The sequence below is a fragment of the Pinus tabuliformis genome, chromosome X, assembly GCF_031772625.1.
Source record: "Pinus tabuliformis cultivar Carrire ecotype Pingquan chromosome X, CPIR1, whole genome shotgun sequence".
In the NCBI taxonomy this organism is placed as follows: domain Eukaryota; kingdom Viridiplantae; phylum Streptophyta; class Pinopsida; order Pinales; family Pinaceae; genus Pinus; species Pinus tabuliformis.
The window spans coordinates 66,908,131-66,980,219 of NC_142308.1; the positions used below are offsets into that span (position 1 = coordinate 66,908,131).

Sequence of the window (72,089 nt, forward strand, 5' to 3'; positions counted from 1 at the left end):
GTTGCCTTCAAAAAGGAAGAAATTACATTGTAATTGAAAAAATTCCATTACAATGCAATTTCATTCAGCAAAGAATTAATGCTCTTCAATTTCTTCCAGATGCAATGCAAGAAATTAGGTTGAAGAAAGGGGACTTTAGTGAATCACGTGTGGCAAAAAAAGTAAAGAAACCTCAACCACCATTACATGGGATGTTTGGAAAGACATACATTGGGAGATTCGCAGACATCAAAGATCCATTAGAAGACGAAAATGAGCAAAAGGAAGCAGAAAATATTGTGGAAGAAGACAATGATGAAACTCTAGAGGACGAAGAGTTTGGATTATGTGACATTGTTGATTAAATTTAAGTTATGCTTGGAAATCAAGCTCATTTTTTGTAACTATTAAGTAGTTATACTTGCAATGTTTTGACTTTGACATTTTATGAGAAGAATATACACTCAATTAAGGTTGTTATGCGTTCAATATTTGTAATATGTGATTTTCGCATTAATTTTTAAGTTAATCATTAATTTTTGAAAAAAAAAGTGACTATTATTATTTTTTTGACATGAAATTCATAAAAAAAAACTATTGTTTAACTATTTTTAGTTAAAATTTTCGTATAAAAATTGTGATTTTCGCATGTCAATTGTAGTGAAAAATTATCAAAACGTATAGTTTTTTAGTTATATTTATGTTAAAAATGGCTATTTTTATGTCCATTGTTAAAAAATATTTTTTTTTAGAAACAATTATTTCTCATGGATTGAAAAATTAATTAGCGATGTATAAATATGTAGAATATTGAAAATTCAAAATATTGACCTTCTTCTTTAAATATGCAAAACAATAAAAACCTCACTACAAAAAAAATAAAAGTAAAATAAAAACAAGAAAATATGAAGAAAAATACCACTTCAAAAATGATTAAATTTACAAAATAATTATTTACATTTCATGCATTAGAAAATAAAAAATAAATAAAAAAAGCCTTTTAAAAAGGGTCTGGTGTAGAATTACGACGTTTTTAAATCAGCATAAAAAAACACTACCATTATAAAACGCAATGTACATAAAAAAATTTATAGTGCCAAAAACTAAGCTCTAAAAAACACATGTGTTCTGCATCACTCCTTTTCAAAATTGGGTCACTTTTTTGCTATCTCTACAAAACGAGTAATAGTATGAGTTCCCATTTCAAAGTTTACATTGTTTTTGGCTCATTAATGTAGCCATGGGCTAGATAAACCAGCTGTGATTCATAAATTCTTTTGTCCCATGCCCTTCAATGGTAATTTCCTTCTAATGATGTCGTTTTTCCTTCCAATGGTCATATTTCCGACTAATTTCGTCAGATTTCCCCTTTGGCACAGACACCTCTTCTTCGTGATAGCTCCCTTAGAATTCATCAAAATCCTAAGTATCACACAGTAATCTTCCTTCGATGAAGTCCCTTCTTGTAGAGTATTTTATAGCCCCATGCCCACTTTCAACTACAGGTGGCACTAAGACTTCCTCCCCTTCAATTTTCAGTGCGAATCTCTAAGGACATATTCCTTCCTGTATATCTTCAATCTACTACCATTCACTCGTCCTAGAATCATCTGACCATTCAACTTCGCAAGTTGAACAACACCACCATCTAAAATGTTCTTGATGATATATGCCCCCAACCAATGTGTTTTGAATTTCCCTAGGAACTTCACAAAATTACTGTCATATAATAATGTAAGATCCCCTTCCTGAACTATCTACTTCCTGATATGCCTGTCATGCCAGGCTTTCTCTCTTGATTTTTGCACCTGCTAATGGAATCCTACTATGAATTTGTCTTCTTCTAAAGCTAGTACCTGTGGCATTCGTTCCTTCATCCTGTTGAGGTCTGCCATATCTGTGACAACTGCAATTCTTAGGCTTGACACAATGTATTCCATAGGCATAACTACTTCTTGTCCATATACCAACCTGAAAGGTGTCTATCCTATTAATTTCTTGCATGTCGTTTTGTATGCCCACAACACTGTTGGAATCCTCAATTCCCAGTCATCTCTATTTACGTTGCACACCTTGGTCAATGCATTCTCTAGAATCTTATTGAAAGCTTCCACTGTCCCATTTGCTTGAGGATGATAGGGAGTGCTCTTCTAATGGTAAACTTGAAATTCCTCAGTTAGTGCTTCAATCGTCTTATTGGTCGCTCATCAAGATCTTTTGACAGCCAAATCTGGAAAATATATATTCGAAAATGAACTTCGCAATGGTTTCTGTGCTGCAATCCTTTACCGGCTTCACCTCAACCCATCTTGTCAAATAATCAGTCGCAGTGATGAAATATCTTGCACAAGTCATTTTCCCCAACAGACTGATAGGTGCAACAAATTCAATTGCCCATTTATCAAAAGCCTGTAAAGTCACCTGTGGTACTAGTGGCATTTCATCTCTTCTGGATGGTTTTTTTTCCTTTGACATACATCACATGCTTGAAAATAGTATTTTGCATCCTTATGTGTTGTAGGCCACCATAACATGACTCTCAAAATCCTTTGCACAGTGGGTTTTCCTGCATACTGGCCGCCTACGAGTTCTCCATGAGCTTCTATTAGAATGCTATGTCTTTCATGTTCAGGGACTTATCTGTGCAGTGTAGAAATTTTGAATAATATGACACTTATTCACAGAGATTATCCCAATTATACACTATTGCGGAATGCATGCATAATACATAACCTCCTCTATGCTGATCATCAAGTTGCAGAATCAAAACATTCACATGCGCACATTGAACACATCAATAACACATATCAACACAGTATGTAACCCAGGGAAAGCATACAGCAGAAAACCCTACACTATCTGTATATTATAATGATTGAGAACATGTAACAATACATAGTACAATACTCCTCACAAGTACTCAGTACTATCTCCACTTGTTACACACAAAACTAGCTGCTCAAATCTAAATCAATTACAGGTTCAAATCTCCTCCACTGCTTGCCTGCCTCCACTGCGCAATCCTGCATGAGAATAGATGAGAATGGCTGATCCAAACTCGTATTTCCCTTGGCTGAACCATGCAATCCTCATTGGCAATACTCAATCCATTGATTGTGCAAATCTCATGCACAACTATAGTCACAACTAACCGCTGTCTTGCCCTTTCACTCACCTCTAACACTTGTCTCCACTGAACTGTCCATGCACTGAGTTAACTGTTGTATTCTTTAGTTTATTTATGAGTTAATAATTAGTGAATTAATTAATAATTAATTCACATCACTCATCACTAGTGTATTTGCAGTTAAACTAAATACAACTAGTTCAACCAATTCAAACTGAACACAACTCCATCAACTCCTCAATCAACTCCACCAAACTCAATCACATGAGTTCTAACTAAAGTCCATCACGCAATAGCTCAACTAACCCATAAGAAAAGCGTATTTCCTTCTGACAGCTGCATGTGCCACATCTGTAGCTCGAACTAAAGTGCTCCAAGAGGATAAGATAATGTTTATAGTCCAAATATTATTAAGAGCTAATAATATTCGACTGTTCTATTTTTAGCCTAGCAGTCTAAAAATAGACTCCGCCCATATGTCTAAAAATAGAAGTCCATCTATTTTTACCAACATGACCAATCATCCACAAATAGCATCCTGCAACTCATAGACCATGATCCATATGTCTAAAAATAGACATAGTCTAAAAATAGACTTTGCACCAAAAAATAGCCTGCAGGCCCACTTAGTGAAGGCGACTCCTTTTCACTAAGCTCCATCATACTGTTGCATTTTCAACATGTAGTACTTCATCCGTCCCATTTGATACAAGTGTCTCGCAATCAGCGAGAAATCAACTGCTCGAACCACCAATTCCTTCTTTTGCTTTGCAGTGTACTCCGCAGGCACCATTGTTGTGGACAAAAAATGAATAATATCCACGAAGTGATCATCTACGACTTTAATTGCAAACAATTGTGCATCAGGAAAGTTATCTTCAATACTTGTAGGTTATTCTCGTGTCTCTATCTTAGATAAATGATCAGGCTCAACATTCAATCTTCCCAACTTCACTATAACTTCGAAGTCATATTCTTGGAATAATAACAACCATTGGCAAATATTTCCTCCTAAAATAGGCTTATTCACCAAGTACTTCAGTGCACATCTCGCTCTGCAGTACCTCCTTAGAAGCACAAGAGTTTATCAGTTCCTGTAATCCCTCCACAACCTTCTGATTCCTCAACAGCTTCATGCAGGTCTGTAGAAAAGACTTCAAGATATTCGGATCCACCTCTTGTGTCACAACCGGTACTATCTTGCAGTTATCCCTCTGATTTGGTTGCGCAGTAGAGTTCGAGGCCCCATCATCCATAAAAATTCGCCTTACCTCCATGAATGCTTTCTTTTCCTTCAGGATATCAAATGCAGGGGCCTTTTCAATGGTCTTCCTTATCCACATAGATTCAACTTCCTTTTTCCCATCAACCTTATCATTCCCAGTTGGCGTTCCACTTCTTGTTAAAATGTCGATGCGTTGTTGATCTTCTCTTGGCTCAGCGGTCATCATTTGGACATTTGTTGTAGGCTGATGGTTTCTTTCTCTAACATCTTCGCAATAAGGACAAACCATTCCTATATCACATGATCAAAATATTTACAGTAATTGCAAGTTGTCATGGGGTTCTAACAATCTCTCGCAAAGTGCCCTACCTATCCACAGTTATAGCAGATAATTTGACCATGTCCTCGACCATCTCCTCCTCCTCATCCCCTTCCTTGTCCTTGAAATCCTACTTGACCAACGTTATGTCCTTTCTCCTTGTGTGTATGTCCTCTGGTTTGCACTCTATAACTATCAGCAGTGCACTCCATCATTAAGTCATAACTTCAGCAACTTTTCTCATCATGGCCTATTGATCTACAGAAGTTACAAAACCGTTGCTTCAGGGTCTGTACATACTTTTGTAATAGGTATAAATATTCAGAGCGATGTTGGCCTCTCGTTCTACAAATATCGCACCATAAACCTGGATTTACTGGATTAGGTGCTCTACTTGCAATATAATCTCTAAACATGGGGCATTGATCCTTATAATGACCCTTTGCTTTGCATTTTGTACATCATACTTCTAATATGACATCTTTGCCTTTCTTAAGATCTTGGAATTCTAAGGTCAAATTAGCTAGCTGAGTCTGTATATGATGTACTCTTGCATGAGTATCCCCAATCGGTGAAGCTTCCAACTTCATCACAATTTCCAATGCTTCAACTTGAGTCATGATCTTTTGTTGTGTTAATGGTAACCTAATATGTCACAGTAGCATGGCTGTGAACCATTATTTATGCTGCTACGGGGGTATATAAAAACTCACTTGACCCATTAATACCTTGAATCATTGATCTAACTCCCATACAAACTCATTCGGTGCTTTCTTGATCTCTTTTAACTCTGTGATACACTATGATTCTGATTTTGGCTTCTTGAACTTTGCTACCAACGCTTGCTTAATTTCATTAAATGTAGCATTCGTCTTACTCACGGAGCATTTCATACACCATGTCAGTGCTCTCTCCTACAACGACGTGACAAGTTTCACCTTCTTTACATCATCCTTATTAATCTATCTCGTTGTCCATACTGCATCAGCTACAAACTAGAACTGGTCAGGGCCCTCTAATCACAGTCCTTTAATACATGTAGCTTAATGTCACCAACCATTCTTCTTCTTCTCGATGGGTTAGGTCGAGGTGGAGGTGGAGGTAGAGGTGTAGGGGAAGTAGGGGGAGGGGGATGGGTTGTGAGGGGGGTAGATGGATGGGGGATCCCAAAGACACCCTGATTCTTCTCAACTCCTGACTTCGACGCGCCTTCAGGATGGGTGGGGAAATATTGCAGGGTTGTAGGATTACTTCTTTCTTCTGCACTCTCAGATCCTAATAGAGGGATATAGTCAGTCTCAATATAGTTCTTTGGCTCTATTCTATATCACTTTCCACTTTGCATATCTCCTGGTTCCAGCTTATTTCTTCTTTGCCCAAACATTAATCCGACTGCATTCGTAGAATCCCCTCGTGGTCCTATGAAGAATATTCATTCAGATTCATTGTAGGACATGATCTCATCAATTGCGAACTTAGTGATAAATCCTCCCAAAATGCTATCAATCCAAAAATCAACAGCCCTTGAGATACTATTATCGATTCTCTTGAGCCGTCGTATCAAATCAGGATTCCACTCCTTAGGTTCATCACCTTTGAAACAGGTCTTATGCTCAGCTAACCTAGATATCCACTCAAGCAATTCAATGTGGAATGAACCAAAGAAAATATTGTATTGATCTTTGAAGATATATCTCTACAACCAAGCTTCAGTTGATAAACACGAGTTTATGTTCTCTTTTTCTGCAAATTCTCTTTCTTTCTGTTCGACCCACTCCTGGAGTTATTTCTTTGACGAACGCCCAAACATACCCCTTTAAGCAGATCTCGGTCCCAACAATGAAACCATTTGTTGGTTTGAGGGGGCTTGACCCAGGTTCAGAGTATGTTGCGCACCAACAAAACCCTCAACTACTGACCCTTTCAGCAATGACCTGCAAGCAAATCACAGTCTCACCCAAAGAAGTTATGGGAGGTTGCAGAACCAGGTTTCTACAGTCGAAGGGATATCCACACAGTGGCATTGTGTATTTACTTCTACTTTATATTGATCACCATAGTCCACTCCTTCCTTTTGAGAGAAACCATGAGCTATGAACCTTTCCTTATACCTTTCAACACTTCTATTATCTCCATGTTTTATCTTGTAGATCCATTTACAAGTGACCACAAACTTATCCTTGGGTCTAGGCACCACTTTCAAGACATCATTCTTTATTATTGATTCATACTCCTCACTCATCACATCTTTCCATACTTGGTGCTTTATATCTTCTTTGAACCTGTCGATTCAACTTGAACAATAGTACTCATAGAAGCCAAGTAACCTTAATACCTGTTAGGATTCTTACTTTCCCGAAATGTCCCTCTTAGAGCAGTATGTTTTCAGCATGAAGTGTATCCTTGAGCCACAATGATATTTTCTTTGAGGTAGATGGATCAATAGGAGGTGGATCAAGAGGATCCATCAGGCCATCAACATCGAGCATAGGTTCATCCATTGGAGGCTCATCCATCAAAGTAGCATCAGGTGCATTTGAAGGAGGGTCCACCACTTTCCCTTGCACATAATCCAATACGTCATGCTTTTCCAAAGTCAGGTCCAAAGTTATCTTCCATGCATGATAGTTGGATTTATCATTGAGCTTTTCCTTAGTCTTGAAGTAAGATGTAGAGGCCATGGAGACTTTTCCAATAATATATGTCCAACATATAATCTTAGTGATTTATTTTCTCTCTTGCTTGGGCTTGTCCTCACCCAGGCTCTGATACCATGTTAAATTTAGATAAAAATGGTATGTTCTATGCTTGAATCAATTACTTCAATGAAATTTTGTTAGCCCAATGACAATTTATGTAACAACATTGGTGAAAATTCCATGTAATAAAAGTTAAAAATAATAATCATGGTTGATGGGACACTTATTTCAAGATGAATGTTGGGCAAGACATCCTATGGGGGTGTTCATTTGGTTGTTTATGGCTAAGGAAATTGGCAAAGGAAATGGCTAAGGCTTTGGAAAAGAAAAATGGAAATTTTGGCACATTTATTTATGAAAATAATGGAAATTAGGAGAAAAATAAGGTGAAATCTCAAAGGTTTCATGTGAGGAGGAAAATGAAGAAAATAGAGGCCTCATTCATAAAAAGGCTTCTAAGGATTAGTTGGTAACCTTTTGTCAGTTGAGTTTTGGAGCTCTCTCATTATTCTCTCTCTCTCACACTCTTAGACACTTAGATTTTCTTAGAGCACTTTGGCATTGGAGAAAGAAAGGTAAAGAAGGGAAGAGGAAGCAAAGATCAAGCAGGGAAAGGCAGGATCAAGCAGCTACAACAAGCCTCATTGCAAGTATCGACCTGCATGTGTATTTTCCTTGCTGGATTTGGCATGCATGGTATTTCATGTGGTTCTTTTCTATCATGGCATGGGATTTGTGAGGTGTGACAATGTTCTTCCGCCTAGCCTTGTCGTTTCCTGTTAGCTTTGATGAGATGGGTTCTCATATTTTGTTGAGATGGGATGGCCGAATGGATTCGAAGCTAAGTGCGGTGGATCTTTGAAATGAAAAACACATGGCCTAATGGTCCATGAACCAAACTGTGGATCACGGTAAAGCCACTCACCTAGTAACCCCTGAGCCAGACTATGGGTTGCACTAAATCAAGGATTGTGTGCCTCAGTGGGCCTAGGAATCCTTGCTAGTGAATGGCAGGATATACGGTAAATCAAAGAGGTGTATTTCTCTCCTTTGGCCTAGTATTCCTAGAATGGGATGTACAATAAAGCCTAGAGAGTGTGTCTCATTGTAGGGCCTATTGATCCCTGGATCGAACTTTGGATTATGGTAAAGCTTGAGAGACTAGAAGGCACTCAAATTCCTCACAGTGTAGGCGGAGAACTTTGGTGGCATCTGTGATTGTTTGGTTTTTATTTGGTATGTTCTATGAGTCCCACATTCATGCTTGGAATATGGCACGAGGGTGATTGGCTGAAGAGAGACTTGGCTCAACCAGTCTATGGTCGGGTGGAACGTGGTAGTCCCATCTCTGGTTGGTTTGTTGCTTTCATTAATGAAGAATTCATTTCCTTGGTTTCATGAGTAAATGTACCAATTTATATGTGGATCTTATGGGTGATATATTTACGGTAGTTCTGTTGTTACCATGATGGTTATATGTATATTTTATGAAAACGGTTATGCATAGCTCTCAGCATGTTTCTACTTGTAAATGAATGGATAATGTATTTATGACCTAATAGATGATAATGCAGAAAATGACATGAGGGAACAATGGTTCTACGATTTCTCATATAAGTATGAGATCCCTATGTTTAATTCTGTTTGTTACACTTATAGATTACATGTTTGCAATATGTCTGACGAAATGCCTGTCATGGCTAGTTGGGGTCCGATTAAGGTCTTGTTTAACTTATTTATTTTGCATCATTGTTTCCCTGTTATTTTACTGCTCCTAAGTTATCATTCCATTATGGGCAGTGACTTGGATTCTGGGCCTAAAAAGATGGCTCAAATCTCAGGGATGCTGGCATAAAATTGTAAAAATATAGTCTCTAGACACTGGTAGGCAAGCCTCTGAGAGCGACTTTGGGTTTCTGGATGATGTTATGCCTATAGCATGAAGCAACTGAGGCTTAAGATGGTCAAAACGTTAGTAGGATGCAAGGGCAAGTTGTCTGAAGTGTTGGATTGGTTCCCGAGGGTCCTGAAGCTGATGTTGAATGTCTGTGTGTTATGTTTCCGTAGATTCCACTTCCTTAAGGTCACAGAGGAGGTTGAATCCAATCATAGTAGCTTCTCGTCACATGTTTACCCCGTTTGGCTAGTTACTTGGGTAGATGTGGGAGGAGGGTGTTACAGAGTGGTATTATAGCATGGTTCACCCCTCAGACTGGATGGGCTATGTGTTGGTCATGCATGCATGCCAATTGCATGTGTGTCTCTCACACTTGCATTCCATGTGCTTGTTGCATTGCATAATGTTGATCATGGTTATAGTAAGGTTGTCATGAGGAACTTGATGATTGATTTTGTGGAATGCATTGTCATGAGTATATGATTGGTTACATATTTTTATATGTCGCTTACATGTTGTTATATGTCGCTTGATTACATCCTTGTATGTTAGTTTGCATTCTTGTATGTTTGATTACAGGTATCTGTCTTGTAGGTTTGGTTACAAGAGTTGATCACTTATGCTCAACTACATGCGTTTATGCATATGTGTAGTTGATTAGGCATTGCTTATGCATGTTGATAGTTGCATGTGGAAATGGGTACAATGGAGTAATGGTTGTTGTCATGCATGAGATCATAGCATGCATGGTTGATATGGCCTTGCATTGATGACTGGAACCTACCTAGAATGATGTTTATGTGTTGATGCATTTATTTGTGCATGTCTATATGTTGTTATGTTTATGTTATACATGTATCACACCAATTTGTTGATCTTGCAGATGAGGTAACTTCCCAAAATTATACTAAGGTATGTTGATTTATTGTGATTTGGTTTATCTGACATATTATGCATTGCAGGAAAGAAATATCAAATGGCTAGCAAGATGGTTGACTACAAAGACTCTCCCTATGAATCCGAAGAGCAGTATGGTGTTGGGAACTCTTCCAATTTTCAGTTACATTGAGAAGCTTAAAGGAAGAAATAAGGAGTTGTAAGGTGGATAATGACAGGATCATATAGGCACAAGAGAAGCAAGCAAAGGTTAATGCTATACTTCTTCAGAGTTTGTCAGAATTGTAGCAACAAGGGTCACTTCAGATCAGCCATGGATAGGAGGAAATAACTAATGGACCATATGGCAGTAGGTCTCCTAGTAGACACAGGTCAAATAGATCTAATATGGTGAGATATGGAAAGTTTGTGGACACTCCGGATAGAAGGGGTGATGAGTACAGGTACTACTCTAGTTCTGGTTCTCACAGACATCATCATCATCATCATTATCATCACTACAAGAGGAATGATAGGGGACACTTGTCAGATGAGTTTAAGAAAGCTAAGACACCTAATTTTGATGGATATGTGAAGAAGTCGAAAGATACAAAGGCTTGGATACTTGGGATGAACAAATTCTTTGACACAGATAACATGAAGGCCATAATCTCTATCTTCAGCTTAAAAGGTAACAAAGACATTTGGTGGGAAGATGCTAAGAGGGTCAAAGACATCGGATGGATGACTTGAGTTTGCGGGAGTTCAAGAAGATTTTCAAGAAGAAGTACTTGTTAGAGATGTACTACGATAGTAAGGCCAAATAATTCTATGAGCTAAAGATTGGGTCAATGACAGATGAAGAGTACACGACCAAGTTTCTGGGTCTTTTGAGGTATGGACCGTATCTTATAGATGAGAAGGAAAAAGTTAAAAGATTTGTTAGTGGTTTTCCAATAGCATTGAGAGATAGGATTGAGTATGATGAGCCTCAGTCACTTGAGGAAGTCATTGGGAAATTGAAGCATTACTATGAACAATCAAAGTGTAAGAATGAATCTTAGAAAGGATGGAAATGGAAGGACAAAGGTAAAAGTAAATGGAAGCCTAAGAGAACAAGGCCTTAGAATGAAGATGGGAAAGAAAATATGGCACAAAAAAAGAAGTTCAATGCAACTAGACAGGGACATGGGTCGCAACAACAACATAGAGGTGAGGGCACTAGTCAGTTGGAGTGTTGGAAATGTGGAGAGGAGAACCTTAAGAGATATTGTACACAACATCAAGGTGGTAGGCCTAAGATATGCATTGGAGATGTAGGGTAGAGTAATCCTCGTATCTATGCAAGAGTGAACAACATGCAGGCAAAACACCAGACATCTATCATTGAGATGGACGGTAAGATTTGTGATCAAGTTATTTCTATTTTGATTGGCCTTGGATCTAATTATAGATATGTTAGTCCTAACTTGGTGGATAAGTGTGGTTTCAGTAAGGAATTGCATGTAGAGTCTTGGTTAGTGCAGTTGGCCATAGGTACAAAGAAGCGCGTTCATCATTGGGTAAGAGCTTGTGCATTTGATTTAAATGGTATGCCTATTGTAACACATCTGAATGTATTACCGTTGGGATCATTTGGTATGTCGTTGCGCATGGATTGGTTATATATTCACAGAACCAAGGTAGACTATTATGACAAAGTCATTGAGTGTGTTGATGACAATGGGGAACCAAGAGTCTTGCAAGGTAAGAAGAAAGCCACATCAGTTAGGATGGTGACAATTATGCAAGAAAAGTGTAGTCATAGGAAAGGGTGTATGTTATTTGTAGTGAACATTTCTAGTGATAAGGGTAAGGAGGTTGGGGATGCAGATGTGTTGAGTAGGTACCTAGTTTTGCAGCAGTTCCCAGATGTATTTCCTAATGATATTTCAGAGTTTCTGCCTCACAGGGAGGTAGAATTTTATATTACATTAGCACCAGGGGAAACTCCAACATCAAAATCACCTTACAGGATGAGCTCACCTGAGTTGGTTGAGTTAAAGCTACAATTGAAGGAAATGTTGGACAAGGGATACATTAGGCCAAGCGTATCACCTTGGGGTGCACCAATGTTGTTCCTAAAGAAGAAAGATGGAACCCTCAGATTATGCATTGAATACAGGTAGTTGAACAAAGTGACCATCAAGAAAAGCTACCCTTTACTGAGGATTGATGACTTGTTCGATCAACTAAAGGGATCAACGATGTTCTCAAAGATCGATCTGAGATCCAGATACCATCAAGTACGCATCAAAGAGGAGTACATTTAGAAGAAAACTTTATGGACTAGGTATGGCCATTATGAGTTTGTTTTAGTTCCATTTGGATTAACTAATGCTAAAACTACATCTATGTGCTTGATGAATAGTGTGTTGTGTCCATATTTGGATAAGTTTGTTATTGTGTTCATTGATGATATACCTATATATTCTAAAATGAGGAATATCATGCCGAGAATTTAACATCAGTGTTGAGGTTGTTAAGGGAGCATCAATTGTATGCTAAGCTCAACAAGTGTAGTTTCTTTCAGACTGAGGTTCATTACTTGGGGCATGTTATCTCCAAGGAGGGAATTGCAGTAGATCCAAAGAAGATAAGAGCCATCATGGAGTGGGTAGCTCCTAAGAATGTGGATGAGGTGAGATCCTTCATGGGGTTGGTAGGCTGCTTTAGGAGGTTCATCAATATCTTCTCACATATTTCTTATCCTATCTCATCATTACAGAGGAAATGTAAGAAGTTCGAATGGACAAAGAAGTGTGAGGATAGCTTTGAGCAGCTTAAGTAGTTTTTGACACATGCACCAGTACTACAGATTGCAGATCCAAACAAATATTTTGTAGTATGCACAAATGCTTGCAAGAGAGGACTTGGTGGAGTCCTTATGTAGGATGGACAGGTGGTATGATATGAGTCACAAAAGATGAATGAGCACAAGAAGAACTACCTGACACATGATCTTGAGTTAACAACGATCATACATGCATTGAAGATGTGGAGACACTATCTTCTTGGTAGGAGGTTTGTACTGATAAGTGATCATATTGGGTTGAGGTATTTGTTTGTCCAACCGAATATGAACGCCAAGCAAGCTAGATGGTTGGCCACGATCAATGAGTTTGAATTTGAGATCAAGTACATTAAAGGAAAATAGAACATGTTGGCAGATGATCTCTGCAGGGTGGGTACATGTAAATCACTTAGCAGCTATGAGCTCCTATGGGATAGACTTACAGCACAGGATCTTACAAGCATGTCAACAGGATTTCAGGTATATGGATATTATGCACAGGTTGCAGTAGGGTTCTGGTACATGTACATGTGATATTACAGGTACAGGTACTTGTAGTGGTACATGTATAGGTGGAAGTATATGCATAAGTACTAAAACAGGTGTAGGTGCATAGGGTATGGATTATTATCTTACAATGGATGGATTAGTCAAATTTAGAGACAGGATAAATGTGCTAGATAACAGTGAGCACAAGAAGGTGACCTTGAGAGAGTTTCATGTGAAACCATATTCATGTCACCCAGGTTATCAGAAGACATTGACTGCAGTGAAGAAATTTTATTATTAAGTGAAGGCAGAGTGTAAACATCTAGGTGGACTGCTACAACTCATCATGATTCTAGAATGGAAATGGGAGGTCATTTCCAAGGACTTCATCACAGGGTTTCCGAGGATAGTGAGACAACATGATTTCATCATGGTTATTGTGGATGGGTTGACAAAGGTTGCACACTTCATTCCAATGAAGTCTACATTCTTAGCTAGCGATGTGGCATAGGTATTCATTAGAGATGTGGTTATGTTGCATGGTGTTTCGAAGAAAATTGTGTCAGACAGGGATGCAAAGTTCACTTCCAGGTTTTTGAAGCAGTTGTTTGCAGGTTTGGGCATAGAGTTGGCCTTCAGCACAAATTATCATCCATAGACAAAGAGGGTCAACAGAATATTGAAGGACATGTTGAGGATGTATGTGATGCATCAAGAATGAAAGTGGGAGGGGTATCTTCCCTTGGTTGAGTTTGCATACAACAATGATTATCAAGAGTCATTAAGGATGAGTCCTTTTGAGGCATTCTATGGGTGGAGTTGCAATAATCCTATCAGTTGGAGTGATATGGTTAACAGGGTGCTGATTGGACCAGATATGTTGGGAGCCATGGAACAAGAAATGCAGGTGATCAAGAAGAACCTAAAAGCAACACAAGATAGGAAAAAGAGTTATGTAGATCGGAATAGGTCATTCAAGGAGTTCCAGGTTGGGGAACAAGTGTACTTGCGCATCAAACCAAAGAAGAGCTCCTTGCGGATTGGATCATGCGCTAAGCTAGCACCACGTTTTTGTGGACCCTTCAGTATCATTGAGAGGATTGGGCTAGTAGCCTATTGACTTGCACTGCCTCCGACAATGAAAGTCCATAATGTTTTCCATGTGTCATTGCTTAAGAAGTATATTAAAGATGTTGATCATGTGATTGACTGGTCTGTATTGCAGGTGGAACCAGATGGAGAATTCCGATGGAGTCTTAGTGTATATTATAGAAAAAGGTGCTCATGCTTTGGAATCGAGCAAGTTAAAGTGCAGTGGAATCACTTTGGGCCCAATGAAGCTACATGGGAGATGTCGAATCAGATGTGAGCTATGTATCATTCCTTGTTTTCCGGTTGAGGCAAAGAAATTTTGATATGATGTTTTGGTATGTGCTTTGATATGATGTTTGGTACATGTTTCGATTGGTGTTTTGGAATATGTTTTGATATGATGTTTTGGTATATGTTTTGGTGATATTGTTATATGTACATATGTATATGGATGTAAATACCACCATGAGCTATGTTATAAAGCTCCACTAAGTGGTATGGGTGTCAGGTCATTATGATTATGTTGTCATGTTACTATGTTATCATGTTTCTTTAATGTCATGTGCGTTGGAACTTAGTAGGGTGATCATTGTAAATACTACATCGAGCTATGTTATAAAGCTCCATGAGCAGTATGTCCTCTTTACAACAATTTTCTGAGCTATATGTGTGATTGAACACTGAGGACAGTCTCCCCAAAGGGGGAGTGTTCTGTAACAACCTTGTTGAAAATTCCATGTAATAAAGTTAAAAATATTAACCACAGTTGATGGGTCACTTATTCCAAGCTAAACGTTGGGCAAGACATACTAAGGGGTGTTCATTTGGTTTTTTATGGCTAATGAAATTGGTAAAGGCAATGGCTAAGGCTTTGGAAAGGTAAAATGGCATTTTTGGCACATTTATTTATGAAAATAATGGAAATTAGGACAAAAAGGAGGTGAAAGGTCACATGTTGCATGTGAGGAGGAAAACGAAGGAAAATAATGGAAAATGAAGAAAATAGAGGTCCATTCATAAAAAGGCTTCTAAGGATTAGTTGGTAACCTTTTTTTAGTTTAGTTTTGGAGCTCTCTCATTATTCTCTCTCTCTCTCACTCTTGGACACTTAAATTTCTTGGAGCACTTTGGCATTGGAGAAAGAAAGGAAAATAAGGCAAGATCAAGCAAAGATAAAGCAAGGAAAGGCAAGCTCAAGTAGCTACAACAAGCCTCATTGTAGGTATCAACTTGCATGTGTATTTTCCTTGCTAGATTTGGCATGCATGGTATTGCATGTGGTTATTTTCTATCATGGCATGGGTTTTTCCAGGTGTGACAATGTTCTTCCACCTAGCCTTTCCATTTCCTGATAACTTTGATGAGATGGGTTCTCATATTCGGTTGAGCTGGGATGGCCAGATGGATTCGAAGCTAAGTGGGTTGGATCTCCAAAATCGAAAACACATGGCCTAGTGGTCCCTGAACTAGACTGTGGATCACAGCAAAGCCATTGGCCTAGTAACCCCTGAGCCACACTGTGGGTTGCAGTAAAGCCATGATTGTGTGCCTCGATGGACCTAGGAATCCTTGCCGATGAATCACAGGATATACGACAAAGCCAAGAAGTGAATTTCTCTCCTTTGGGCCTAGTAGTCCCAGGATGGGATGTATGATAAAACTTGGAGAGTGTGTCTCAGTGTAGGGCCTAGTGATCCCTGGATCAGACTGTGGATTACAGTAAAGCCTGGGAGACTAGGAGGAAATCAAATTCCTCGTGGTGTAGGTGGAGAATCTGGTGGCATCCATGCTTGTTTGGTGTTTTTTTGGTGTTATCTAGGAGTCCCACATTCATGCTTGGAATATGGAATGGGGGTGATTGGCTGAAGAGAGACTTGGATTAGCCAATCTATGGTCGAGTGGAATGTGGTAGTCCCATTCTGGTTTGTTTATTTCTTTCATTAATGAAGAATTCATTCCCTTGGTTTCACATGTAAATGTATTGATTTATATGTGGATCTTATGGCTGATATATTTATGGTATTTCTATTATTAATATGCTGGTTATATGTTTGTTTTATGACATCGGCTATGTATGGCTCTCAGCATGTTTTTACTTGTAAATGAATGGATAATGTATCTATGACCTAATAGATGATAATGCAACAAATGACATGAGTGAACAAGGGTTCTTAGCGATTCTCAGATAAGTATGAGATCCCTATGTTCAATTCATTGGTTACACCTATAGATTACATGTTTATGATATGTTTGACAAAATGTCTATCATGGCTAGTAGGGATATGATTAAGGTCTTGTTTAACTTATTACTTTTGCATCATTGTTTCACTGTTCTTTTACTGCTCCTAAGTTCTCATTCCATTATGGGTAGTGACCCGGGCCTGAAAGAGTGGCTCAAATCCCAGGGACACTGGTAGGCAAGCCTGTGAGAGCGACTCTAGGTTTCTGGATGTTGTCATGCCTATAACATGTGCGTGATTGAGGCTTACGATGGTCAAAACTTCAATGGGACCTAAGGGAAAGTTGTCTGAAGTGTTGGATTAGTTCTTGAGGGTCCTGAAGCTGATGTTGAATGTTTGTGTGTTATGTTTCTGTCGATTCCACTTCCTTAAGGTCACATAGGAGGTCGAATCCAATCATAGTAGCCTCTCATCACATGTTTACCCTGATTGGCTGGTTACTTGGGTAGATGTGGGGGGAGGGTGTTACAATTTCCACATTAATTTCCAATAGCAATCACAATACCATTAGTTCACATTGATAGTAACTATAGATAGAACATGAAAAATAAAATGCAAAATACAAGCCAAGACAAGAGAACACAAGAATTTGGATCAAATTATGGAAAAACCCCAAGATGGGGAAAACCATTGATCAATCCTTCTTATTATCAAATATCAAATGTACAACAAAGGAATATCCAATAGTGTACAATGATAAAAAGTCGAAGTCAAAGTTGACTTTCCAAATAGATGATGTAATACCACTACCCTTAGTCAAATCAATAGCCCAATTAAGATATGCAATTATGCTCTTAGTCAACAACAACCCCAACCAGAAAGTCAATAGTGGTTAATGCAGTAGAAAAGAGTCATCTTTGAGCTTGGTCAAGGTCAAACTAACTGGAACTTCCTTGAAGATTAACCAACATCCAAAATAGTCTGCAAAGAGATAGTCAAACTTGGTCAAACTAAAATTCAGCTCTGTAGTCAAACAAACATGCGGTTAATGTAGGTCAACCTACCCAGAAATCCTTGAAAATCATGCCAAGATATGCGGTCTTCTGTAATAGAGAGAATCCCACCAAAAGCGCAATCAAATGAGGTCAAATAGAGCTCGGTCAATGCTGGTAAAAGCTGGTTGAAACTCGGTCAACACAGAGAACAAAAACACCCAGTCAAACCTTCACATGTGTGGAGTAAATAGGCTACCATGCAATTTGTATGAACCAATAAATATAGGAGAGGGAAGGAATGCTAAGTTGTGAATGTGTTAGGGGTTGGAGATCACTCCTATTTATATCTAATGGAGAGAGATCAATTTACCCAAGTTGACCCCAAGCAAACTTTGACCAAATGCACATGTGTGGGTTGACCTTCAAAATAATATTTCTCCTTGTCCAAATTTAGTGAGCCCTAGGCCAATTTTGGACCTCTCAGAAAGAGGAATTCAATCCAATAATCATATTCTTCAAATGAGCTTCCCAAAGTGGAATTTGTCCCTAGTTGCATATTTCAACATGGCTAGACCATTGGGGGATAAAGGAGGAGATCATTTTGTACAAAAAGAATAATATTAAAAATATTATTACTTCAAAATTTAAGGAGAATTTGTGGGGTGATAAAGAGTTAGAGGGAAATTTAAACTATGATATTATAAGGAGATGATTAATCACAATCTCAAAAATAAAAAAATATTTATTTTCCTAAAAAGAAAATGAACATTGCTAAGATAAAAGCCTAATTTTCATGAGTTTCATAGTGAAATTGAGAGTTTCTCAATTCCCAAAACACCATAGAATGAAGGAATCTGTCACCTTTTCCACACAAAGAGGGTGGAAGATGAAACAAACTTTCTCTTAAATTCTCCATCATATATTGATATTCGATCTAATTTTCAAAATATTTGTTAGACTACCAACCTTATTGACTTTTTAAGTGAGCAAAAATATGGTGATCTTATAATGCTTCTCTTAATGGTTTTCTAACATATAAATAAAATGTTAAAGAATTCTAGTTAATATTTTACCTTATTAGGGTGTGGTAAACCATATAGATCTTATTGTAGATTAATCATCATCATAATATAATTATATTAAACTATTAGAAAAGTTATATACTTTTGACATGGATATTTTCTCTATAAACTGATAAACTTCTATTTTGTTAGTGGTTTGGTTTCCTATATGCCAAACCATTGATAGAAAACTGTTAAAACCAACTTAGATCCATATTAACTCTGGATCTACCAAGCACAGAGGGAGATCAAATTTCTTTTCAATTTAGTCAAAATGTTTTTATTAATAATCGAGTAGTCTTTAAGTGTGCCTTTTTGGAAAGTTTTTCGATCTCATTTGTCTAGAATTCCGTAAGGATTCATTGAAATCACAAGTTTGATATGTGAACTCTTAACAATCGAAGTGTCCCAGGGGTTTTTGAGGGTGACCAGAAACTCTAAAAAGTTGCACTTAAAGACTACTCCATATATATATATATATGTATATATATATATATATATATATATATGTATATATATATATATATATATATATATATATATATATATATATATATATATATATATATATACATAATTGTAAATTATTTTTATTTTTATTGTTATGTAATTTGACCTAGTCAAAATGTTTACATAACATAACCTTACAACATCTCTTCCATTTCGGGTTGAAGAGGGCCTCTCGCCGTAAACATATGTAAATTTCTATTAGTAATAGAAATTTAACATACAAAAAAAAAGAAAAATCTATATATTTATTTATTGTGGGGAGAGGCCCAACCCATTATGGAAGAGATGTAATATTATGAAAACTTTTTGTCTCTGTCAAATTACTAGGTATTTAATTATTAAACTATGCAAACTATATTAAATATCTTTATATTATTACATTTTAATATAAAAAAACCATATGAATGAAAATTTATAGTTAAATAATTTATGTTTAATACATAAATATTAAACTAACTTAGATCCATATAAACTACTGATCTATAAGGGTTGAGATGGTTCAAATAGTTCCTCAAGTTTTATTCAAGGTTTACACCTTGATCCCTCTCCGCCATAAGAATTAATATGAATATATACTGGCTTTTATATTAAATAAATACATAAATCATATTTTTATTTTACGTAACTCACAAGAAACCTTTAACATACTCCTTGAAACATTGAAAGGAAAATTAACAAAAAATATTATTATTATTATTATGTTACAATTCCATAAAAATATTTTTATATTATCTATGAGGAATATATATGCCTTGATTTACAAGTGATTGTTTAAATAATAAAGAATATCTATTATGAGTTTATCATGTTACATGTAAACTTAAATTGAGGTGAAACAAACAAACAAAAACTTGGATTCTGGTTGGCTGGAGGTAAGAGAGTTCAACACAAATTTTGCCTTTTCCCCTTATATCACTATTCTCTTCTAGGCTAGTTGGGATGATTGTTAAAACTTTGTTGGGCTGACATTGTCATGTACAACCTTTTGGACCATTTTGTTCTTTTCTGAAGACTCTAATAGTTATTGAACTAAATAGAGTTTCTTGGAACCAAGTAGATATATACTTTGATTCAATTTTATTAAATAAAAAATATATGATTTTTTTTCCTCGAAAAAAATAAATAAATAATTGAGATGGAGGGGATAACAAAATAACCACCAAAATTATATCCAATTAATTAAATACAACACATTTTTTTTTCTTTCTAAGTTGTGTGAGCCCTAAGATGACTGCATGCTTAATGTTTGGCTTGAGAAACTAGAACCCAAAGACATATTACACCTGGCCTAGGCCACACCAACTCTTAAAATGATTGTAGTGACCTTCACCTCAGAGCGTGCCTTAATTGTACACCTCATCACTGTCTCTTCTACAACCAGTGGGCTAAAGAAAACATACTTATGTACCATACATTTACCTAACAATTTTTTCCCTAAAGAGTGCGAAAACCTATCATAACTCATTTTCCAAACCAACAGTGGGGGCAACCATCACTAGCTACTATCCACTAATGTAGGTTGACTCATCACTTTTATTCAAGGAAAACCATGTCACTTGTAATTACCCACTAGTAGTTAGTAAAGAGGTAGACTTTGGACTACTAACTTATTTCCTTAAATTTGAGAAACATAAGCTCTTAGCGAAACCAAACCCTTAAAATATATTTTAACATAATTAATAATAAGTAATTAAATAATATATTTATTTACAATGGTACATATATATATAGTACAATATATTTATTAATTAAAAAATTCTATTACAATGAATAAATTAAACTATTTCCTTTTTTTATTTTGTACAATATATTTATTAATTAAAAAATTCTATTACAATGAATAAATTAAACTATTTCCTTTTTTTATTTTTATAATATATTTATGTTTTAAAGTAAAATAAAATAAGTATAAATAAAAAATAAAAATAATATTTAAATAATAATATAATTTTATATTAATTAAATTTAACTTGAACATGTTATTTCTTTTAATTCCATTCTTAAAATAATATATTATTTTTTAATAAATATATTATAATATGTTTAGAATTTAAAATAATATTATATTTAACCTAATAAAAAATATTCATCAAACATATTATATATATATATATATATATATACACTAAAAAACTTATATCTATCTTAATTTCAAATCTACCAAATATCAAGAAGGATCAAATATCTTTTCACTCTAAGACATGTTTGCATATCAAGAGATTTGATGCTTTTAGGTGTTCCGTAGATTCGAAGTTCAGATGCATCTAGAGATTTGATCCCTCTCTGATGCAGGAGCATCTGGCTGACAGGACGAGATAAAAGGAAGGTTGTTTGGTCTCTGAAGGGGACGGAGGAGTAAATTTGCTGAAGGGATAATGTGTTTGTTTTTTTTTCTTTTATTTGATTAAGCTGTCTAAGTCAAGTAACTGAACAGTAATTAGGAACGGTAGAAATTATAATTAGTTAGGATTAGAGTTTTAAAACAGCCAATTTTGTCTTTGTGTTAATGATGAACGACAAAGAAAAAGTTCTGAACAAAACTGATGTAACTAATCAAAACATAACTGACAACGGTTGAAAAGAAACTGATAGTCACCTAACAGTTGTTAAAAGGGGAACAGAACACAGTACTCTTTCTTCTTCAATTTTCTGGGTAATGAAAAAAATTGATTGTTCCAAAAATTCTATGCACTCTAGCCTCTCCGGCGTCTCTAGACTGTTTTGATTTGTTATACAATATAGCATCTGTTTTTTCTCTTTTGTATAGTATAGTTCTATGTGTGACATAATTCACAGGTGTATGGTTATATGTAAATTGAGCTACGCTGGTCCAACGAGAGAATTAAGTTTGGACAACACACGAAGGAACCCCCAGGACGAGGGACGAAAAGCCACTTACAGTTTACAAGAAATCTACAGGTGGAATTATCAAGACCCGACCCAAATTAAACGACAAGTGAGTAATTAATCTCAGACATTGCCAGGTATGCACAACAGACGAATATTCATAGCTCTATGCATTTAAATTTATACAGAAGAGAAAACAGAAATTTCTGTGCATTCATTTCATATATACCGGTCAAAACCAAAACCGTTCAACAGTTACAAATTACGTGCCAAATTCCTTGGCAAGATACCACACAGGGTTAGAAACCCTCAACGCAATTACAGACACCAAACAGAGAAGTAGAAATTGTAAACCATACAGCTGAGACTATAATTGTTAGCGGCGCAACAAGCCATTGACACACCGACTTGACAAAACCCGACCAGACTTGAACAAAAAAAAAAAAACAAAAGCGACCAGAGCATAAAAACGTTGCTACCTGTGACAAGTTGGGACAACCAAGCCGCCAGGCTTCGAATCACTTCGAGTAGCCAACCAAGCCGCCAGGCCCCGAATCCTTTCGAGGAACCAGACCTGCAGTCACAAAACAGTGTCATAAAAATAAGAAATGGTTCGCAAGGAGGGACGAAGCATATAACAGGACGACATCAAATATCTGTAAGTGTTTACCTGACATTGGCGAGCCGTGGCCGAAGCAGTTCCACCAGAATACCCTGCTCACGAAGGAGCCGATACATTAGCTAGCTGAGAGAAGGAAATGCCAAAGCTGATAGCATAGAACCGGAGAACATACCTTGTGAGTGACGAAGGCGCCGAAGAAATTTGACACCATATCCTGCCTGAGAACGAGGAAGAATGAACATAACCTTGAGGACGAACATCTGAAGCAGCTCCCACTAGTAATCGAATACAGTGATAGAGAGAGGAAAACCACAGGCATTAATACAATTATTTACAGGAAGCACAGAGACGCAACCGCGGACCATAGACATCCAGTGAATAGTCAGGGACAAGAACGGAACAGGGGAGACCGAACCTTACTGAGTCGACATTGTCAGTAGACTAGGAGGAGCAACATTCGGGCAGCATTCTGAGTAAGAGGACGAGCAGCAAAACCCCAGGTCGAAACCTCCAGAAACCACCGAGCATGCAGAGCATACAGAACCCAAACGAAATGTGCAAACCAAACGACCAAGTGAGGGTTTGATTGCCCATACCTAGGCGGGACGAGAAATCCGAGGGAGGACAGTTGGCAATCAACAGAGGGCAGAGGTACCAATCATCTGTACAGGTACAAAGGACAATTACAGTATCCATAAATTCAACCGCTAGCGAATCGACTTATATCCAAAAGAAATCTGTTGTTCATTATTAACTGCCACGTAATTCCCGCATTGTTGTTCATGGAGAAGGGCTACGTGGGTTGGGACCATCAAGTGGTATCAGAGCAGTTGATTGAAAGAATCGGGATATGGAGGTTCAGAGACAAGGACGTGGAAGAGGTGTGCGCAGAGCATCCGATGAGGGCTTGAGGGAAGAAATAAGGACCCTTACTGCTCGCTTAGAGGCAGTGGAGGCAAGAAGGAGAAGAGACCCAGAACTTGGAGATGATAGCGAGGAGGAGGCAGTAGTTGCTGCAGACAGATCAGATGAAGAAGCCCCAGAGATAAAATTGTTGAGATCGGTATTGCTAGCCGGCAGCAAACCTAAACCAGAGGTTCCTAACTATGATGGTAGTCTGTCCACAGATGTTCTGCTGGATTGGATAAGCAAGTTAGATAAGTATTTTGAAAACGAAGAGATTAGTGAGGACAAAAGAGTCAGATTTGCTGCAACCAAATTAAAAGGACACGCTGCCTTATGGTGGGATAGTGTCCAGGCAGACAGAAGGAGAATGAATAAACAACCGATAAAGAAGTGGCCAAGGATGGTGGCAAAGCTGAAGGGCAGATTCCTGCCTAAAGATTATCAGGTTGAGCTTTACCGACGGGTACAAAACTTAAGACAGAAGGGTATGACCGTAAAGGAATACACAGAAGAATTTTATCGTGTAAACCTGAGGGCTGGTTATACTGATGATACTCCAAAGAAGACAGCATGATACGTGAACGGTTTGAGGTTGGAAATCTGGATGAGATTAGTATTCTTTCACTGCGTAACATAGAAGAAGCTTTTGAAAGTGCTGTAAGGGCTAAAGAAAAGACTAACAGGAAACAGAATAATAGGAGAGGACGGGGAAATGGTAGAGGACGAGGACAGTCCTATGGCAGAGGGAGAACTGCCAGTAACAGCGAAGAGGGCAGCAGCTCCAGGACTTTAGGAATAGTAGAGAAGGGAGATAGCACGAGAGGAGGACAGCCATATCAGCGGGGAAGAGGAAATGGCCGAGGAAGGGTAGCTAACTTCCAGTGCTACAGGTGCCATAAGTGGGGGCACAGATCCTTCGAATGCCCGGAAGCAGAGCAAGCTGGCCAGAGGGGAACATTTGTTGCACAGCCTGAGGAAGTTGAGGCACTGCCCCAGGAAGTAGAAAATGTGGCAGAAACAGGAGAGGCTTTGGTTCTGAACAAGGTGCTATTAAAGCCAGCTAAGGAAGCTACTGAGCATACCCAATGGAAGGCACTGTTCCAGACAGTTTGCAAATCACATGGGAAGTGCTGTAAATTGATCATAGACAGCGGGAGTACAGACAACTTGGTTGCCACCGAGATGGTGGAGAAGCTGGGCTTAAGGCAACTTAAGCACCCTACACCTTACAAGGTGTCATGGTTGCAGAAAGGCCACCAACTATTAGTTGATGAACAGTGCGAGGTTGAATTTCACATTGGCAAGTACCAAGACAAGGTTGTTTGTGATATCGTGCTAATGGACGTGTGCCACATACTGCTGGGGAGACCGTGGCAGTATGATCGGAAGGTGGTACATGATGGGAAGTCGAATTGTTACAAATTTGTGAAAGATGGAGTCAAGCATACGCTTGTACCCATAAAAGAGGAGGACACAACAGAAGCGAGTGGAAGAAAAGCCTTATTAGTAGGTGGAAAACAGTTTATCAAACAGATTGAGAAGAATGAAGTGAATTATGCTGTCGTGAGGAGAGCTAAGACTATGTTGTTGTACACAAAAATGTTTGAATTGCCTACAGAGATTCAGGAGATGTTAGAGGAATTCAAGGACATTGTAGTTGATGACTTACCAGACAAGTTACCTCCCAAGAGGAGTATTAGCCATCATATCGATTTCATACCGGGAGCCAGCTTACCAAATAAAGCAGCGTATCGAATGAGCCCGAAGGATAACGAAGAGATTCGCAAACAGGTGCAAGAGCTGCTGGACAAGGGGTTGATCAGAGAAAGCTTGAGCCCTTGTGCGGTGCCAACAGTACTCGTGCCTAAAAAGGGTGGAGAATGGCGGATGTGTACGGACTCACGAGCTATTAATAAAATCACCATTCGATACAGATTTCCCTTACCCAGAATGGATGATATGATGGATTGTCTCAGTGGGGCAGCTTATTTCACGAAGATTGATCTGAAGAGTGGTTATCATCAGATCAGGATCAGAGAAGGAGACGAGTGGAAAATAGCCTTCAAGACCAATGAAGGGCTGTACGAGTGGCTAGTCATGCCGTTCGGTTTGAGCAACGCTCCTAGTACTTTTATGAGGTTGATGAATGAGATGTTAAAAGAATTTATTGGTAAGTTTGTGATAGTATATCTTGATGATATTTTGATTTTCAGCAGAACGAAAGAAGAGCACCTTCAACATGTTCGAAGAGTGCTAGAGAAGTTACAGCAGAACAAACTACTGATAAACCTGAAGAAATGTACTTTCCTGCAGAAAGAACTAGTTTATTTGGGGTTTGTAATCGCAGAAAATGAATTGAAGATGGATCCAGAAAAGATCGCAGTGATCGTCAATTGGCCGTCACCGAAGAGCTTGTTTGAGGTACGTAGCTTTCATGGGTTGGCAAGTTTTTACCACAAGTTTATACGAAATTTTAGTGAAATTTGCGCACCAATGCTAGACACCATTAAAAAGGCCAGTCCGCCTTTTTGTTGGACCAGAGCAGCAGAGAACAGTTTTCAGCTTTTGAAGCGGAAGATTACAGAGAGGCCGATTTTAAGGCTACCAGATTTTAACAAGCTTTTCCAGGTTCGATGCGATGCAAGCGGGACAACCATTGGTGCTGTGCTCAGTCAGGAAGATAAACCTGTGGCATTCTTTAGTGAGAAATTGAACGAGAGCAGGCATAAATATTCCTCGTACGACAAGGAATTTTATGCCGTGGTCCAAGCTTTAAAGCATTGGAGACACTACCTACTGGGCAATGATTTTGTGTTATTTTCTGATAATTCAGCGCTGCAATATATAATTCAATAGCACAAATTGAACCATAAGCATGCCAAATGGGTAGAGTATCTGCAGAGTTTCACCTTCATGCTAAAACACATCAGTGGGCAAGCCAATAAAGTGGCAGATGCCTTGAGCAGAAGAGCTTTGCTCTTACAGGAAAGTACAATACAGGTGATAGGGTTCGAACACTTAAAATATTTGTACCAGGCTGACACGGACTTCAAGGAAGCCTTTGAAGCCTGTCAGAATCCCGTGCTGAGAAATACAAGTCCATGGTTGGATTACAATATACAGGAAGGACTATTATTCAGAGGAGGACAGTTATGTATCCCGGACTATTCGATGAGGGAAAATATCATACGGGAGAAACATAGCGGGGGTCTAGCCGGTCATTTCGGCATAGACAAGACTTTGGAGCAGCTCGGACACTTTTATTACTGGCCCAGAATGTGTAGGGATGTACAACGGTATGTGAACAGGTGTAAAGTATGCCAACTAGCAAAGGGACATAGTCAAAATACTGGACTTTACACACCACTACCTGTTCCAAGCAGGCCATGGGACTCAGTCAGCATCGACTTTGTCTTGGGACTACCTAGAACACAGCGAGGATATGACTCAGTGACGGTGGTGGTAGACAGATTTTAAAAAATGGCGCATGTTATTCTGTGTCAAAAAACTAGTGATGCCACTCATGTAGCTCACCTGTTTTTCACAGAGATTGTTAGATTACACGGCCTATCCAGATCTATTATTTCTGACAAGGACGTAAAATTCATAGGACACTTTTGGCGCACCCTGTGGAAAAGGTTGGACACAAAGTTGAACTTCAGTTCTACATATCATCCGTACACTGATGGACAAACGAAAGTGGTGAACAGGTGTTTGGGAAATTTGTTACAGATTTTGACTGGGGAAATTCACGGTTATGGGATCGTGCTCCGGCTCAGGCAGAATTCGCTTATACCGATTCGCCAAATCGTAGCACCGGACACAGTCCATTTCAAATCTTATACGGCATGCATCCTCGAGGGATACATGAACTGCGAGATTTGGGAAAGTTGGAGCGAAGGAGTGCCGACGGAGAAGACTTTGCGGAAGAAATGAGTGAACTACATGGACAGGTGAAGCTAAAGTTGCAAGACAACGTGCAGAGATACAAAAAACAAGCAGATTTAAAGCGACGGGAAGTCCAATTCAATATAGGCGACGAAGTCCTTGCACACTTACGCAAAGAACAGTTTCCTAAAGGCGCATATAATAAACTAAAATTTAAAAAGATTGGCCCCTGTAAAATTTTGCGCAAGTTCTCAGCCAACGCTTATGAAATTCAGCTGCCACCTGATATAGGCATATCACCCATTTTCAATGTGGCAAACCTATTCCCATATACTGCCAACTTAGAGGACGACAGTGTGGTACGGCCAAAACGGGACACCCAAGTTGGAGACAGTTCTTGGATGAGGCACATGCCTTCGGTTCAACCCCATGAGATCGAGAAGATTCTCGATACCCAGGTAGCCAAGAAGACTCGCAGGAAGGAGTATCTACGATACCTCGTCAAGTGGAAAAACCATCCAATCGAGGACAGTTCGTGGCTCGACGCGGCGCAGATACAGAAGGCTGGTTATTCTGTGGAGGAGCTCATGGAACGGAGCCATGACTTTTTCTTACCCCGGGAGCCTGATGCAGGAGCATCTGGCTGACAGGACGAGATAAAAGGAAGGCTGTTTGGTCTCTGAAGGGGACGGAGGAGTAAATTTGTTGAAGGGATAATGTGTTTTTTTTTTTTCTTTTATTTGATTAAGCTGTCTAAGTCAAGTAACTGAACAGTAATTAGGAACGGTAGAAATTATAATTAGTTAGGATTAGAGTTTTAAAACAACCAATTTTGTCTTTGTGTTAATGACGAACGACAAAGAAAAAGTTCTGAACAAAACTGATGTAACTAATCAAAACATAACTGGCAGCGGTTGTAAAGAAACTGAAAGTCACCTAACAGTTGTTAAAAGGGGAACAGAACACAGTAGTCTTTCTTCTTCAATTTTCTGGGTAATGAAAAAAATTGATTGTTACAAAAATTCTGTGCACTCTAGCCTCTCCAGCATCTCTAGACTATTTTGAGTTGTTATACAATATAGCATCCGTTTTTTTCTCTTTTGTATAGTATAGTTCTGTGTGTGACATAATTCACAGGTGTATGGTTATATGTAAATCAAGCTACGCTGGTCCAACGAGAGAATTAAGTCTAGACAACACACGAAGGAACCCCCAGGACGAGGGACGAAAAGCCACTTACAGTTTACAAGAAATCTACAGGCGGAATTATCAAGACCCGACCCAAATTAAACGACAAGCAAGTAATTAATCTCAGACATTGCTAGGTATGCACAACATACGAATATTCATAGCTCTATGCGTTTAAATTTATACAGAAGAGAAAACAGAAATTTTTGTGCATTCATTTCATATATACCGGTCAAAACCAAAACCGTTCAATAGTTACAAATTCCGTGCCAAATTCCTTGGCAAGATACCACACGGGGTTAGAAACCCTCGACGCAATTACAGACACCAAACAGAGAAGTAGCAATTGTAAACCCTACAGCCGAGACTGTAACTGTCAGCGGCGCAACAAGCCATTGACACACCGACTTGACAAAACCCGACCAGACTTGAACCAAAAAAAAAAAACAAAAGCGACCAGAGCATAGAAACGTTGCTACCCATGACAAGCTGGGACAACCAAGCCGCCAAGCTTCGAATCACTTCGAGTATCCAACCAAGCCACTAGGCTTTGAATCCTTTCGAGGAACCAGACCTGTAGTCACAAAACAGTGTCATAAAAATAAGAAATGGTTCACAAGGAGGGACGAAGCATATAATAGGACGACATCAAATATCTGTAAGTTTTTACCTGACATTAGTGAGCCATGGCCGAAGCAGTTCCACCAGAATACCCTGCTCACGAAGGAGTCGATACATTAGCTAGTTGAGAGAAGGAAATGACAAAGCTGATAGCATAGAACCAGAGAACGTACCTTGTGAGTGATGAAGGCGTCGGAGAAAGTTGACACCATATCCTGCCTGAGAACGAGGAGGAATGAATAGAACCCTGAGGACGGACATCTGAAGCAGCTCCCACCAGTAATCGAATACAGTGACAGAGAGAGGAAAACCACAGGCATTAATACAATTATTTACAGGAAGCACAGAGACGCAACCGCGGACCATAGACATCCAGTGAATAGTCAGGGACAAGAACGGAACAGGGGAGACCGGACCTTACCGAGTCGACATTGTCAACAGACCAGGAGGAGCAACGTTCGGGCAGCATTCCGAGTCAGAGGACAAGCAGCAGAACCCCAGGTCGAAACCTCCAGAAACCACCGAGCATGCAGAGCATATAGAACCCAAACGAAATGTGCAAACCAAACGACCAAGTGAGGGTTTGATTGCCCATACCTAGGCGGGACGAGAAATCTGAGGGAGGACAGTTGGCAATCAACGGAGGGCAGAGGTACCAATCATCTGTACAGGTACAAAGGACAATTATAGAATCCATAAATTCAACCGCCGGCGAATCGACTTATATCCAAAAGAAATCTGTTGTTCATTATTAACTACCACGTAATTCCCGTATTGTTGTTCGTGGAGAAGGGCTACGTGGGTTGGGACCATCACTCTCGGTGCTTGGTAGAACCAAAGTTAAGATGGATCTATGATGGTTTAATTCCCCCCTTTAAATAGAATACTATGGTTTCTCAATACCATGGCTCATTTTTATTTTTATTTTTATTTTATTTTTATAGGGTTATTTTTATTTTGTTATTTGTTATTTTTATTATTTTATTTTATTTTGACCTAGTTAAAATGTTTACATTACATTATTATTTTTTTACTTAGTTAAAATGTTAAATAGGGCATTACATTACAACATCTCTATCATAGGGAGCTAGAGAAAGCCTCTCCATACAATAAATTTAAAATAAAATATTTATAAAATGTTTTAATTTTGATATGAGTTATGATTTTTGGGAAAGTGGTGCTGATAAGCCATGATATTGTCAGAAAGCCTATTTATAAGTTAATAATATTCGTGGTAAAATGGTGGTAAATATCCATGGTTAAGAATCTTGTTATATTGTATGTTTATTGTAAGTATTAAGCTTTAATTTAAAAAATGTTATAAAATTAAATTAATTTTGTTTTTTTTTTAATTGAGTTATGATTTTTCAATATGTGGTATTGATAAGCCATGGTATTGGTCAATAAGACTGTAAAAAAACTTATTTAAAAATTAATAATATCCATGGTAAATGAGAGTGGATATCCATAATTAAGAATCTTCTTATAAAAATGCTAATTTATAAGTACTATTTATATGTTTTATATTTTAATGTGATATGTATATTATGATTTTCTTTTATCTAAAATATTACTCATAAATTTATTAATAAAAACAAAATTACAATATAAAAAAAATAAATTTAAAATAAATTTATATCCAACCTCTAATATCTAACCTCACATATTTATCTTAGAAAGCCTCCCCACAATTAATCATAACATTATAAAATTCAAACAAACCTATATTCAATAATAAAATCTCTCCATTAAACCTAATATCCCTAACCATAAAATCCCTACATCAAATTAAAAATCCAAACAAAACCTTATGCTTTTAATAAAAGATCCCTCCATTATACCTAGTATCCTTAATCATAAAATCCCTCTATTAGATTAAATCACAACATTGCAAAATCCAAACAATACCTTGTATCTTTAATCATAAGATCCGTGCGTTGTGCCTTTTATCCTTAATCATAAGATCCCCGCATTATTTCTAAAGAGATATTAACAAATTAGCCAATGCGCACGGTCACTCCTCTTAAGTATAAATAAAGTAATCGCTATTTTTAAATTTTCTCAAACAAAATATTAAAACAAAAAGTACTTTAGGCATGAGATCCACGTACCATATTACCTTTCGGTATGACATCCATGTACCGTTTAAAAAAAATAAGATACAAACTTATATATATTATAAATATTATTTTGATATGGGTTGTTTTTAGTGTAATTTTTTTGAGTTTTTCGTGTTAAAATCTGGCGAAAAAATTTGTGGTGAAATCTTGATTTGTGTTATTTAAACTATTTTTTGATTGTATTTATGGATTGAGCACCCTGAAAAATTTCTAGAGCATTTCTATTGTGCAGGGGTTATCCATCAAACTTGTGATTTCAATGAATTTCAATAAATTATAGCGGGATTTAGAGAAATTAGACCTAAAAAATCCACCAAAAAAACTTCCAAAAAATCGCACATATCTGTGTTCCTTTTTACATTATAAATATGTTTAAATATAAAATTTCCCTTCATTTAAGCATATAAAAGTGTTACAACTATGTTTGATTGATTTGTTAGATGGAAAATAAGATCACATAAAGTTAGAAAATATTTACAATAAAAAATCTCTACTAAATTTTATAATTTTATAATTTATTTGAATGGTTAATTATATAAAATCTTATATGTATAATAATAATATAGAATAAGAAAGAAAATAGCCAATGCTAAATGTTTGTTTGTTTGTTTGTTTTTTGTTTTTTTAAATTGGTTGGTCTATAAAATTAAATGGTTTACCGATCTCATTTGTGTTTTAGAAAGAACAAGTTCTCTCTAACCAAGGAAAGTCTTACAAATTATTATTTCATCATTGTCACTACTTTAGGGTTGTGAAATTACAATATTAGTATTATGTTTCAAATTTATAATCTAATACATTTAGTTTGTGGAGGATGACCTATTGTTGGAAGCCTTTTTTCTCTACTATTTGGGAAATGAAAGCCTTGCTCATCCAATCCATTTTATTAGCCTGAATACTTTGGTATCCCTGGTTCATGAGAAGCCAAGATGTATAAATGGTCCTAGAAAATCTTCTTATTTTTTTCTTCGGAGATATTTTTTCTCTTTTCCCTGATTGAAGTCTCTATTTGGGTTATTTCTTCTTTGACTTGAGCATCGAATCTAGAATGGAAATATTAGTTGCTGAATTGGCATCCTTCTCTGGTCTAGTTATACAACATAAAGCTTTTTGGAAGAAGTTTTGGACGATAATTTTAGACTTTGTACAAGATAATTTTTTACCAATTCCTTGTTATTGATCTCTATTGAGTGTTTCCATATTTAGTTGCCAAAATAGAAATGAATGCAACATCTATGAGGAGGGAAATGCATAGAGATAACACCTATTTTCTACTTTTAAAAGGAAAGGGGGAAAGGTGTAACAACGGTGCCACTACAAATAGAGAGACAAAATCTTTCTCAATAGGGGGAAGTTTCACTCCCAATTTACCCTTTCAAGAACATTAAGTAGTAAGAGGACTAAGATAAAGAGGTAGAATATAATTAAATTGAGGAGAAAATACCAAAGGAGAAGAGAAATAGCTAGGTGTTTCAAGATTAGAATACCGTGACCAATCTTGTCAATGGATCCTATATCATATTAAGTTGAGTGCCTTCCACTCCAAGCAAGAATAATTCATCCTTCACTCTTGACCCTAACCTAATATACACATAGATTATTTCTTTCCATAATTTCCACTAAACATCAAATTAAGGATTCATAGCACAGTATAGAGTTGGGATGGGTTAGAAAAACAATGCGAGCGAGCCTATACTTCCACCTTTCTTAAACCCAATCATATTGCATTCGTCATAAAAACTACTCCAAGACACATAAGACTTGCAATCACTTATTATTGTCATTCCACATGAAAATTTAAAAGTAAAATAGAAAGTAAAATACAATATTTTATATCAATTTTTTCTATATATATACACACTAAAATTTATAATAAAATTAGGTATCATTCACCAACCTAAAAATTAATCACCAAAAAGAACATAACAAAATAATATTTAAGTATTAAAATTTCCCTTTTGAGCATAAGGTATATGTATAAATTTGTGTGGCCCATAAGAAGTACCTTACCAAATCTATATCCAATCTTGCACCCCATAAAAAGTACCTGAGTCAAATGATCTTGCTTAGATAATGTCAAACAAGTGCACCATGCCTTAAAATCTAAATATTGAGTTAGACATCTGATATGCCCGAATATTAAATCCCTCACAAGAGGAAAGTACATACATAGTCCATATTTAATATTGCGATTTGCCATGTTAGATTTATATCTAAAAGTACCTTAGAAGTATCTAGTACCTTTGTCTTCTAGGCATTTAGTATTGGGAGTTGTAAATTATTTTATTTATATAATTTATTAAATATTATAAAAAATTAATTTAAATTCTTAGTTTTCAAAATAAAACTTTATATCTATATAGCTCAGAATTTCTTCTCCCAAAAAAAATTAAACAATCCATATCTCAATTCTTCTTTCATTAGAGTTCACATTTCTCTATGCAAATTTATATATATACAAATAGTACCTTTCAAGATATTGACTATTACACTTAGATACGAGATCCAAAAATTGACTAATACCAGTATCAGATCCAAACTAATGAATGAGATAGCACCTGCTCTATGTTTTGGGATTTGAACCCTTTTGCTACCAGCTAGGTTCACAAAACATTTTCCTAGGTAAATACCATGTTGATTAATATCTGGAATTTTGACTTATATTTGACTTAGTGATAATAGAATGGAATAAGTTGGATATATTGTTGGTTTATATTATTTAATTGATCTGATTTTGAATTTAATTCAAATTATTTAAATAACTATCGATGGTTAATAAATATGAATATACATATTATTTAAGAAAATAAGATTTATTTTAATTATTTTTAAATAATTTAAATACTATATCTGATCATTTAAATTATTTTAAAATATATTAAGTATTTTTTTATTATTTAATAAAATTATAATTTTAAATCAATTTTTTATTAATTTTTTTGGTGTGTTAAAGTATTTAAATGATTAAAATTATTAAGAAAATTAAATTAATTTGAGTTATACTATGACATAATTTTTTATATTTATGAAGTGGTAAATTTTAGTTGTAATTTTGTGTTATATATTTTGGATTTTTTGGTATATTTTTAGGTGGAGTTTGACTTAAATTTGTTGGAATTATAAATTTTAACTGTAAACTTTCTATAATCTAACTGTCATAAGAGTTTTTCAAAGCATTGAATTCGTTTATCCATTCAAAACATATTTTAAATAATAAAAAAATAATAATCTAACCAAAAAAAATATTTTATCGAGTTTAAATCACCACAAACTTTATAATTTTTTTTTAAACAAAACAAGTGCTAACTATTCATTTATAAATCAAATTTCTAATGAATCAATAAAACATTGGAAAATTAACTTTAAAGTGTTTTAAATCTTATAAATCAAATTTCAATGATTAAAAAAAACATTGGAAAAATTACTTCATGGGATAATTAATTTCTCTGTTCATCGTACCATTTAAAAGTAAATAATGAAATATGGCGTATAGATGACCTTACATTCATAAGGCGGGGAGAAAATTAGGTTGACTATTTTAAAATCATAGATGGGCATTGCACGTCAAGCTATCCAATATATTTTGCACCCAATTAAAGTCCAGGCTTGCACTCCAAGGGCACCATGAAGTTAACATGGTGCCACTCCTTTACCCAAGACAATCAACCAATACAATAACTATTAAATCTTTGCTTCTCTGAGTTGGGTTTAATGCATGTTGCTTCTCTGAGTTGGCATTAATGCATGGATGTGGCCATGAATGCAAGCGAGAGGGTGTATTAAAGGTTAGAAATATAGCACAGGGTGGGCTTTGGGAATCGGAGGCCAAAAGGCTGGTAACGTGCAGAGGGTGTTGGCAAGGAGAGAACCGCGGTCCGCCGTCCTCGGCTGCAATCAAGGGTCAAACAAGAAAGCAGGTGGGTTTAAATTTTTTCTCCATTTCTTTAACTCCCCTCTGCCATTGCCAAAGCAGGCAGTGCAGTCAAGAATGAGCTGTGAGGCGGCCATTGCAGTAGAGCTCTCAGTCAAAGTTCAAACCACCACCCGTTTGGCTTCCAGGTTCCGGACTCCACTTACCATTACAACATTATAGCTGATGTTAGGTCAATGATTCGTCATCATTTATATATAAAAAGAATTTCCCCTACCTCGTACACTGATCTGCAACAGCTCATCCCGCACAATATACTTAGCGCCCAACTATTGGTAATCAGGTATCCATTCCCTCTGCATTGATTGATACAAGTAGGGAATTGGGCTCCTGCCAAAGTTCAGAAGGGAGGGATTAATGGCGGGTCCGAATGCTTGATGCGCACAACTTCCCAAGGAAAACGTGCAGGTGGTGACATCACGGCCATGGCCCACATTGGTTTCGAGTCACGGGTGGGCTAGGGTAGGGGGATATTTCGTGTGTAAATAAATTGGGTGATATCACAGAATTGACAGGCGGAGGAGAATCAAGAAAGGAAGGTCGAGATTATAGCTTGCTTTAAGGATTGAAAGAAGTGGCAGGGAAGTCTAGTCTTTTCTTTCTGCGCCTGCAACAAACACTCATTACTTGAATATCAAGCCAAGTACAGAAAATTGGGGGACCCTCGACAACCCATTCTCTCAGAGCACCACAGATCGTATGAATGAATTCCTAGGGTTTCCCCTGCTGTTTAATTTTTCCCATGGACAAATAGAATGTTCAACGACTGTTACTGTAGCGGATCTATGTATTAATGAAGGTATGTACCGGATTCTTCCCTTGATACTGTTTATTTGTCCCTCCAACGGCTAATGTACAGTAATTCCTGAGTGTCTATCATGTCTTTAGTGACCTTGTCGTTTTTAGCTGTTCAAAATGAGTCGCTCTGCGAGTTCCAATATCGATTTCTCATTAAAAGCAGACAGATCAGATCGTTCTAGAGACAAATCTAATTATTATTTCTATGTTTGCAGAGAAACAGTTGATAAGACGTTATCACTTTATTGGATTGATCAGAGCTCCAGAACCCAAGGGGTTGGCCCTGATTTATTGCTGGGTTGGTCCTGATTTCTATAAGGATTTGCAGTCCATGAACGTCTATTGCGCCTTAGGTCGATCCCTATGAGTTGTGTTGCTAAAATGTTCCTAGAAAATTTGAAATTAAATTTGTTTCATGTTTAATGGACTGAACTATATCACCCTCGTTGCAGTGGCAGGAGACCTGATCCAGCCTATAATTCAAGCGTGAGCATGTTTGAATGTCCAGAGAAAGGTATATGGAAATAACAATTTTATAGATTTTATCTGAGGGGAGTTATTTTGGGGAAATTAAACTATTTTAAATAGTGTTAAAGCGATATTGTCTAAGTTGATTTAGCTTGTTCAATCTGGGTGATAGTATTCATGGCCATATCATTCTTCTATCCAACATTGCATTGGTTACCATATAATTTTTCCATCCAAAACTGACCCATGCCTAGACTCAACTTTGTTCAGGAAAAGATAGTTAGAGATCTAATTTATCATTTAATCTGAGATTTCAACAATGGTCTCAATGCTTTTGGGTTTTTAATTTATCATTTAATCTGAGATTTCAACAATGGTCTCAGTGCTTTGGGTTTTGAAGATCTTGTGATTTGAATAGAAACGATTTAAATTTCCTTACTTATTGTCTGAATTTGTTGGTTCAGGGAAAACTTTGAGAGCTTTTCCAGGAGAGCGAGTTTTAAGCAATTAGCAGATGCAGATCGCATGGGGCGCAGGAAAATCCTTGGCCCCCCGGGGACTTTAAACACCATCACTCCATGCGCGGCCTGCAAGCTCCTGAGGAGGCGCTGTGCTCAGGAGTGCCCATTCTCGCCATATTTTTCCCCTCACGAGCCTCAAAAATTTGCGTCTGTTCACAAGGTTTTCGGTGCAAGCAACGTGTCCAAGATGCTCCTGGTAAGGGTTTGGTTTAATTTTATTGCACCAAGAGACCCATCTAAACCTAGTTCTAATATACCTCTAATATCTTAAGGCTCCAAAGCTTAAGGGTTTGGTTTCAGTTTTATTGCACCAAGATATCAATCTAAACCTAACTCTAATATGGTGAATTTATATTTCCAGAATGTTAGTTGTTGTTTGAACCATTTTCTAATAATCAAATTCTAGAATATCTCTAAAATTTACAATTTACAAAATATCTCCAAAATTTGTAATCTACATAAAAATACCCACATATACATCTGATCTCCTGAGAACTCCAATCTAAACCTAGCCTAATATGCCTCTACCTCCTAAATGTTCTAAATCTTAAGGATATATTAGGCCATACAGCTAGTAAGAGGATGGGTAACTATTAGTAGAATGGTTTTTGGTGTTGTGTTTTAGTTGCAGTCATTGTAATGATGATTGAAGTTTAATTTTTGATTGGTAAGTGTTAGTAGTTGGTGTAACAATGATCTAAATTTAAATTTTGGTAGATTAGCTTTACACATATTAAAACTTGTCTAAATTTAAATTTTGGCAGATTAGCTTTACACATTAAAACTTGTTCTTGGCTTTTAGTGTAAAGGTGGAGGAGGGGCATTCTGCTTCTTCGCTAAGCTCCTATCAAGGATGTTGGCATATAACTGTAACTTCTCTTCACTTCGTAATAACGTAGTGGCATTTTTTAATGAATTTTTTTATGCTGATAATTAATAATTTATTATCAAGATGATGGTTTAGTCATTGAGTTAGTTATGAGAATTTATTTTATTTTATTTTAAATGGGTTAAGAGATTGTTAAAGGTTCATATCTTAGTGAATTGGGGAATTGGGTTATTTAGGTTGGTTGGGCAGAATGATTGTTATTTGGTTATTTAGATTTAAGTTCAGTTTTTTTGCTCCTGGGAGGCGGCTAGAGTATTAATGAAAAAGTAACAAAATGATAAAAAATATTGTTATAATGAATATGTACAATTTCCATAGTTTCAGTTACTTGCTCGTGGGAAGCCACTAGAATATTAGTGGAAGAGTGAAGTTCCTTGTTAGTGGGAGGCCGCTAGAGTATTAGTGGAAGAGTGACATGATGATAAAAAATATTGTTATAATGAATATGTGCAATTTTCATTTTTATTTGGTGTTTGATTCCTTCTTGTGGGGTTGGGCTTGAACAGGAAGTCCCCGAGAGCCAGCGAGCAGATGCAGCGAACAGCCTGGTTTATGAAGCCAACGTTCGCCTGAGAGATCCAGTGTATGGATGTATGGGAGCCATATCCTCACTGCAACAGCAAGCACAGTCCCTACAGTCAGAGCTCAACTCAGTGAGAGCAGAGATCATGAGATACAAATTTCGCTCAGAGGCAGCAGCCATGCACCACCAGCCACCTGGCCAATCCTCTCATCAAGCTTCAATGATGCCATCTTCCTCTGCTGTTTATTCCCAAGGCAGTGCATCTACCGACTATACTGCCATGAACGACCATTCCAATTACTATGGCTGACACCACAACTATTAATAATCAATAGCATGGTCCCTAGTCATCATTCTGAGAAAACCATCTCTAACAATTGGATGAGAATTCTTTATTTCGATATATGCAGGCATGCAGGTTATCGCCATTATCATATCGCCAGCGTTTTAATATTTGTGAAGAGTGAGTGAAAACTCTCACAATATTCATTCATATTGGATAATAAAATCTCCTTTAGAGGACTGTAAACCTGAATTGCATTTCCATATAAAAAGGTATGGAGAGCCCTTGCAATCTAGCAAAAGCCGATATTGTTCTTCTAAGATATTAATTAGGCTACAGCTGCTGAGTCTGGCTTTTAAATTTTAGTACTACTATTTAGTCTTTGGAGGCCTTTTAGAGATTAAAAAGATTGCATACAAGGATTTCTAAATATTAAAATTAAAATTTTTACTGTTTGTTATAGTTGTTAATTCAGAATTTCATTTAAAATATTTACTGTTTGTTATTGTTGTTAATTCAGAATTTCATTTTTGTTATTGTTTTAACTTTGCCCAGTAAATTTATACGGTGCGAGTGTTTCTTTACATTGTAAATGGATGAACTTCTCGTTGAAGTTAAAACTTCAGGTAGCTCTCTCATCTCTGAGATCTGAATCACGGGCTTAACTAATAATGGTGCCTTTTATGTAGGTGGTGTGTTCTTCTCATAACTATTGAGCACTTTAAATATTTTATAGATTTGAAAGCCTAATTTGACAGTAGCAGGGAACAAAATCACAATAAATATATAATATTTTCAGATAAACTTTTAGGCAAAACTGACATAACCCGGTGTCTCATGGAAAATATTACCATGCCCGGTGTTTCATGGGAAATATTAAGAACAATGAGAAAAAGGACACTTTGAAGGCTTTTGTCCACAAATCCATGCTTGCTCCTAGCTCGAACAAGCCTCTGACTTACCCACCTCTCCTGCCATCTTTTTGCTAGGTGGAGTTGTAGGGTTCACTCTCATAACCCGGTGTCTCATGGGAAACATTACTATGCCTGGTGGTTCATGGGAAATATTAAGAAAAAAGAGAAAAAGGACAATTTGAAGGCTTTTGTCCACAGATCCATGCTTGCTCCTAGCTCGAACAAGCCTTTGACTTGCCCACCTCTCCTGTCATCCTTTTTGCTAGGTGGAGTTGTAGGGCTCACTCTTATAACCCGGTGTCTCATGGAAGATATTACCATCGGTGGTGGTTCATGGGAAATATTAAGAACAAAGAGAAAAGGACACTTTGAAGGCTTTTCTCCACAAATCCATGCTTGCTCCTAGCTCGAACAAGCATTTGACCTGCCCACCTCTCCTACCATCCTTCTTGCTAGGAGGAGTTGTAGGGCTTACTCTTCCTTCCCTTTCTTTATCTCTTCGCAAATGAAATACCTAATGGTCTTTTGAATATGCTAAGATACGTTATGAATATACTAAAGAGCCATTGACTATATAGCACTAGTTTTTGGCATAAAAATATTCAAATATTTCAAACCCTTATAGAATGCTAGATGAGTTTAATGATAAAGAAGTGATGGAAACCATTCCTATCGATTCTCAACGAATGTTTCTCCGTGAAATGTTTTGATCCTAACCAACCATGGAAGTTTGAAAGGTTTAATGTTTAATGGTATATCTTTTTGCTTTCGTTTATTTTCATTTTAGTCCTAACATAGATTTTTATTTTTATTTTTAAATTAATTTTTTATTTTTATTTTATTTTTTTTAAACTAAAGTGGGTTTTAAATGATTTTTTGTTTAAATAATTTTTTGTGTGGATCCAATTTCATTTACTTTGCAAGATGTTAGAGTTTGTTAACAACATATATGTTTTGATCAATGATGTTTAGGAAATAGAAATCCTTTAGTGATGGTTGAATGGAACCTATTTAATGATTGCTGAATTAATGATGACTGAATGGAACCTCTTTAGTGATTGCTGAAGGAAACCTATTAAGAGTTCCACGGTTTGTTATGATGATTTTAGTATTGTTGAAATCTTAGAATACTAGAAAGTTGTGTCACTGACTAAGATCCATCTTGTAGAAAAGGAGACATGGTTCACCTTGAAAGCTAAATAGGATTGTAAGATGCTAGTAAAATTAGGTGCCAATATTTTATGAAGTCGTGATTTAATTAGAATTACTTTTGTAGAGGGATTAAACAAATTATAAAGAAGCTAGGTGAACAAGATAGTGTTTTTTTTTTTTGTTTATTATTATCTAGCCCCTTACCAATGGTTACTTACTCTATATACTTTTCATAAACCCCAATGAAACACATTTTTTCATGTATTTCTAATTTTTCTCATAGTGAATTTATTAAAAGTCTCTCGAGTGGATACTCAAGAAACATGTTTTTCTCATGTACTTTTGGTTTATCTCATTATGAGTTTATCAAAATTAGAGTAGGCGCTTGTTGGATGTAATTCCACATAAAATGAGTGCATATACTTTAAATTTGAGTAAACATATAAAGATATAACATGAAAATATGATTACAAAAAATAGTTTCACTCTTTCCCCTTGAAAATTCATAATTCTTATCTATTCTATTTTTTAATTTTTAACTAGATGAATTAGTAATTGGGCGACTTTCATACTCACATGACATGGAGTCAATTTCCACTGCTACCACCATAACCTCTAGGTGCCTACGTACACCTCTTTTGCAAACATAGGTTAATTAGGGGGATTTGAATGTTGAATCTCATAATTTACATAACACTTCATAAGAGTGATCACCAATTGAGCTACCCCAAGGATTCTATAACTATTTTTCTATTATTTTAACTATTATTTATTACTTTTCTAATACCTATTTTAACTTCAAACTTTCTCAAATACCTAATTAAATAGTTTGTACCAAACAAATTTGGTAAGTCCAAAGGGATAACTGAGTTGGTCAGATTCCTGTTGTTAAGTACCTCACCTATCGGAAGGTCACAAGGTCAAATCTCCATGATGCCCTTGGGGTTAGGCCTTGCTAGTGTGGCCAGCAGGTAGATTCCTTCGGGTTGATCTACCTGGATAAAAAGTCTTTATTTTTTATGAATTTTGATTTGAGGCATATATCAACTCTGCAATAGATTTCCTTTGTTTTTTTTTTCTATGGTTATATTCATATTATTTATTTTTAATACATTATGATTTATTCCAATCCCTAATATTTTTCTATCCTAAGATTAATGATGGATTATTTTTCATAAAAGGATAAAAATAACATTGATGTTTTTATCACTTTTATGTTTTAAGGATGTCATCATTTTAAATCTCTTAGACAATATTATGGATTGACACTTGTTATATGTATTAATGCTGATATAAAATGAATCGAGGATGTAATTCATTGTTCTATGATCCTGATCCTGATCCCTTTGTAACCATGAATCAAACTTGTACTATAGAAACCTACCCACTACATGGCTTGTTGATAACATTTATTATGTTATGATGTTGATTATCACACTAGCTCCTATGTTGATGAATCTAGTTGTGAGAAATCATATCGTTATACACGTTGAATGGATGCCAATTAATCCATTCATCCATGTTACGGTTATGTGGTAATGCCAATGGTGAAGTAGCAATGGTTAATTACTATGTGGGACATTTCATATTATAAATTTGGACTAGGGTTGTAATGACATATACCGAGGTCAGTTTTATTTCATTATGACTGAAACTTTTTCATTGTAGCCCTGTACAATGTGTATTGTTTCCTCTGGTCATTTCGAGGCACTTTGTAAAACCCTACCAGAGTTTGATTGTTGTCATTTCTTTTGAAACCCTGCTTGTTTAGCAAAGGCTCTTGATATGTCGTTCCGCTGATTTACATTCTCCCAAAACCTTAACTAAGTTCTGTGTTGTTCTATTGCTCATACCTTGGTTTGAATCATTTCTAGTTCCCTGCACATAACTCTGTGTATTTTCCATGGCTTCCGCTATGAGAACTAAGCTTATTGGAGGAGAAACCGTTGAGGCATACGTAGAATATCTTTCCCTATTCAAGCAAGTTGGTTGGAAGGACTTCATTCTGTCATTCAGGGCGCTGAATGTGGAAGTAGAAAAATAATTTGAACATACTTGTAATGGAAAAATTGCGCAGGTTGGAGATGTCGAGTTTGTAGTGAATGGAACCTTCATTATAGAGGTCAGAAAATTGCAGGTGGAGGGTGAACGATGAACGATGGTCAAAGGATTTTCTAGTTAAGGATGTGCTGCGAGATAAAATATTTCCGTCGAAGCAAAACCATGTATAACATAAAAGGTACTCAAGTGAACCTAATCAAACGTAAGTGGTGTGAATTAGCGCTTATTGTTAGAAGATATGTACCATGCGAAGGTCGATACGAACCAATGTTTTATTATTATTTTAAACTATTAATGACATTCTTACGGTACAAATTGAATTTGACCTTTTACTTGCACAAGAACCTCACAAAAATGACCAAATTTTATTAGAGGGGTTTGAAGAATCTTGAGCGTAGTCATTTTCATTATGACTTGATTCATATGTTGCTTGACTTTAAGTTAAATCAATTGGGTTACTTGAGATAAATTCTTGTGTCAACACAATTTTATCAAACCCTTGGAAAAGTTTTGGGAGAAAATCTTATCGCAAGTCAAGGAAAATGAACATGGTTTTCGTGAAGGTGTTTCAAAAAACATTGTTTCTCAATCTCAACCAGAAAACCCTAACTCTCATGATACACCATGTGGCTTTAATGAAAGTGTGTTGACTCAGCTCCTACCTAAATCACCCGCAACATGTCTAAAAGGATTAGGATCGAGTCTATTGATCAAAAACCTGATTTGACATTGGATGATAACTTTGGTGATGAGAAGAATGTCTTAGTGCATGATGACGATTCTGAACTTGCAAAAGACATAGGAGAATGTGAGAAAAATGTCATCTCGTTTACTCGGGTCAAAAGCAAGAAACTTGCTAAGATTTTTTGGGGCTAAACAAAATAGGCATAAAAGGAAATCATCTCAAACTATTCACATTGAAATTCTCGAAATGTCCTTGCAAGAATAGGATAAGCCATATGAAAAACCTATTGAGGGTTGAGGAGACAGTTTTGTTTTAAGCAAACCTAAAATAAATGTCAATATTGAATATGAAAAACATAATGATTATCATAAGTGCTTCGAGATGAGGTATTTACAAGAAAAATACACTACCATAGGCCCTCACTTAAAAGATCAATTTCGATAGCTACAAGAACAAAATGAACAATTAAGGTCACAAAACAAATAACTTAAAGAGAAGCATGATAAACAAACAAGTGAATTTAGGGAAAAATTATAGGTGATTAACAAGCTAGTCATTATCAAGTCATATGGTGCCAATTTTTTTATCACTTCAGATTTGCAAGGATTTGCTTCTTCCAAATGAATGTTCAAAGTCAATATTTTTTCTATTTTATGTCTATAATGAGGTACAAATTGTTATTGGTTTGTTTGAATAAGTTTTGATAATAGTAGCTACAAAATCTCTGATTTTGTACCCATTATTTAATTAAGTTAATGATTTGTTAATTATATGTATTTTGTTGTCCTACAGGTATCGTCTGCCGCTGCATGACCAAATATCACTTTCTTGTTTTGTCTTATGGGTTATCATGGCTAGCTGACCTGACATATTGAGTCATCATGTTTGTTAATTTTCATAACAGTCTCGTTATGACCAATGGTTCATATTTGTAGGATGGATTTAGTGCCAAGATATTGGGGACATAAATGTTTTTTAGTTGTGTAATTTGCATGGGGATCCTTTCGGTCTAAGTACAGGAAAAATTTGGAAAAAAGGGGAACTCAAATATTGTATAGGGTTGGGTAGATAGACGAAGTTTATTTTTGGGTGACATTGATACTTTGATTCACAAACTGTAAGTTTATGTTGAACAAATTTATTATCACTCAAAGGTTTTCTTGGATGTGGGAGAAAACTCTTAAGGTAACCTCAAACAAATTTGGGATTGAAAGTTGGCCCTTCAATTTGGAAAGGGATTTATACTTAACTCTACTATTGAAGGTCACTGCAGTAGCAAGTCAGTGATAGTATCAGTGGCCATATTTTACTTCTAATTAAGATGAATTTGGTTTGGAAAGAAAAGAAAAAGGGACCATTGGGCATAGAGTCTCTAACAGATACTTACTAATCACAGGTCATATGAACAACTCTAAACAAATGAAATATGGATTATGATTTCTTTGACATGTTAACACATGAGATATGGTAGAAGATTATACAAATTAACATAAAGAACAAAGCACTATGATTTCTACAATAAAATTTAGGTGTAAAAACACATAAGTATTTCGAATAACATGAATTTGAGCATTCAATACAAATTCCAATTCATCCAGCTTCATCCAAATATTGAAGCTTAATGGCCAAAGATGTGACTAAGGAGAAAATAAACACGATAGAAAAAAAAGGACAAGAAATCGTTCACACATGAATCTCTAAAACTGCACATATAAGACTATTTATAGAAAAATATATTAATCTCCATAGTATACAACAATACACAAAAGTTTGTTTTTTTGTTTTTCCAAAATTCCGAACCCTTTTTACTTACAAAAGCCTTTCTTAACAATAGAAATAATATTTCAAATTGCTCTTAGTTTGCTGGAAGTAAAATCCAATAAAATCATTAAAAAAACAAACAAATATGGAAATAGTTGCAATAGTTGTCGAATGGTTGATGTCGCTGGTGGATTTGTTGGCTGGAGATAATTGCTTGGATTTGGAATTGCCTGTTGATTTCCATTTGTAACCATTTGTTGAATGTGCCTCTGAATAGAATATTTGATCCCTAACTTGTTGATTTCATGCCTAGAATATTGGGATGCCCTACCACATGCTGAGTTGTCTTCATTCCTTTAATCGCTGATTTTCTGTCTACAAATATGGATATACTGATCCTTCTCCTTTAAAAGATGACATTGACATTCCTTTGAATCCTGGATGATTGTGTGACACTCCACTTGTTAACTAAATCAGACATGACACATTTGGCATTTAGTGAGTTGTGTATTTTATGAAAGTAGAAAAAATTAAATATGGCGAATAAGCATGTTAGTAACCTTCTACTGTAGTGACCTTGAGTAGTAGAGTCATAAATAGATCTATCTTTAGATTGAAGGGCCAACTTTCAATCTTGAAGTGGTTTTAAGGTTTCCTCAGTTTTTCTCCCCATAGCTAGGGTAATTTCTGAGTGATAACATCTTGGCGTCATTGTTGGGGTGTGAAGCTTCAAGTCAACATCGCAGAAGAACGACAATGAAAAAATCTACTCTCTCATGGTGAACAAAGGAAAAACATCAGAAAGGTTTCACATCATTCACCCTACGACTCCACTCTTAGCAAGATCCATAAATCAAAGTATCATTGGCGACTCCACTATATCAAGATGAATCCACAATCTGCAAGATAGGTTCGTACGAATCGTGTTCATATTTTTGGATTTCCAAATTGTATTCCTCATATATGTTGGCAAACATACTTGCCAAGCTTCAAAGATTAGGAACAAGATGATGTTGTGTTCCATTTGATCAAATTTCACATGCACATCCATAGGCTAGGGGTTGAATTGCGTGAAGATTGCTTGATGCTGTTTATGGAAATATTAGAAGGATTGGAAAGATCATGGATGAAGGTTTACCATATGCTAGCATATATTCTTTGAAATATTTCGATGTAGTTTTTTGTAAAAACTATAAGGAAAGTTACCCATCTATACTGCTAGTTGAAATTTTATGTGGAAAATTTGAAAATCTTGAAAATTTATTGAACACATGGAAAATAATTTTGATGGTGAAGAATTAATGGATGAAGAAATCAAAGAGTTTATTGAAAATTATATTTAAGAGATATTATAGGATTAGCTACCATCACACTCAAGAAAATTCCCAGAAGGACTTAGCTTCTTCTTTGACTATCAATGATAGAGAGCAGAACCTTAATGATCAAATTCATACTCTTTCTCTTGTTAACAATGAGGAAATCCAACATCCTCTAGAAGTTTTAAAGAAACAAGATAAAGATACGGATAATTTATTAGATATTGAATCATAGGTTTCATAAGCAATTAGATATTGAATCATAGTTTTCATATTTGGAAAGTGAATTGACTTTCAGAGTTTGGGAGCCACCCAATGACTAGGCACCTAGTCTACGAGGTCCTTTGTTGCCTCTCAAAGTGAAAACATCCCCATTGGAGCCGGCTGTTATCACAATTTAAGTTTTACGAGAAACTTAATTGAATTTGGTGTTCTATGTTTTAAAACATTTTTGGGCACGTTGACCGATTATTTGTCAGCACCGATTTAACGATTAAAATGAAAAGCGCTACCAATATTTTTTGCAACGAATGGTTTAATTGTTGAACAAGGAAGTTTTGAAAAATTTGTTGGTAGCATAGCCTATTATCATTTGACTTGTGGCACTGAAAAATCAAATGGAAACACTCTATTTTACTCTGTTTTTTCTTGTTTTATCGACCGTATTTAAGCGAAGTTTCCAAGTTCAATATGAAATTTTCAAATCTGAATGAGGCTTTTGTTGGGGACAGGCTCATTTAAAAAAACCTCTTTCATTTTTTACACAACTATCATAGATTTGGATATTCAAATGACTCTTTGAAGTGATTTTTTCAAGAATTCAACAAATTTATTTTCTTAAAAATGCCTAATTATTAGTTGATGAACCACCTCATCATTTCGAATTTTCAAGCAAATATTGAATTTATAAATCAGATGAAGATATATGCCTAGGATTATAGGAAAACATTTGAAGACATGTGGCATTCAAAGATAGATTAAATCCCAGATTTATGGTAGTTACAATAACCTGTAATTAGATCCATATCTCCAAGGCACGAAATTAATAATTCAAATTTCATTCCTCATTTTGTCAATAAGTGACATCACTTGAAAGTAGAAGAGTGAACAAAAGATAAGATCATCCATCATTTCGTAGGCTCCAAAGGGATTTAACTCCAACAATCAAAGCATCTTACAGTCGATCCAAGATTTGATTTATTTTTAGTTTATTCCTAAGATATTTGATTCCTAGAGATTAGAAAACAATTTGATGTAATTTGTATTTAAGTTATAATTTGTAATAGAATGGGGTTGGTATTTTGGGAGAGAACAGACTCATTTGTGGTGTGAAAGTTATTATTATTAATCAAAATTTCCTCAAAGTAGTACCTGTGACATATGTTCTTGTAGATTCTATCAATTATTTTCTTTCAATATGTTTTCCCAATGGATGTTCTTTTTCTAGTGATTCATTAAATGTTATCTTCAACATTTTAACAAGAGTAAATGAATTAGATTTCATTTCATATGCTCTTTTTCATAGTATTCAAATGCTTACACCTAATTCATCTAAATTTTCTTATATAATTCCTCTTAATTGGTGCCCTATTTGAGATGGTTTGTATTTTCTCTTTCTTTTGTTCATATACAAAGTTTTAAACACTGAAAGATTGTAGTTTTTTCCTGCAAATCATCCATGTTACTATAACTAGTCTTTGAGGAATCTAGATTAATCCCATATTGACTCCATGCCCAATGGTTAAGTTACCATTTTACAACCAAATATATCATTATTTTTACAATAAATCTTCCCAATGAGCATGTTAGTGACACACCACTGTATTGACCTTGAGTAGCAAAGTCATAGAGAGATCCATCTCTAGATTGAAGGGCCAACTTTCAATCCTAAATTGGTTTGAAGGTTTCCTCAATTTTTATCCCCACAACCAGTGTAATTTCTGAGTGATAACATAATTCCATATAATTTACAACTTTATTTGATTAAGTTCATTGTCGCTTTTTGGAATTTCATAGATTTCCTTGAGCAATACATATTGTAATTAAAGCAATATATATATATATATATATATATATATATATATATATATATATATATATGTTGGAAACCAAGACAACACTGAGAGGGGGGTGAATCAGTTTTGTAGGAATTTTACCAAATTAAATTTTTCTTTCACTTATGCAATGATAGTAGGAAACAATAAATAATTCATTCACATGAGCATGACATAAAATAATTTATTTAACACAAAAGGAGCAAACATATTCTTCAAACCTTTTCTTTATTTCCTTCACAAGGAAAACTATAACTTCTTGTTACAATTCTATGGCTACAACCAGCATGAAGCTACAACTCACTGATTTATCAACTACAATTGAATGAAGCTACAACACCAAATATTTATCAGCACCCACTAGAAGGAGAACCAACCCCTGATTTGCAGGATACAACTTGCTTGATTGTCACTAATTCATCTTTCATCCATTTTCATACTTATAACCATGAATGCCACCTTTGCCTTTAAAATAAAACAATTTTTTTGTTAATAATCAACACCTCCAACAATCTCTGATTATTGAAATCACCAGCAACATCACCTCACAAATTTATTCACAAAAGACTTGTGTCAAACCATCTTGCTCAAGTCTGCTTATAAAGAATTTTGGCTTGATATTTTTAGCTTCAACTCTTTTTGCTAACTTCACTTAGAGTCTTTCACGAATCCTTATTTTTTTCCTTTGTCCTATTCATTTCAGTGTTCTAGATCTGTTCACGAAGTTATTAAAACATGAACACCTGTTTCTGTAGTTTAAACTGAGTTATTTTTCTTATTTTGGCATTTCTAACCTTTTACAAGCTTTAACAAGGCTTTTCTACTTTTAGAGGGTTGTTAACTTTGGCTTAATTGCCAAAATATGCCACGAAACTATTACTTATCTCAAGCTACTGACTCTTTCCATCCATGAGCCCAAAGGCCCTACCAAAAATTAGCTGCCGACTCAATCCATCTGTGAGCCCTAAGGCTCTATAAAACATTAGTTGCCGACTCATCACATCAAAGCCCAACTTTATAAAATAACACGTTGCCAAATTCTATTGGAATTAGCCCTTAGCTCCTTTTGTGTTGGCACTTATCTTGTTTTCCCATCATAGGACTAGGTTCCGTGACCGTTACTTAAGCCTTCAGATGCTTATCCTCTTTTTAGGGTGGTGAGCTTTTATGTCCCTTTATAAAGATCGTGCCTTTGGTCGTAACTACTGCATAGAACTTCTACCACTACTTAGCCCATAGCTCTCAATCCTGATGCTTTCACTTGTCCCTTGTTTCAAAACTTCCAGGCTCCTCTTGGCGAGCTTAGCTATAAGGTGGGTCCACCTTTCCTTAATATTATTGGTTTTTGGATCCTTATTGTCCATCATGATGTGTTCGTGCCTTGTCAACCTGATACCTACTGCCCAGTGCTTCCGATTTGTTTTCCTTCAAACATCGTTGGGATATTCTTTATGGGATGATTTGTTTCATGGGGCCTTCCATTGAAACCAAGAACCAATAGAAATGCCCCCTGGACGAGTTTTCCCTAACATCTCCCACGTCATCCCCCCGTGATTAGTCAACCTGCCAGTTTCTTTAAGTGCTCCACTTATTCCTTCCGAGTATTGACCGATGATATGACGTCATGTTGATGCCATTTGTGCCATGTATTGAACTATGATTAGTCCACATGTCACTAAAAATGGGACATTCAGTACCCACGTGTCACACTCCTATAAGATCATGGATGATGTCATCATCAACAAGTAGTGTGTTGCCACATGTCCCACTGTTAGAGGAGAGAGAAGGGTCCCATGACCTTGTTTTTTACCATAGTTCTTTGTTAAATTTTTTGAAGGGTCCCAAATTATTTCCTCTATTCTGTTCACATTTCCTCTCAGCGGACTCTCCTCGTTTGCATGCCTTGTTATCCTTCCTAGGTAACCTTTTCTCTAGGCTTGTACACTAATATGTTAGGTGTGGGGGCCTCCCGTTTACCCTTGAACCTTTAACTGCATTATGCCATTGTCATGGCCATGTATGCATGTCTGATGTCATGCCAATCAACTATTAAGTGCTCTTTAAACTTTCTCTGGGGCACACTCATCATGGTAACAACTACAAGATGATGTTTTCTACGGGCTTCACCTGAACCAATAGGAATCCTCTCCATTGCACCATGTTCTTCCATGTTTGCCTGCTCAAAACTATTTGTGTGCATTAAAGTTTCTCTTGGGTGTTTCCTTCGGATACCTTCGTTGTGGTGTGTTGTAATGGGGGTTCCTCGAGTGGCCAATCACTATGCTCCTCGCTATCTTGCTTTTCAATCCATGTACGAAATGTCCTTTTTATGGTGGCTCCTCTACACTTCTGCTGAGTTTGGAAACTTACCAAATTAATGATGCACCAAAACAAGTCCTCCATTCACTTAGCTTCTACAATATTTTGACTTTGGGGCTTCATCTTTGACTGAATCTAACTTTCAATCCATGAGGCCATTTTTAGACTTTTGAATACCATTGGAAATATCTCTCAAAGCGCTTCCCATCTAAGCAGGTTCTATCTACATCTGAGACGATATGATACTCTAGAAATGGCTCCAAATTCTCTGGAAAATTCTCCACTAATGATGATCTTCAACCTTGTTGTCATTATGGCTAATGTGTTGTCCTTTGTTATAGATCTGACCCAGAAATAATATGAAATGATTCTTTATTGATATCAAGACCCTTAAGGTAGGGCAACACCATACATTCACTCCTTAAGGAAGGAGAATACTCCACAAGCCATATGCCTGTTCATACAATAATACTTCTCTTCATATCTCTCCATGTGGAGTCTCTAGCCTCTATATAGGCCTCATACATACAATATCATGTATCATTACCATGGTTCCTTCATACCATCAACTAATACCATGGGCCCATTTCATTATTATTAACTATTTGTGGTCCCTTACATGACATGGGTTAACCACCTTATTTAATACTATGGCCCATACCATTATTACATTATTTCCTTGGGTACCTCCCTTGGTACCCCATATTACCCCCCCTAGGTATATAACATTCCACCCCCATAAGCATGTTTCGTCCCCGAAACATGGGAATAACATAAATAATATGATCTACTCAAAAGCGTAGTCCACTGATACCATGCACGTGCATCAAGCCATCCAAGAGAAAGGTGAACCCTCGATCTCGCTGGTGCCCCGCTCACTTGAGATGGAAGTTGACCGTGGCAACTCTTTTGTGTTGATGTGTAGTAGGTGGATCTCGGCTCCTTGCTATCCATCATATGACTACTTGGTTTCCATCTTGATGGTTGTCTTGCTGGGTAATGTGGGTGATGATATGTTGAAGTTTTAACCCTCGATGGCTTTTTCTTTACTTCACCCTGCTGTGGTGCCTGTTGTGGTGTCTTCTTTTTCAATATGACTTCAACCACTGAGCCCTCCTCTGATGTATCATCACCTGTAACTTTTTCTTCTTCAGCCTCTGTTTGTGTTTGATTGTTGATCATCAAAGACTCATCATCTGAGATGTCAGTCCCTTGAACATCTTCTGCTTCAGCCTCCTTGGACTCTACCTGCTTATTAATGGAAATATCCTGTAATGTAATTTTCTTCTTTTTATACCAGAGCTTCAGGAATTTCTTCTGCACATTAATATTGGTAGTACCCACTAATTCCATCCAAGGGTATCCCAAAACAACATCCATGTTATCCATATCTGAAGCATAAAAATCACCATGAAACACATACTTATCCATAGAAAGCTTCAAATCCTTATAAATTTGAACATCCTTATCATCAACCTGTGTATTTTCAATTTGTTTTGCTGGGACTTGCAATTTCTTTGTCAAGTTGATATTTATGAGATTTTGCTTGCAACTCGGATTTATATACACAATGATTTTCTCCTTCTGAATCAATCCATGAACCTGTAATAAGGATATACCAGTAGGAAATAGACCCACCTGTTTCTCCTTATCTTGTTTTCTGGCATGAGACCATCTGTCTAAAAGTAATTTTTCAAATTCTTCATCGGGCAGGTTGGAACACTCCTTTTGGTTAAGTAATTCCCACCATGTGGCCGCCTCATCTCTAAATTGCGCCACTACCCACCATTTCCAACGGTTTCTCCATAACCACTTCATTCTTTGTATGAATTCTTCAATAGTAGGACCATCATCTTTCCCTGTAAAATAGAGTTCCGCCATGAGAAAAATTCACTTACTTGGCGAAAATTTGAAATTGTCACAGTTTCGTCAATATTGCTCAGAATCCTTATTATGACCTGTTTTTAGAAATGGAACCATCATTCTGCATCTGCCCATGTGATAGAAATCCTGATTCAGATACTGGAATTTCAGATCTGCGCTGCTACTCTCCCGCCGTCACCCAAAATTTCTGCAAAAAGCGCTGATTTTAAATCAGCGATATCTCCCTCATCCGGACTCCGATTCGACTGATTTTTTTTTGAAATCATGTGATTTTTCACAAAGATTCCAGATCTACAATTAGATTTTGCAGATCTGGTGCCAAGATGTCTAGATCTGCGCCGTAAATTCGCTGCCCCGAAAAATTGTCTGCAACCCTACTGATTTTTAAATCAGCGATATCTCCCTCATCCGGACTCCGATTCGACTGATTTTTTTTTTGAAATCATGTGTTTTTTCACAAAGATTCCATAGCTACAATTAGATTTTGCAGATCTAGTGCCAATATTTTTATATCTGCGCCGCAAATTCGTTGCCCCGAAAAATTGTCTGCAACCCCATTGATTTTTAGATCAGCGATATCTCCTTCATCCAGACTTCGATTCGACCGATTTTTTTTTTTGAAATCGGCTATTTTTTCACTAGGAATACAGATCTGCAATTAGATTTTGCAGATCTTGCACCAAAACGTACAGATCTGATCTGCAAATTCGCCACCCAAAAATCCCTGCAAAAATAAAAAAAATTCTCCACGGTTTGCCCAAGAAAGAGCTTTGATACCACTTGTTATAGATCTGACCCAGAAATAATATGAAATGATTCTTTATTGATATCAAGACCCTTAAGGTAGGGTAACACCATACATTCACTCCTTAAGGAAGGAGAACACTCCACAAGCCATATGCTTGTTCATATAATAATACTTCTCTTCATATCTCTCCATGTGGAGTCTCTAGCCTCTATATAGGTCTCATACATACAATACCATGTATCATTACCATGGTTCCCTCATACCATCAACTAATACCATGGGCCCATTACATTATTATTAACTACTTGTGGTCCCTTACATGACATGGGTTAACCACATTATTTAATACTATGGCCCATACCATTATTACATTATTACCTTGGGTACCTCCCTTGGTACCCCATATTACCCCCCCTAGGTATATAACATCCTTGATGGCAACCTACTTGATAAAGATGTCAACATTGTGATAACATGATGGTTATGTAGAGTGATACAGATGCTACAGGTGATATGGACAAAGGAATGCCAGTTCAGAGATAGATGGATGGTAAAGGTAAAGTTTGAGAAAGTATACGCGGGTCCTGAGAAGCAAGGTCGCGTACATACATAGGTATTATGAAGAAAAGTCGTGTACATAATCCACACCATGGTAATTTGAATAACAGGGATCTTTACCATGGTATTGGCCCATAGTAATGGAAGCAAAAATGATTATTTGATCCTGTTAAAGAATACCAACGACATTACTAAGGGATTGGCCTAAGGTATTGGCTAAGGCTAAAGCTATATAAGAAGATGGAGATCAAAGTGTTAGGTGTGAAAGTAATGCGTTATTAATGTGTGATCTGATTTGAAATAGGTGTGCACAAGGGATTAAGGAAAAGACTCAGATTTGAAAGATCTAAAGATGTGTTGACATATACGCTTGATTGATTTGCATATTGAAAATGTCTAAGTAGCTAACAATGATAGATATGTGGTTTTATAATGATGGTGTGATCTAAATGAATTATTCAAAAGTCTATAGTGTTAACAATGAAGGTTGCAGAGTCTGATGATTATGTTTAGATTGAAGGTTTTCATATATGTACGCAGGTTTGTCTCAGGTTAGTCACGTACATACGTGGAACTGCTTCTAGGTAGTCACGTATGTATTATGTGAATTTTTTGTATGTGGGTGTTGTGTATGGAAAGCGCGTACATACAATGACATGTTTTTTGGAAGTCACATATATATACTGGGGTTTTGCAGTATGGCTTGTTGATGACATTTGATTAGTTGTGTTCTATTTGTTATTGTCTGTCGATGACGTCTCTATCATGATAATCTTTGTTTGACAATATTGATTGAGTTAATTTGGTTATGGATTATTGGTTAGTAATGATGCTACAGTTTGGTGATATGTGATTGGTTCAGTGATCTGAAAATAGTTTATTACTTGATTCTAAGGTTACCTCACTATTGCAGTGATTCATGATGCAGTAGTCAGTGATTTAAGATTTGTATGGAGGTATTATACAGGGGAAGCGTGTATATGTGTAGGTATGCTTCAGAACATTAGCATATACATTCTGATGTATGTATGATCAGGGTTTGATCAGGGTTTGCAGTGAAAACAATTGGTTTTAATGATGAACAATGTATGGATTGGTATATTGATGAATGGTTGTGAATTGGTATGATATAATGGTTTATATATGTTGATTTGATCTTGTTGCAATGATTGATTGAGGTTCATTAATTGGATGATTTGATTCAGTGTTTGGTTCTCGAATTATTACTTGGTTTGGGCTTAATGTTGGAAGTGGGTCTAGTTTGAAAATATGATGAAAGGTGGCATACAGGTTTTGATGTTTTGATTAAAGTGAATGCAGTATGAAATATTATGAAACATGGTCTACAAGAGGTGGTGAGGGTTGGAGCTTTCAGTGAGGGAGTTAGAGCTTCTTTCTAGTTGTAGCTCGTAAATTTGTGCAGGGGGTAGGTGCTCCCTTGTGGTAGGAGTCGGTAAACGAGATCAGGGGGTAGTAGCTCCCTTCCAGTGGGTGCTGGAGAACGAGAGAAGGTTATAACCTTTTGCAGGTAGGTGCTTGCATACTGGTAAGAGTCTGCACCAATATAATATTGTAAGAAGTTTTCTTAATAATAAAAGAAAAAGACAAAAACAACGACAATGGTGGTTTTCTCCCACATTGGGCTTCCACCTAAAATTCTGGTGTTCATGTGTGTTGATATGTCTCTTGTGTGTTGATGATCTATCTACTCTTTACTGCTCATTGTTTTTTCTTAATGAATGAATAATGAAGTAATGATGCACTGGTTAAGGATGAACAATTAATGAAGTAAATAAAGAATTAGTTATCTAGGTATACACGGTTTTTATTTACCATAGTCATGTACATACGTTGGTTTCTTGAATGACATTAGAATACATAAATCAGAATAAAGAATTGAAAAATTGAAAAGTTGAAGTAAGTTTAAAATACTGATTCAGCCCCCCACCCTCTCCGTATTTTTCCCAAGAAATCCTTCTACTTTTGCCTGGAACGTGAACTTTTGAGTCCTTGTTTTCCACCTATTTACTTCTTTTTCCATTCGTGGTCATCAATGACAACATATTTTCGATATTCTACTCCTCTGGAATTGATGACAACACCAAGAGCAAACCAAACATCCTCATCAAGACATATCAAATATAAGTGTCTCTTTTGAGTGTTTCACCCCCTAAGATGCACTTTTGTTATGCTAAATTGCTTTTGTTGTTGTGGTGCTATTCCATTCTTGCTTGTTTTTAATCTTACTATTGTTTGATCACTAACATCTCTCCTTCACTAAGTACCTCTCCCTTTTTTTTTTTTTTTTTTTTATCACCATGGACCTCTCCCCCTTTGACATCAATGGAAAAGACACCAACATGCATGCTCACCCTGTCAACAATATTCCTCTCTCTTGTTGATCTTGTGGAACTGGTATCTTCATCTTGATATGTTGAATATACACCAACTACCTTTCTTTCTCTTGAAGCAAGATCTAGTGGAGGGAGGCAAGAGGAGCACCTCCCAATCTTTGCCTCAAATACTCAAATTGTTCTCTAGGAAGTGGCTTAGTGAAAATATCAACAACTTGCTCTTTTGTAGTGACATACTCCAACTTCACAATCTGATTGACAACTTTATCTCTCAAGAAGCGATATTTTATTGGAATATTCTTTTTCTTGGAGTGAAAAAAATGATTTTTTGACATTCTTATGGCACTTGTGTTATCACAAATAATAGGAATAGGGTTATTATAGAACACTTGTACATCCTGCAAGGTCTGATTCATCCACAATAGTTGAGTGCAATGAGAAGTTGCTGCAATATATTTTTCTTCAACTGTAGATAAGGAAATTGAAACTTTCTTCTTGATCAACCATGAAACTAGACATTCTCCAAGAAATAAAGCACTACGACTTATGCTCTTTCGATCATCTACGTCACCTACACAATCAACATCAGTATAAACAATTAATGAAAAATATTTACCTCTGGGATACCATAGTCCATAATCCATTATTTCTCTGAGATATCTAAGAATCCACTTGGCTACTAATAAATGGCTCTATCTTGGGGATTCTTGAAATATTCCAACAATCCCCATGTCCTACATGATGTTTGGTCTCGAAGCTGTCAAATATATGAGGCTGCTAATGATGGACCTCTATAAAGTCTGGTCCACTGTGGGAGATTCATCAGTGTTACTAAGATTACACCTGGTCACCATTGGAATTTTCACTAAATAACATTCTTCCATGCCAAATTTCTTCATAAAATATTGTTATGATGACTATGTGCAATATTCTTTTTTAATTGGTGTTTGATTCCTTCTTGTGGGGTTTGGCTTGAACAGGAAGTCCTCGAGTGTCAGAGAGTAGATGTAGCGAACAACCTAGTTTATGAAGCCAACATTCGCCTGAGAGATATAGTGTATGGATGTATGGGAGCCATATCGTCACTGCAACAGTAAGCACAGTCCCTACAGTCAGAGCTCAACTCTGTGAGAGAAGAGATCATTAGATACAAATTTCACTCAAAGGCAGCAACCATGCACCACTTGCCACCTTGCCAATACTTTCATCAAGCTTCAATGATGTCATCTTCCTCTATTGTTTATTCCCAAGGCAGTGCATCTACCGACTATACTTCCATGAATGACCATTCCAATTTCTATGGCTGACACCACAACTATTAATAATCAATAGCATGGTCCCTAGTCATCATTTTGAGAAAACCATCTCTAACAATTGGATGAGAATTCTTTATTTCGATATTTGCAGGCATGCAGGTTATCACCATTATCATATCACCAACATTTTAATATTTGTGAAGAGTGAGTGAAAACTCTCACAATATTCATTCATATTGGATAATAAAATATCCTTAGAGTACTATAAACCTGAATTGCATTTCCATATGAAAAGGCATGGAGAGCCCTGGCAATCTAGCGAAATTCGATATTGTTCTTCTAAGATATTAATTAGGCTATAGCTGTCAAGTATGGATTTTAAAATTTAGTACCACAATTTAATCTTTGGAGTCCTTTTAGAGATTATAAAGATTGAATACAAGGATTTCTAAATATTAAAATTAAAATTTTCACTGTTTGTTGTTGTTGTTAATTCATAATTTCATTTTTGTTATTGTTTTAACTTTTCCCAGTAAATTTATATGGTGTGAGTTTTCTTAACATTGTAAATGGATGAACTTCTCGTTGAAATTAAAACTTCAGTTACTTATCTCATCTCTGAGATCTGATCAAATGAATCACAGGCTTAACTAATAATGGTGCCCTTTATGTAGGTGGTGTGTTCTTCTCATAACTATTGAGTACTTCTTTAAATATTTTATAGATTTGAAAGCCTAATTTGTCAGTAGCAGGGAACAAAATCACAATAAATATATAATATTTTCAGATAAACTTTTAGGCAAAACTGACATAACCTAGTGTCTCATGGAAAATATTACCATGCCCGGTGTTTATATTAAGAACAATGGGAAAAATGACTCTTTAAAGGCTTTGTCCACAAATCTCTTCTTTCCCATAGCTCGAACAAGCCTTTGACTTTCCCACCTCTCCTGTTATGAAACCAACTCACAAAAAGATAGAAAAGATAGATGAACACCTTAGAAATAAGCCTCTTCGAGGGGGAAACCTCCTTTACATTACACAAATGAACAATTCTTGGATGATACAAATGACAAGACCTCCTTTCTATATATAGGAGTCTAAGGGGTCATAATATAATAAGAGTCGACATAACAATAATAATGTAAGGGCACAATAATAACAATAGTGGGCTTCTATGGGGCACAATAATAACAATATGGGGACTACATGGGCACAACAATATAATAAGGGGGTTGTACTAATAACAATAAGGGGTTACACTAGTAGTATAGGGACCTAACATGCCCCTATCCTTCAAAAAGTGTTGTCCTCAACGCTTCAGTAGTTCTTGATGCTTTTGTATAAATTATTTTCCTCACATGTGGAATCTTCAGCGGGTAAGTTCTTCCACTTGATGAGATACTCTGAAATTGATCTATTTCCTAGCTTTTGATTTCTCGGTTCTATGACTGCTTCAGGTTCCAATATGTTTTTTCCTTCCTTGTCAAGTTCTCGTAATACTGTTTGAATTGGGATCTTCTGCAACTTTTGAATGAGTTCCCACTCCTTTGGGCATATGGATATATGTAAGGTCCGACGTTTGGAGGAACACTTTGTGGAATCAAATGAATAGCATGATCATGATCACGAATAGGTGGGAGGCCTTTGGGAGTCTCAAATACCTTGGAATGATTGTCCAAAACGTTTTGGAGATCTAGAGAAATACATGATTTCGATGTGGGATCCTCTAGTGAACATAATTGTGAAATTACACCCTATTGTTATTTATTTAGAAGCTTTGTCATGCTGTTAGAGTTGATTATATTTCCAGGTTTTCCTTTGATACCCCTCAATTCAACTTCCTTTCCTTCCCAAAAAAATTTCAAGAAAAGTTCTTCAAAATTAAAAGCTATCATACCCAAAGATTGTAGCCATTGGACTCCTAGTAAAACATCAGCACTACCAATTGGAATGGAAAGCATTGCGCTATTCAATACATATTCTCCCATGGATAGCTTGATATTATGGCACTTTCCAGAGCAATTTATGGTTCCTCCACTTGCAACCATCACTTGACACTCCGGTGTTGGATATAGGAAGCAATTCAATTCCTTGGCTATCTTACAATCAATAAAATTATGGGTACTGCCCGAATCAATCAACACTCTTACCTTTTTCTTCTTGATATGTCCTTCTATATTGATAGTTTGAGGAGTGGTAATTTCTTCCAATGCATTACAAGACATGGCCGGATTGATTTCTTGAGATTCGATGTGATCTTTCAATTCTTGAACATTTTTCTTCTTGATATGTCCTTCTATATTGATAGTTTGAGGAGTGGTAATTCTGTCCAATGCATTACAAGATATGGTCAGATTCATTTCTTCTTTCTCGATGTGATCTTTCACTTCTTGAACCTTTTTCTTCTTGATATGTCCTTCTATCTTGAGAGTTTTAGGAGTGGTAATTATTTCCAATGCTTTACAAGATATGATCGGATTCATTTCTTCTTTCTCTGGGGTTGGTTCCTGGTGTATATACTCTTCTTTTGACATTTCTTGATCCTTTTCTTCCTCCTCTCCACAATCAATGTAAAATAATTTCTTCTTAGCACACTTATGACCTTTAATGTATTTGTTATCACAATTGTAACAAAGCCCTTTTTCTCTTTTTTCTTCCAATTGTTGTGGTGTAACCCTTGTAGGTTGTGGAAGGCTAGGAGAAACAACACTTCCATCTTTATAGTTGTGAGGGGTAGACTTTCTTATTGCCATAATTTTGCTTTCCACTTTGTAACAAAGCCCTTTTTCTCTTTTTTTCTTCCAATTGTTGTGGTGTTGCTCTAAAGAAGGTGTTTCTCTTTGTATCCTCATAATGTACTATCATTTTCTTCATGAAAATTGACCACGTAACAAGTTGTTTTCGAGAACAAAGCCCTTTATACCATAAAAATTTATCCAGTTCTAAATATGAAGATGAAATACATACCTTTTGTAATAGTGGTACACCATGTAGATCAAAATATTGCTCCATCTGTAGTATCCAATTTACTGGATCCTTTCCATCAAACTTCCTCATATCGCCTTTTCTTGATTTCAGGAGCTCGATCTTGAAATGACTGTAACTCTGTACTTTCAGATCTCAAAGTTCTAAAATTGTCTCCTGCAGTAGCCCTTTGAGTCCTCTTTCTAACCTCGCAAGTCTGATTAGAATTTGATTCTCCAAGAAAGAGTTATGCCCAATCTCCTAAGATGACCTGATTATATAATGTTTCAGTAGAGTGAACTTGTACGACGTGCCATGTGTCACTGTTTCGACCTTCAGATCTAGAAACTATGCATAGAAAACTACAGTCCGTCCTCTTTCTGTAACTTCTTACGAAATTTCAATTTGTTGCTCAGAGAGAAAGTTATGACGATTTTCCCAAGGTCACCTATTTAGGATGTAATTTTGGAGTCTGCAAAAACCCTAACTTCCTCAGATCATATATTCAAAAATGTAGCAAGACAAGATCTGAAATTCGGACCCAAGATTCAGAATGATTTCTTATCAAATGGGTTCTTTCTTTAGCTTCTGAAACTTCCTAGTGAAAATGTTATAGCGAAAATACCATGATGACCTGTTTTAGATGAAATTCTAGAGCTTTCAAAAACCCTAACTTCCGCATATCATATCTCCGAAAATATAGTGAGAGAAGATCAAAAATTCGGACGCACAGTTTAGCAAGATTTATTCTCAAATGGGTTGTATTTTTAGCTTCTAAAACGTCGCAGAAATAAAAGTATAGCGAAAATACCACGATGACCTGTTTGGAGCAGCGAAACCCTAGAATTCAAAGCTCTGATACCAAATGTTATGAAACCAACTCACAAAAAGATAGAAAAGATAGATGAACACCTTAGAAATAAGCCTCTTCAAGGGGGCAACCTCCTTTACATTACGTAAACGAACAATTATTGGATGATACAAATGACAAAACCTCCTTTCTATATATAGGAGTCTAAGGGGTCATAATATAATCAAAGCCGACATAACAATAATAATGTAAGGGCACAATAATAACAATATGGGGACTACATGGGCACAAAAATATAATAAGGGGGTTGTACTAATAACAATAAGGGGTTACACTAGTAGTAGAGCGAACTAACATCTCCTGCCATCCTTTTTTCTAGGTGGAGTTGTAGGGCTCACTCTCATAACCCGACGTCTCATGGAAAATATTTCCATTCCTGGTGTTTCATGGGAAATATTAAGAACAAGTAGAAAAAGGACACTTTGAAGGCTCTTGTCCACAAATCCATGCTTGCTCCTAGCTCGAACAAGCCTTTGACCTGCCCACCTCTCCTTCCATCTGTTTTTATAGGTGGAGTTGTAGGGATCACTCTTCATTCCCTTTCTTTATCTCTTTGCAAATGAAATACCTAATGGTATTTTGAATATGCTAAGATCCTTTATGAATATACTAAAGAGTTATGTGACTCTAAAACACTAGTTTTTAGCATAAAAAATCCAAATATTTCAAACCCTTATAGAATGCTAGATGAGTTTAGTGATAAAGAAGCGATGGAAACCATTCCTAACTGTTTCTCCGTGAAATGTTTTGATCCTAACTAACCATGGAAGTTTGAAAGGTTTAATGTTTAATGGGAAAGTTTGATATATAAATTTCATGTTGGGTTGTGTTATATTCTTTCCACGACTAGCCCACGTAGTTAACCAGGCTGTTAGAAGGGGGGGGGGGGGGGGGGGGCAGGGGGGAGCCCCCACTTCGTTGCGCCGATTGCGTAGTGGGGGGAGTCATAGGGGGTTTGAGGGGTGCAGGTAATCCCACTCTATGGGGTCCGAGGCAACGCCTCGAAAAATTTTGGTTTTCGGCCCTTTGTTAGGTTGGGCAGACCTACCTATGGTTTTGTGCATGATTTTCGCACATGGTTTTGGACGCAATGGTTTTCAGTCCATGGTTTTGGATGCGATGGTTTTCGGTCCATGGTATTGGATGCTTCGGCATGTATAAATATGTATTGTAACATTGAAAGAAAAATAATGAAAAATAAAGCTGGTAGTCCTAGTTTTGGGATCCAGGGGAAAATCTCTGTGTATATGTGTTATGCTCTCACATTGTTTATTTTTTGTGTTTTAGAATTCGTATACAGGTAATTTCTATATGGGGTTAAAACCTACATTTGGTATCAAAGCTGTTTTGGCTTCAAGGGGACGCCTTTGTTGCTGAGGGGTTTTCTCGGCCCTATGGTAGACCTTGTTCAGTGGGAGATCTGCGAGATCGATTTTGGTAGTGAAAGAAGATAGCGAGCAGTGGAAATATAGAGATTGAGAAATTTAATGGTCAGAGTTTTGAGTTGTGGAAACTCAAGATGGAGGATCTGTTGGTGGATAAAGATCAGTGGATTGCGGTAGATTCAGGTACTAAACCAACGGGAGTTTTCGATGAAGAATGGAAGAATTTGGATTGGAAGGAAAAGAGCACAATACGATTGTGTGTCTCAGATTCAGTATTGTTGAATGTATCAAGGGAAGCTACGACGAAGGCTTTGTGGGACAAGTTAGGGACTTTTTACCAATCTAAGTCTCTGATGAATAAACTGTTCCTACGGAAAAAACTATATAACCTGAGGATGAAAGATAGAGACTCGATGACAGAGCATCCGAATTTGTTTAATACTGTGGTAAGTCAGTTATCATCTGTTTATATCAAAATTTCAGATGAAGATAAGTGCATTAGTTTGTTGTGTTCTCTACTAGATTCGTGGGATAGTCTAGTTATTGCAATAGGTAGCAATGCAACTGCCTTGCAGTTTGATGAAATAGTCGCATCCTTGCTGAAGAAGGAGATGAGATGGAAAAATATGGAGAGCTAGAATGGTGATGCCTTGTCTGTATGATGACGGTCCCAGAATAGAAACAAAAATAAGTCATTGAGTGGGAGATCTAAATCTAGAGGGAGATTTAAATCTCCAGGAAAACCTGTAAAGGTGTGTGATGCAGGTATGTTCCCTCTGTGGACAGAGACAACCCCTCTAGCCCTAGAGTGGGTCTAGTCACAACAAGACAAAGACAATAGCTAATTCCTTAAATAGTTATCGTTGAAGAGGCCTACCTTATACCGGTGTTTGATGAAGTCTTCGTCACGTCGCTTTAGCTATCACTTTCTTCTCCTTAATGAATGATTCACCTGAAACAACATATGAAAACGACAAAACACATAATAGAGCACAACAACGAACTATCTACTTATAGAGTCAAGGAACCATAAGCTATCAACATACATTTCATACATGATATAGGAAATAACCATTGATTGTATTAATATAAAAAACAATAAAGCTTACAACCACGCCTTGACAACACAAGCTTCTTTGAAGGGTATGATCAGTATGCCTCCATAAGCATTCACTTTCAAAAGTCTCCCAGAAAGGCTGATGACTCTCTCTCACACAAAAGCACAAGTATGAAACTAAGGCAATCACAACAAGGCTTCCTTATTACAAAACCATTTCACATTATCAATCCACAACATGAAAGGCTATTCTCATATCTCACAAGCTATTGCTAGGCTACTAGCAATCCAAACTGTAAGCTATCAATCAAACAAACCAAGAACTAGCTAATTTTCTAACTATATGATCATAGCCATGGAGGATGATTTTATAAGAGGAGGAGCCTCCATAAATGAGGGGATAGGAAGCTTATCTTCATGGAAGGTTACTGAAAAGGTGGAACCATCATCTCAAATGAGGAAAGGCGAAATTCTTTGACCCAAAAACCAGCTCCAAAACCACCCAGAAGCATTTTTTTTGAACTAATTCGCCATATTTGGGTTGTCATAGGTCAAACACTGAGACTAAGAGATGACATCACGAGGCATTAGTTCATTCTTCTATCGTCGCAGGCAGGACACTGATGACTTGTGACGATTTTGAAACATGGTTATAAAGGGGTCAACTTCAGGATTAAAGAGCTTAGGCAATCTTCTTGAATATTATGGAAGATTTAGACACATATTTTGGTATATGACAAAGAGTAGATGTCATTCAGGGACCAACTCTATCCAGGATCAAGGGATGTGGGGTCGGTGACAAAATACTATGTAACAGATGCCCCCTAAAGCATGAAGGCCAAGAAAGTGGGAGGGGTGAAATGCTTTACGAAATCATAACTGAACTAGAACACCATCGCGAAGAACTTGTAGACGCAAGCACAACTAATATCTATGATAGTGAAAGGAGTACGTGTAGTCGAGGTATGGGCACAGCCATCCAAAAGACAAATAGAACTGGTCTGTGGTATGGACGCAGCCATCCAGTCGAAAAGACCATATGAAAACATAGGTATGGTCGCAGCCATCCAGAAAGACTCAGGTATGGTCGCAACCATCCAATCAAAAGAGTCATGTATAAATAATCCACGCAACCTGGACTTGTGTAATCTGAGCCTAGGGTCTTGAATCCTGACCTGTCCATCGTACAATTTCTAATATGTGAATAAATGTGTTGAAGTCGAGCATACTAGAAAATCACTTGATTACCAGCCAATGATGTGAACCATTAACAAGCGCGAGAGAGACCACCAGTAATGTCAATGGTTCTCAAGGTACTGCTAGTACAATCCAAAAAGTGTGAAGAATGATCTGGAGTCGAACACTTGTGAAATCACCCGATCGAAGGCCAATGATGCAAGCCTATCGTTGAATGCGAAGAACTTGCCATTGAGGCATGCAAGCTCCAAGGTACCTGAAAGGAGTCTCTAGATCAACTTCCTGGAGGAGGGCCATAATGTTTCCCACATCAACAACGCGAGACAAAGGCACAAGATGAAGATGGATGAAACAGAGAACGAGAGGAGGATGTAAGGGTGCAAACTGCAGAAGGATTAAGCTCTTGAACGTATTTGCGACATGACTTCGGAATGCAGCATCATTTTGATACCAAGGGATCGAAGGTCATGCGGAGACAGCAGGGATCGAATGGAATGAGGCAAAATGAAGAACCCAAATCCCAGAAGGCCAATGACGAAGTGAGGATATCCCAAACCTGACAAGAAGCAAAAAGTGTCGATTTTCAAGAGCGACAAAGCTGCCATAGGTAACCAACAGAATATTTCCAAAATTTCTCCCACCGTTGCTGGCGAGTACCCCAATTATTTTTGAAACACAAGCTTGAAGGGGATAGCATATGCTTGCAATATAATTTTGTCCTTCGTACAAATCCAACCCAGTGAAATTTTAACGAGTCTAAGGGAGGAGAAGCTCAGGTCTCATCATGGAGACGAGTCCAATGTTGTCAGGGTTTAATGAGTCTGACATAGGTAAAACTCAGAGTCTTTTTCATATTTAAAGAGTTTGAAAAAGACAATGAAAAGAAAACTCCAATTGGGCCCTTTTTGTAAGTTTGTGTCTCTCGAGCCTGAAAAGGTAGAAAATGATACTTGAGAGAATCGTTTGACCATTTCAGTCAAGGAGTACTTTTCGTAAATAGTGCCTCCAGTCCCAAAAAGTAAAAAACTTACTAGATACACGACATTTCGCAACCATCAACGAGCTCGAAATGACAAGGGCTCGACAATCTTTTCATGTTTCAAGAGTCAAAAAAGAGCTTAAAGTTGACTCAGAAATGACTTTTCGGTATTTACTGAGTATATAATTCATGGATCGACAATCGTCAGTGTTCAAAATGTTGAAAATGGCAACAAGAAATGCTAAAAATAGAAGCGCTAAAAATAGCACTGCTATAAATAGTATAGGTACCAGTGCTAGATTGAGCAACAAGGAATGAAAAATGGAAGTGCTAAAAATAAAATTGCTATTTTTAGCAGTTCGGGATAGATTCCTATTTTAGTTAGTTCCTGAACTAAAATAGTGAAGTAAAATTCGAATTTGATCTTAACAACTGTTTTTAAAATAATTAATTAATTCATCTTGAGTTAATTAGTTAAGGAAAATCAAACATGAAGTCTATGTGGGGACATGCAACAGTTTCTCCATTAATTGAGGAATTTATCCATCAGTTAAAGAGATAAGGATGATTTGTAATATTGAATTGGAATTAGTTGGCTCAGTTAATTGAGTCAAGTCCAGTTAGATTAATTCAAACAATTTTTTGAATTAAATGTGAGTTCAGTTAGTTAATGCTTGCATGCATGTAACTGCTGACACTTCAGATAACTAAATATTCTCTCATAAATAACTCATGCATGCCAGTTTAGACAGAGACCTAGTTTAGATCAGAGGAGGGACATTGTACTATTAGTTGGATGGATTTTTCCTATAAAGGAAACTCATCTATGCAGAAGGATTCATCTCCTTCAGGATTGCGCAGTTACTACTGGGCCAAGTGAGCAGTGTGAGGTGGGAATTCACATGTGTGGAAGCACTAGACCCCAAGAAAAACTGTGCAAGGAAATAAGAGGCTTGGAGTGCAGAGGAGAAGGTTTGTGAGAGGCCTTTGACTGTCTATGAGCAGCAGAGGGATTACACTGAGAGCTAGTTGGCTTCTAAGCGAAGGTTTTGTGTAATTTTGTGACTATTTTCCACTTGTATGATAATACAGAGATTGGGGTTTTAGGCTGAGGCTTTCCCTGGGTTATTTCTTCTGTGTTATGTGTGATTGATTTCTCATTCTCAGTTATATGTGTTCTCTTGATCTTGCTCAATTCGATTAAGCTTCCGCAAAGTGTTGTAGAAGTAGATCTTGTATTTTGTTTTAGTATATTGCATAATTTGTTTATCTACAGTGGGAATTTCTACATGGTATCGGAGCAAAGGTGATCAAGGTGAAGAACAATATACAAGAAGGAGAAGTTTGAAGTTTGTGGCTCCTGAATATAGAAATCAAGTTCTTATCACATCTCAATTTCACCTATGGAGTTCAGTGGTTTAAGACTCGAGTATGCCCTTGATGGCAACTCGAATTATATAGCCTGGAAGGATCGCATGGAGGCATTATTAGAGGATAACGGTCTAAAGGACTTCATTGATCAAGAAGTCCCCAAGCCGACTGATGCTAATCAACTAGCAGAATGGAAGAAATGTGTGGCTAGAGTAAGGAGAATCCTCCTGGAGGGAGTTCGAGACCACAGTGTCTCGAGCTTCTATGGGAAGGAGACATCGTTTTCGATGTGGAAAATATTGAAAGATCTATATAAGAACAACAGTGATTAGAGGAAGCTAGCACTGAAAGACAAGCTTCGTATGATCAAGTGTGAAAAGGGTGACATGATCTCTACATATATAAACAAACTCACCACCTACAGGGATGAGCTTGGAAGTGTATGGATCACGACCGCTGATGATGACATGGTGAGTCTTGCACTCCTCAGTCTTCCTAAGAGCTGGCATAGCTACCAAGACTCGGTTAATGGAAGAGAAAAACTGCTATATTGGGAACGACTTTGGTCGGATCTGATGCAGGAGGAAATAAGAAGAAGCACCAGAGATGGATCTTCTTCATCCAACGAGGATGAAGAAAATTGTGCCTTAGTGAGTAAGGCAAAGAAAGGGAAGGAGAAGGATTCTCATTCCAAATTGAGTTCTTCCCATGGTGGGAATAAGTTTGACAAATCGAAAGTGTGATGCTTTTGTTGTCATGAAGTGGGCCATTTTACTACAAATGATCCACTGAGGAAATCCAAGAATGGATCCGGGGAAGGATCAGAAGGTGAGGCACTAGCCTCACAGTTTGAGTTGGATTTCACACTTTTCGCATGCATGGTTTCATCCATGGTGGGAAGTGGTTGGTTTCTTGACAGTGGAGCTTTTTTCCACATGACCGATGACAAGAGTTTGTTCAGTACCTTGGAGGAGAAGGATCTCCAAATGCGGATCGCGATGGGTAATGATGAAAAGTATAGTGTCTCAAGTGTAGGCACAATTGTTTTTCAGAGGGAGCATGGAGCTCGCATTACCTTGACTGATGTCAAGTATGTACCAGGACTGAAGAAAAATTTGGTGTCGATCGCCATGCTAGAAGACAAGGGCTATGATGTAGTCTTTAGTAAGAGAAAGGTTTTCCTTAGACACATCACCATGAGATAGGTGAAGCAGATTGGTTCATGAGTTAAGAACCCGTATGCTCTTGAGGTTCAAGATGCATGAAAAGCTTTGAGGAGAAAGGCAACTGATGGAGACTTGGTGGTTGAGAGGGAGAATACATTACCTCTCAACATGTAGCACCAGAAGAAGTCTTAGACAATTGTGGAGGAGCCACAATTGGTGAAGCAGCTTCAGGAGGTTGTGGAGCAGCCACAACTAGAGAATATGAGAGGATATCGAGTAGAGACATCTACTCATGCAGAGACCTCCAGTAGGGGGAAATTTTGAGCCAAGTTGGTAAAGGGATCACATGCATCCATACCTCCAGGTCGGAGGTGGGGTGATGTGGAGTGACAGTACCAAGAAGGCTGGAATAGGGGCAATATCATTGAGGTACCCAACCTCTTTGATTAGACCATGCTACAGGAGCCCCGATGAGGAGTAGTAGGACTGGCTGAGTGGGTAGAGACAGATGCAGATGGAGCGGCAAAGAGAGCTATAGTGTAGGAGTCCCAAGACTGTGTAGAGCTAGTAGGCTGCAGCAATGTGAGAGGCACATGAGTGTTGCACTAGTGCAGGATGGCACAGAGGGGTGTGCAATGGTGCAAGATGCATGGAGATGTTGCAATAGCTCAGAGGTCAGATAGGGAGCACTTGTCAGCGACAGAGGGAGCTTCAACATCAGAGTATGATTCTATCCCAACAGAGAGGTGCAGTTACTACTGGGCCAAGTGAGTAGTGTGAGGTGGGAATTCACATGTGTGGAAGCACTGGACCCCAAGATAAATAGAGCAAGGAAATAGGAGGCTCGAAGGGTAGAGGAGAAGGTTTGTGAGAGGCCTTTGACTGTCTATGAGCAGCAGAGGGATTATACTGAGAGTTGGTTGGCTTCTAAGCTAAGGCCTTGTGTAATTATGTGATTATTTTCCACTTGTATGATAATACAGAGATTGGGGTTTTAGGCTGAGGTTTTCCCCGGGTTATTTATTCTATGTTATATGTGATTTATTTATCATTCTCAGTTATATGTGGTCTCTTGATCTTTCTCAATTCGATTAAGCTTCCGCAAAGTGTTGTAGAAGTAGATCTTGTATTGTGTTTTAGTATATTGCATAATCTGTTGATCTATAGTGGGAATTTCTACACAAAACACCTGTTGCTGCACATGAAAACTCAAGCATAAGATCTATCTCACAAAAATACACAAATATAGATCAAAAACCTAATTCAAAACCCTAATGAAAACCCTAAGTTTTGAAAAAATTTTATAAAAGGAATTCTACGGTAAAAATCCAATTCACTTGTGTTTTTACAATGGTAAAAAAAACTTTTACCATTGCATACCTTTTAAAATTTGGCGACCGATTCCAGGATGCTCAGGGATCCAGTGCTTTTCATGCTACTTCCAGGTAAATTCCATAGCCTTACCTGTGTTTTTATGCCGAAATAAGATTCAATTTCGTGTTTTGAACCATAGTTTAGAGGGATGTTTTGGATTAAAAATACATCTCGGTCGTCGCAAGTTTCCCTCTCGAGATTGCGACGATCGAGAAATTTACACTGTGCAAAAATGGGATCGTCACAAGAGATTGATGTACACTTGTGACGACCCGAAAGTTCTTACATTGTGAAAATTGGCTTTAAAACAGCTGCGACGGGCACCAGAACCAAAATTTTTCCATTTATAAGCAGTTTCAATGGATGAAAATGGATGGATGGCATTTGAAAAAGGTATGTTTGTGCATGTAGGGACAAGAAATGGCTTTCACATGGCAAGAAAATACTCATGACAATGATGATGTGATGGGAATGGCAAATCCTCATTGTCTGAACATCCTGCGAAACTGTGGGTTGTTAAAATTCTTCCTGACACCACTTCTGAGAGCACAAATGGATCTCTTAGAGTACTTGATCTGAGCATGGAATCCAACAGAAGGAAAATTCATAATCTGCGGGCAAGAAATTGAGTTTGATGCCATGGATATCTACTTTTTGACTGGGTTGTCAAGGAGAGGAGAGATGCCTCACATGGTGGGAACTCGGGTTATCAGAGACTCTTTGGACACACTTATTGTAAGAGTGTGCCCCCTAGGAGCACAGAAAGTATCAATAAGTGGAAAGCTGCAGATTGCCACTGTTGGTGATTTATCACTACAGGTATTGTGTCGGCCAGATAAATCATTCTTGCGAACAAGACCGATCTCCCTAGTATCTACTGATATCTAGCTACAAGCAAGACAAGCAAATTCTATCTTTCTCTAAATATTGCGATTTATAAATAAAATCCAAGAGATGTTTTAGACCCTAACTCAAGTCCAACGCTAGTTTGTGGCAGCCACGCTTCAACTGTCCAAATGAGTTTCCTTTTAAAGAACCTGCAAACACAAACAAGCACACATCAAATAACACCTGCATAGACAATATAATAAATCATATTTATCATGATGATCAAGGAATTCATGAAATAAACCATAGAAGACAACTTATTGAGAAAAATGAACTTGATTGTATTAACTTTAAACAAAGAATAACTTTACAACCTTGGTGCCTTGATGCTGTACAAGCTCCTCCCAGGGTCCAGCAAGAATCTCCTCTACTTTGACAAGCTTCACTCTCTTCCCAAAGAGATCAAAAGGTATGTAATCTCTCATTTCAAGCTCAATTAGGAAGTCTAAATTCCAACAGCATTTACCCTAAAAAATATTCAACTTTCAACCTCCCTAGCAACCAGCCCAATGCCTCATTTTATAGTGCAGAGGAAGGAAGTTACCAGGTCCACCTTCAAAGGGATAGAGTCCTCCTTCAAAGGGATAAGCTCCTCACATCAAGGGGTTAGCTCCTTTAGTTATGGGATGCATGAACTATCTAGAAGCGAACTTGCCACCTCAAGATTCCTTCTAGAAGCATCCAAAATTGACCCAAAGTGAGTTTTTAGTAATAAACTTGCGCCTTTTTGACTTTTACAGGGGTCCGCACCCTTTCCTTTAGAGACAGAGTGGGCAGGTCCGCAGGGAACATGACCAAGGGGTGCGGGACCACAGGTAATGCTAAGAGAAAGTGCGGAACCAGAGTTTTAGAGATTTTCAAGGAATTTCTCTCATTTTTAAGGCT

General features: G+C 36.9%; 2 protein-coding genes across 2 annotated transcripts; both read left to right on the plus strand.

Annotated features, from left to right (window-relative positions):
- The first annotated feature begins 24,227 nt into the window (after positions 1 to 24,227).
- LOC149138357 (uncharacterized) lies at positions 24,228 to 28,700 on the plus strand. Its single transcript, XM_089450341.1, has 7 exons — positions 24,228 to 24,524; positions 24,627 to 24,890; positions 25,035 to 25,548; positions 26,158 to 26,420; positions 26,694 to 26,972; positions 27,368 to 27,610; positions 28,683 to 28,700. The coding sequence occupies exons 1-7, from the start codon at positions 24,228 to 24,230 to the stop codon at positions 28,698 to 28,700; spliced, it is 1,878 nt and encodes a 625-aa protein (XP_089306467.1).
- A 6,447-nt stretch (positions 28,701 to 35,147) lies between these two features.
- LOC149138358 (LOB domain-containing protein 15-like) lies at positions 35,148 to 39,357 on the plus strand. The gene is made up of 5 exons (XM_089446997.1): positions 35,148 to 36,204; positions 36,419 to 36,556; positions 36,656 to 36,717; positions 37,136 to 37,388; positions 38,588 to 39,357. Exons 3-5 carry the CDS (start codon positions 36,704 to 36,706, stop codon positions 38,912 to 38,914), a joined length of 594 nt encoding a protein of 197 aa, XP_089303123.1. The 5' UTR covers positions 35,148 to 36,204; positions 36,419 to 36,556; positions 36,656 to 36,703; the 3' UTR covers positions 38,915 to 39,357.
- Positions 39,358 to 72,089: the final 32,732 nt, after the last annotated feature.

Excerpts from the sequence above, each read along its gene's own strand:
- LOC149138357 (XM_089450341.1), top strand. The coding sequence starts at position 24,228 with ATGATACGTGAACGGTTTGAGGTTGGAAATCTGGATGAGATTAGTATT. Across the intron at positions 24,525-24,626 it reads GAGGAAATGGCCGAGGAAGG|CCTGAGGAAGTTGAGGCACT; the intron begins GTAGCTAACTTC and ends TTTGTTGCACAG. Across the intron at positions 25,549-26,157 it reads GGGTGGAGAATGGCGGATGT|ACACCATTAAAAAGGCCAGT; the intron begins GTACGGACTCAC and ends CACCAATGCTAG.
- LOC149138358 (XM_089446997.1), top strand. Across the intron at positions 37,389-38,587 it reads ACGTGTCCAAGATGCTCCTG|GAAGTCCCCGAGAGCCAGCG; the intron begins GTAAGGGTTTGG and ends GGGCTTGAACAG.